Source organism: Cherax quadricarinatus, chromosome 29 (genome assembly GCF_038502225.1).
Source record: "Cherax quadricarinatus isolate ZL_2023a chromosome 29, ASM3850222v1, whole genome shotgun sequence".
Classification (NCBI taxonomy): domain Eukaryota; kingdom Metazoa; phylum Arthropoda; class Malacostraca; order Decapoda; family Parastacidae; genus Cherax; species Cherax quadricarinatus.
The window spans coordinates 24,690,029-24,762,117 of record NC_091320.1 but is presented as its reverse complement, the minus strand read 5'-3'; the positions used below and the strand labels follow the sequence as shown (position 1 = coordinate 24,762,117).

Genomic DNA, 72,089 nt, shown 5'->3' with positions numbered 1-72,089 from the left:
AATAACAGGAAAAAGTGTTATTTTTAGGCTTGAAGTATTCTTGACTGGCGATGAACACATTATAAGAACACAAGAATGAAGGGACACTGCTAGGCGGGTCTAACTCGCACCCACCCACACCCACTTACACAAATAACCCGCACATGGAAGAGTTTACGACGACGTTTCGGTCCGATTTGGACCATAACGTCGGACCGAAACGTCGTAGTAAGCTCCACTCTTCTATGTGTGGATTATTTGTGTATTGTTCCAGTCACGGTATTATGCCTTTTTATTATTCACACCAACTTATGTGCCCGTTTAATCAGAATTCTGGTGACGCAGCTGTCTGGAAGTTAGTTCCGCTCTTCTACAACTTTATTGCCAAATTTACCAGCCTTATCATACGCCCAATCATATGGGCATTAGGCAAAAAAATTAGAGGCACATAATGAGTCCAGAAATCCATTATTTGGTTAATATAATATCTTGAGTCGAAGAGAAGTGAACATGATAACTAACATCAATTAAGCAAATACTATGGAATGTTATAAAAGGAAGCGAAGCAGTTACTTAAGCAAGACAGTTACTCAAGTAAGCAAGATAGTTACTCAGGTAAGCAAGATAGTTACTCAAGTAATCAAGATAGTTACGCAAGTAATCAAGATAGTTACTTAAATAAGCAAGATAGCTACTCAAGTAAACAAGATAGTTACTCAAGTAAGATAGTTGCTCAAGTAAGAAAGTTACTCAAGTAAGCAAGATAGTTGCTCAAGTAAGCAAGATAGTTACTCAAGTAAGCAAGATAGTTGCTCAAGTAAGCAAGATAGTTACTCAAGTAAGCAAGATAGTTACTCAAGTAAGCAAGATAGTTACTCAAGTAAGCAAGATAGTTGCTCAAGTAAGCAAGATAGTTACTCAAGCAAGATAGTTATTCAAGTAAGCAAGATAGTTACTCAAGCAAGATAGTTATTCAAGTAAGCAAGATAGTTACTCAAGCAAGAAAGATAGTACTCAAGCAAGCAAGATAGTACTCAAGATAACTGCATTTTAATGATATGCTCATTAATGTTTTATGATTTTTAATTTAATCAGACCAAAATTATTTAATTGTATAAAAAACTTTGTAAAATGATTGTTTTATTTCTACCACATATATCTACTTCTTGTTTGTTAGTATTTAAATTGTTTGGCTTCACTGTCTTATTAGAGCCTGGCAGGAAGCAAATGTTCTTCCAAAATTATTTCCAAGTTAGTATGAAAATTTTATATTTGTTGGAGGAGTGTGGAGCCGAGGGTGTACCGTCTCTGCCCCTCACTGACTTATCTTTTGTGATGATTGGTTCAGAAAACCGACAAATTGTAGAATGAGACATTTATGCAGCATATGGGACGCTTTACTGAGGAAACGTTTCTCCACACAGTGGCGTCTAAATGAGGACACTCTAGCAAGAAAGAGGATATATCGTTATCAAAGGCAACAGCTTGTCTGGTTCGTTGACTCCATGGTACACTAGGGTAGCCGCAGTCCTCTCTGGGTCTTCTTCGGGAGGGGACATCAGTGTTAGTTGCCTGCGGAGTGTCTCAGTAACTTGGAACTCCAGGAGATAGTGTGTTAGGGGGAGCTGGACAGCGTGCTGGCAGTACTGGCACATTTCCTCCTCTGCCTTATCTACCATCATCTTGGCTGTGAGAAAGCCTAAACGAAGCCGATGGATGGCGGTACACTGTGATCTGGACCAGCTTCTGTCATAAGAACATAAGAACATAAGAACGAAGGAACACTGCAGAAGGCCTACTGGCCCATGCGAGGCAGGTCCAAGTCTCCTACCGGCTTAAGCCAATGCACCCAACCTAGTCAGGTCAGATCACATTGACTTAAGGGAGGAACACGGCAACCGACCTGTTAGCACAAGCTATCAGGTCCAACTCACACCCACCCACATCCACTCATGTATTTATCCAACCTATTTTTAAAGCTACACAACGTTCTGGCCTCTATAACTGTACTCGGGAGTTTGTTCCACTCATCCACAACTCTATTACCAAACCAGTACTTTCCTATATCCTTCCTGAATCTGAATTTTTTCCAACTTAAAACCATTGCTGCGAGTCCTGTCTAGGCTAGATATTTTCAGCACACTATTTACATCCCCTTTATTTATTCCCGTCTTCCATTTATACACCTCAATCATATCCCCCCTAATTCTACGTCTTTCTAGAGAGTGCAGATTCAGGGCCCTTAGTCTATCCTCATAGGGAAGGTTTCTGATACATGGGATCAACTTTGTCATCCTCCTTTGTACATTTTCCTGAGAATTTATATCCATTCTGTAATACGGTGACCAAAACTGTGCAGCAAAATCTAAATGAGGCCTAACCAAGGATGTATAGAGTTGAAGAACAACCTGAGGACTCCTATTATTTATGCTTCTTGATATGAAGCCAAGGATTCTATTAGCTTTATTGCGAACACTTATGCACTGTTGTCTTGGTTTCAGATTACTGCTAACCAGAACTCCTAAATCTTTTTCGCAATCCGTAATATTAAGATCTACATTATTTAGTTTATATGTGGCATGGTTATTGTCCTGTCCAACATTTAGAACTTTGCATTTGTCTATATTAAACTGCATCTGCCACTTCTCCGACCACTGCATCAGTCTATTCAAATCTTCCTGGAGTGCTCGAATGTCCTCGTCAGAATGAATTCGACGGCCTATTTTGGTGTCATCGGCAAACTTGCCGATGTCGCTCTTTATGCCCTCATCTATGTCGTTTATGTAGATTGTGAACAGCAGGGGGCCCAACACTGACCCCTGTGGAACACCGCTCGTGACGCTTCCCCACTCTGATCTCCCCATTTATGCAAACTCTCTGCTGCCTATTTGTCAACCATGCCTCTATCCAGGAAAAAATATTCTCCTATTCCATGTGCCTTAATTTTCCTCAATAGTCTCTGATGTGGGACCCTGTCAAAAGCCTTACTGAAGTCCATATACACAATATCATATTCATTACCATGATCTACCTCCTCAAATACCTTAGTGAAAAAAGTTAATAAATTCGTAAGGCAGGAACGCCCCTTTGTAAAACCGTGCTGAGATTCGTTGATTAATTTATGCTTTTCAAGGTGGCTACGAACTGCCTCGGCAATTATTGATTCCATAAATTTTCCCACTATGGAGGTTAGGCTTATTGGTCTATAGTTCGAAGCTAAGGACCTGTCACCTGTTTTGAAAATAGGTATCACATTTGCCATTTTCCACTTATCTGGTACCATGCCAGTTTGTAGTGATATGTTGAAAAGATTAGCCAAAGGTGTGCTAAGCTCCTCTTTACATTCCTTTAGAACCCTTGCATACAGTTCATCAGGGTCTGGGGATTTGTTAGGTTTTAATTTATCTATTTGCCTAAGGACCATGTCACTTGTGACCCTAATCGTGCACAGTTTATTATCGTCCTGTTCTACATAATTTATCATTACTGGAATATCGCTGGTATCCTCATGTGTAAAAACTGAGAGGAAGTATGTGTTAAAAATTCTACACATTTCCTTATCACTGTCAGTGAGCTGACCCGAGGAACTTTTGAGTGGGCCTATCTTGTCCCTGATCTTCCTTCTGTATACCTGAAAGAATCCTTTTGGGTTAGTCTTCGATTCTCTTGCAACTTTAACCTCATAATCTCTTTTTGCTTTTCTAATTCCCTTTTTTATTTCTCTCTTTAACTGAATATATCGATTTCTTAATTGCCCCTCTCCTCTTTTGATTTGCCTATATATGCCTCTCTTTTGACCAATCAGATATTTTAATCTATTGTTCATCCATTTAGGATCATTTTTGTTTGATCTGATTTCCCTATTTGGAACATAATTTGACTGAGCAGCTAGAACTATGCCCTGGAAAGCATCATATCGGCAACCATCACCACCTACCTGACCCTTAGTCAGGTCATTCCAGTTCAGCCCACCTAAGTAATTTTTCAGTCCTGTGAAATCAGCCAAGCGAAAGTCAGGGACGGAGACTTGATTGCCATTATTAGGGGAATTCCATGATATATTAAAACATATGGAGAGGGTTCTCCCTGAGTCACTGCTCGAAACCCCTTTTGAGATGGGGTATCACCTGGGACCTCCCCCATAAGTTTCATTGCTCTGGCGGTCACCAGTTTGGTCTGGCGTAGGCTGATGGGGACGGTAATCCCAACATGTAGATAATCTGTGGCCGCCTTGGCCGCATCATCTGCCGCCTCATTTCCCCTGATGCCAGCATGGCTGGGGATCCAGTTCAATGTCGATCTGTTATCCTGAACTTCTAAGGCTGTCATTATGCTCGGAATTGATGTGATGAGGTGAACATTGTCCTGTGGTTGGGAGTGGGAAGGTGCATTGATTGCAGAGGTGGAGTCAACATGTATGACAGGTCGAAACCGATGTTGTAGCACATGTGACAATGCCTGCTAAATCGCCACCAGCTCAGCCTGAAGGATCATGCAGTGATCAGGGAGTCGCCAGCCTTGTGTGTGAGCATTGTGGTACATGCCAGCTGCTGCTCTCTTCCTGTCAGGGTCGACAGACCCATCTATGAAATATACTGCATATATGCGTCTCTTTGCCAGAAAGGAACGAACGAACGAACAAGTTCAGGTAAGATCCCAATGGGATGAGCGGGGAAGACGGGACAGACGAAGAATAGCTCTGGAGAGGAGTGTTCTTAGTCGTAGAAATAGAGCCAGGGCTTAACCCAGCAGCTAAGGCGATCGTGGGACAGACATTGAGAACAGACATAGCAGGCTCTTCTGTTGGGACTCCGGTGGGGTGAGTGGGGAGGCCGGACAGGCGAAGATTAGCCCTAGAGAGAAGTGTAAATTGAGCCTTGGCTTAACCCAGCAGCTAATGCGAACTTGGGTCAGAGGTACCTTCAGAGAATCCAAAGGTTATTTGTAGATAGGGATGGGAGCAGGATCATACAAGGAGTAGAAAAGGTTGTGTTGGTTTGTGGGTCTGTGAATGTCTTCGTCAAGGAGGGAGGTCCAGTAGTCATGTCATGTCTCAAGTTTGTCTGTCTGTCTGTCACTGAGCGTCTTCCAGTACAGATGTCTAATTGGGCATGGAGATACTCACTTGTGGCAAAGTCCTCCCATCTGACATCAAGCACCCAGCGCAGCGCCTTGTTCTGAACACGCTGCAGTTTAAGTAAGTTTGTTTTAGCTGCAAGAGAGAGAGAGCTAGAGGAGAGTAAGTTATCAAAGGACGTATTAGGGATTTGTAGCCAGAAAGGAGAGAAAGGGGCAGTATATATAGGCCAGCAGACAGGGACGGGACAGGAAATGTAGTAGGAAAGGAAGTAGAGAGGTAGTAGTAGTAGTGGAGTCAGTCAAAGATCAAGAAAGAGGAACACTGCAAGGGAACTAGGGGCCCACAAAGGGTAGGAACAAAAACACAGAGTGAGGTAAAAAAAGGACCAAACACCCAAGGAAGAAGAAAACCCAAAGAAGAAAGAGGAAAAAGGAAAGGGGAAGGGGAAGGGGGAGAAGGAGAAAAAGAATTATGTTGAGTCACGAGTGTTCTAAAGTTTGGAGCATTTTACAGTGTAATGGGAAAGGAAGGCATCTACAGAGACAAAGCCAGGACTAAGATTCATACAAGGAAAGTTGTGTATAAGGGAGGATTCAGCTAGACGGCGACTGTGAAAGTTAGAAGTAGAGTAGACAGTTTTAGCAGACGACCAGTCAATAGGATGACTGTGATCTCTGACATGACAAAAAGAGCATTGTTGGTATCGGCAAGCCTAACACTACTTTTGTGCTCTTTGAGTCTGTCAGAAAGAGAACGGCCAGTTTCTCCAGAGTACTGAAGAGGACAAGAGGAACAGGAAATAGAGTAGACACCAGGAGCATGTATAAAGGGAGGAGAGGTATGAACTAGATTGGTGCGAAGAGTGTTAGTCTGGCGAAAAGTAAGTTTGATGTCTAAGGAACGGAGAGAGTTGTTGAGATTGGAAAGATCTGAAATATAGGGAAGGCAGAGGACAGGAGAGTTCCCAGGAGTAGAGAGTTTAGGAGAGAAGAAAGTCCGTTTAGCACGTGAGAAGGCAGAGTTTATGAGATGGGAAAGGTAGCCAAGACGAGAAAATGACTTACAAAGAGTGGAAATTTCCGATTCAAGGAACTGAAGATCACAAATGCGGAGAGCATTTGTGATCCTATATATATATAAGGGGCAGTATGCATGGCCTATATATACTGCCCCTTTCTCTCCTTTCTGTTAGTGTGAATTTGTACATAAACGGTATACAGTACTGACAAGATGAAAATTAAGGCACATGTACAACATCTGGGTATCTTTATTATACTTCTACTGTCTGCCATTCATGTCCTGGAATTTGTATTGATAAAGCCACTGGTTGGTGAAACGTCTACAATAAAGATACCCAGATGTTGCACATGTGTCTTAATTTTCATGGTGTGACTGTAAATGGTCCAAGTCGGACCGAAACGTCGTCACGAGCTCCTCTCTCTTATGTGCGGGTTATTTATGTGTTGTTCCAGTCACGGTATTGTGTGTTTTTGTTATTTATACTCGGAAATAACATCACTTCTCTTCTTCTGGGAATCCCAGAACGGAAGAGGTCTTCAAGTGGTTTTTTTTTTTTTCATTTTTATTTGTTTTTCCTTCATCAAACTTTTCGTTTTTTCTCTCGTAACACGAAAACGCCTCATCCGACAGGCTTCAAATTTTCACCGCTGGTGCAGGGTAACTCAACAAGATTCTGTGAATACGTAACTGGCTCGTGCAGGTGCACTCTATGAGCAAAGTTGTAGACTGTAATAATGTTGGTAGAATTACTGACAATATGTTAGGTGAAGATTGAGACACTTATGCAACATATGGGAATCTTTATTTAGGAAACGTTTCTCCACACAGTGGCTTCATCAGTCCTATACAAAGCAGAAGGGTGTAAGGAGAGGAGGAGTTTGAGGTAATCAGTCCCTCAGCCTGGAGTCGATGTGTTCAGCCCATCAGTCTTGTAGAATGTACATCATAAGACCGTCGACGTGGCTTATATACTGTAGTTAGGTGAGGTGAAGCAGGAAAAGACTAGTGAATGGTACCACTATGACCCCGCCTCCTCCTGCTTCGCCTCACCTGACTACAGTATATAAGCCACGTCTACGGCCCTATATTGTACATTCTACAAGACTGATGGACTGAACACATCGACTCCAGGCTGAGGGACTGATTACCTCAAACCCTCCTCTCCTTACACCTTTCTGCTTTGTATTAGACTGATGAAGCCACTGTTTGGAGAAACGTTTCCTAAATAAAGATTCCCATACGTTGCATAAGTGTCTCGGTCTTCAACTTGTGGGTTTTCAAAACCATTCATCACAATATATTAGGTAAAAGGACACGAGTGGAACTAATGTAACATTTTATTGTGGCACCTTCGCGCTTTCCAGGAGCTTTACCAAGCTGGCTTGATAAAGTTCCTGGAGAGCGAAACTTTGCCACACTAAAATGTCACATTAGATGCACTTGTGTCCTTTTACTTAACAAAGTTAGACAATGGCGGACCTACATTGTGGCCCTGAAGCTTGAACTGTTATGGGGTCACCATGGCAACCAGCACCGGGTAGGCCTACATCATGTTGTAATAACCTTTTCATTTTTATTTTAATTATTATTTTGTATTGAATTACCCTATATTATTATTTTTTTTTATTATCACACTGGCCGATTCCCACCAAGGCAGGGTGGCCCGAAAAAGAAAAACTTTCACCATCATTCACTCCATCACTGTCTTGCCAGAAGGGTGCTTTACACTACAGTTTTTAAACTGCAACATTAACACCCCTCCTTCAGAGTGCAGGCACTGTACTTCCCATCTCCAGGACTCAAGTCCGGCCTACCGGTTTCCCTGAACCCCTTCATAAATGTTACTTTGCTCACACTCCAACAGCACGTCAAGTATTAAAAACCATTTGTCTCCATTCACTCCTATCAAACACGCTCATGCATGCCTGCTGGAAGTCCAAGCCCCTCGCACACAAAACCTCCTTTACCCCCTCCCTCCAACCTTTCCTAGGCCGACCCCTACCCCGCCTTCCTTCCACTACAGACTGATACACTCTTGAAGTCACTCTGTTTCGCTCCATTCTCTCTACATGTCCGAACCACCTCAACAACCCTTCCTCAGCCCTCTGGACAACAGTTTTGGTAATCCCGTACCTCCTCCTAACTTCCAAACTACGAATTCTCTGCATTATATTCACACCACACATTGCCCTCAGACATGACATCTCCACTGCCTCCAGCCTTCTCCTCGCTGCAACATTCATCACCCATGCTTCACACCCATATAAGAGCGTTGGTAAAACTATACTCTCATACATTCCCCTCTTTGCCTCCAAGGACAACGTTCTTTGTCTCCACAGACTCCTAAGTGCACCACTCACCTTTTTCCCCTCATCAATTCTATGATTCACCTCATCTTTCATAGACCCATCCGCTGAGACGTCCACTCCCAAATATCTGAATACATTCACCTCCTCCATACTCTCTCCCTCCAATCTGATGTCCAATCTTTCATCACCTAATCTTTTTGTTATCCTCATAACCTTACTCTTTCCTGTATTCACTTTTAATTTTCTTCTTTTGCATACCATACCAAATTCATCCACCAACCTCTGCAACTTCTCTTCAGAATCTCCTAAGAGCACAGTGTCATCAGCAAAGAGCAACTGTGACAACTCCCACTTTATGTGTGATTCTTTATCTTTTAACTCCACGCCTCTTGTCAAGACCCTCGCATTTACTTCTCTTACGACCCCATCTATAAATATATTATTAATATTATTATATTAAAAAAACACCTTCTCATACAGTAGACCCAAAATTTTAAAGAATGTGGACTAAATTCGCTTCTGGGGCCCCTCCGGGACTAGGGACCCTGAAGCTTAAGCTCCATTAGTCTCAAAGTAGTTGCGCCCCTTGTTGAATTCGATAACTTCCAACGTTCATAAAATTGTTTCTTTCTTGAACGACGCTGGAGATTGTAATTCAAGTGTGTGGCTGCGTACCTGACTTGTTAGCATGTAAAATTCTGTGAAATTTTGATTTACACTCAAACATGTAAAATGTATATGAGTTTTTCTCATCTGGATGACCTCAGTTTTTAACAGCTGATGCATCTTTAGGGCCATTAATTAAGTTTAGTTTGTGTGCCGGCAAATTTATCAGTGTGATAAATATTTTCTTAAACAGCAGAATCTCTGGAATCCGTACACTAATTTATTAAACAGAGATATTGATTTTCATTCGATAAATAATGAATGATTTTTGTTATCGGCTTCACATTATTAACGCTGATGTTGTCATTAAAAATAATGACACACTGAGTTTAAAGTGTTTAGCTGCAAATTTTAAATTCTAATGAAACTATTTAAAAAATAGAATCGTTTAATATAGAAAACTGACTGGAGAATGCCTCTTCTGAAAGGCTTCAAACTTTCGGTGTTGATGCAATTTATTAAAAGAAACTTTGGCTTTAACTTTCAGCTGTGTAAATTTTAAAGTGCCAATTTTGTTAAATAAATGTAACAACTAGTGAATTTCTTTTCTGGTCGGCTTCTGGTGCATCTTAGAAGTATTTCGCATTGAATTTGGACTTTATATGTACTAATTTGCTAATTTTATAGATTTTTTTGTGGATTTACAGAATATTTAAACATAACGGAACCGCAAACAAAAGAAACACAAGAGGTGTCCCGTAGCTGGATCACTAGTGCACTCAGTTCACACACTGTGATCCAGGGTTCGAATCTCCTCTGGTACGGCTGGAAAACATTAGGGACGTGTTTCCATAAAACACCTGCTGTCCCTCTCCCTGTTCACCCACCAGTTTAAAATAGGTACCTGGGTGTTAGTCGACTAATGTGGGTCGCATCCTAGGACATAACTGACCTAATTTGCCCGAAATGCTCAGCAAAACAAGCGGTTTTCTATATAGTAGTATGTCATTGATGTCAGCTAGGACTTTATACCTTGTACATGTACTTGTAGTAAATAAAGATATTAAGAAATATTAAAAACTAGCATTTTTATATCGTTTTTAATTTCTGGAAGTTTAGTGAAGTCTTCCTTACTGTACGACAGAAGTGGCAACTACAGTGATCTCCTCTTCCACTAACTTTCTCCAGGTTTATAACAACAGAAAACCTTATTCAGTCAGTTCCAGGTTTTCAACCTGGTCAATATTTAACAGGTGAAGGTTCGTGGAATAACTGACAAGTGTAGCTGCCTTCTGCTCAGTTTTATATAGATTATTCCCGAAATTTGTTTCCACGAGATTACTTTAGAATCTTGTGATAGGCTTCGAAATTTCTGCAGTGGTGTCTGCTGCTGAGAGGAAGGTAAACATTGTTAATATTTAACAATGTTTAATATTTAAGTATTATTTTGCATGACATTACTGAAATATTCTTTCTGGGGAAGTGTTGCCTTGATGCTGCTGAGGAGCTCTTCATCCAAGGAACTGAATTCATCTTCCCGTTGTTTGGATCGAGTCCTGAATTAAAATAATACAATTATGAATCGTCATAATTCTTTAATGGTTGATGCATCGCATGAAATTGATGAAACGTGTCATGGGTTTAGGCTGTGTAGGCACAAATTTTGTTGAATTCTGTTCAATATCTGGAGAATGCATCTACTGGTCAGATTTAAACTTTTACTGCTGATGTGTTTTACTCAAAGGAAACAATTTCTTGATGTTAGGTTGTGTAAATTTCATTGTGCCAGTTATATTAATCAAATCAGTTTCTGTGTAATAACTGGAAAATATTTCTCCTGATCAGATATAAGTCAGTGTTTGACTCTATTATCCCAGGATAAATCAGCATAATGTACCTTTATGTACCTTAACATACGTGTTTCCAACACCTTTGTAAAAGAATGGCATTTTATGCACCCAAGTCTTTAATAAAACATTATTACTTACTAAATTTATATATTAAACCTTAAATGCTGGTCAGTCCTTTCAAGACAAAAGATTCGATTAATTTTGGCTGTGTAGGTCCCAATTTTTTTTTATGGAAAATGTAAAATGTAAATGCTGCTTTTCATGCAATAGTGTCTGAGTGTCTCATCTGATTGGCTTCAACCCTTGAACCTGATACTTGATAAATGTAACTTCTCAAGGTTGCAGTTGCATGCAACCTGTACACTACCAGTTAAGAATAACTTATTACCTAGAATAAGGATTAAGGTAAACTCTCAGTGTATATACACTGAGTGATCACGTGCCACTCAGTGTATATACACTGAGAGATCACGTGCCATTCAGTGTATATACACTGAGTGATCACGTGCCACTCAGTGTATATACACTGAGTGATCACGTGCCACTGTATATACACAGAGATCACGTGCCACTCAGTGTATATACATCGAGTAATCACGTGCCACTCAGCGTATATACACTGAGTGATCACGTTCCACTGTATATACACAGAGATCACGTGCCACTCAGTGTATGTACACTGAGAGATCACGTGCTACTCAGTGTATATACACTGAGAGATCGCGTGCCACAGTATATACACAGAGATCACGTGACAGTGTATATACACTGAGAGATCACGTGCCACTCAGTGTATATACCTGAGGGATCACGTGCTACTCAGTGTATATACACTGAGAGATCACGTGCCACAGTATATACACAGAGATCACGTGACACTCAGTGTATGTACACTGAGAGATCACGTGCCACTGTATATACACTGAGTGATCACGTGATACTCAGTGTATATACACTGAGAGATCACGTGCCACAGTATATACACAGAGATCACGTGCCACTCAGTGTATGTACACTGAGAGATCACGTGCCACTCTGTATATACACTGAGTGATCACGTGCCACTCAGTGTATATACACTGAGAGATCACGTGCTACTCAGTGTATATACACTGAGTGATCACGTGCTACTCAGTGTATATACACTGAGTGATCACGTGCTACTCAGTGTATATACACTGAGAGATCACGTGCCACAGTATATACACAGAGATCACGTGCCACTCAGTGTATGTACACTGAGAGATCACGTGCCACTCTGTATATACACTGAGTGATCACGTGCCACCCAGTGTATATACACTGAGAGATCACGTGCTACTCAGTGTATATACACTGAGAGATCACGTGCTACTATGGTATATACACTGAGTGATCACGTGCCACTGTATATACACTGAGTGATCACGTGCCACTGTATATACACTGAGTGATCACGTGCCACTGTATATACACTGAGTGATCACGTGTCACTGTATATACACTGAGTGATCACGTGCCACTGTATATACACTGAGTGATCACGTGCCACTGTATATACACTGAGTGATCACGTGCCACTGTATATACACTAAGTGATCACGTGCCACTGTATATACACTGAGTGATCACGTGCCACTGTATATACACTGAGTGATCACGTGCCACTGTATATACACTGAGTGATCACGTGTCACTGTATATACACTGAGTGATCACGTGTCACTGTATATACACTGAGTGATCACGTGTCACTGTATATACACTGAGTGATCACGTGCCACTGTATATACACTGAGTGATCACGTGTCACTGTATATACACTGAGTGATCACGTGCCACTGTATATACACTGAGTGATCACGTGTCACTGTATATACACTGAGTGATCACGTGCCACTGTATATACACTGAGTGATCACGTGTCACTGTATATACACTGAGTGATCACGTGCCACTGTATATACACTGAGTGATCACGTGTCACTGTATATACACTGAGTGATCACGTGCCACTCAGTGTATATACACTGAGAGATCACGTGCCACTCAGTGTATATACACTGAGAGATCACGTGCCACTCAGTGTATATACACTGAGTGATCACGTGCCACTGTATATACACTGAGAGATCACGTGCCACTCAGTGTATATACACTGAGTGATCACGTGCCACTCAGTGTATATACACTGATAGATCACGTGCCACAGTATATACACAGAGATCACGTGACAGTGTATATACACTGAGTGATCACGTGCTACTCAGTGTATATACACTGAGTGATCACGTGCCACAGTATATACACAGAGATCACGTGACACTCAGTGTATGTACACTGAGAGATCACGTGCTACTCAGTGTATATACACTGAGAGATCACGTGCCACAGTATATACACAGAGATCACGTGACAGTGTATATACACTGAGAGATCACGTGCCACTCAGTGTATATACCTGAGGGATCACGTGCTACTCAGTGTATATACACTGAGAGATCACGTGCCACTGTATATACACAGAGATCACGTGACACTCAGTGTATGTACACTGAGAGATCACGTGCCATTCTGTATATACACTGAGTGATCACGTGATACTCAGTGTATATACACTGAGAGATCACGTGCCACAGTATATACACAGAGATCACGTGCCACTCAGTGTATGTACACTGAGAGATCACGTGCCACTCTGTATATACACTGAGTGATCACGTGCCACTGTATATACACTGAGAGATCACGTGCCACTCAGTGTATATTCACTGAGTGATCACGTTCCACTGTATATACACAGAGATCACGTGCCACTCAGTGTATATACACTGAGAGATCACGTGCCACTCTGTATATACACTGAGTGATCACGTGCCACTCAGTGTATATACACTGAGAGATCACGTGCTACTCAGTGTATATACACTGAGAGATCACGTGCTACTATGGTATATACACTGAGTGATCACGTGCCACTGTATATACACTGAGTGATCACGTGCCACTGTATATACACTGAGTGATCACGTGCCACTGTATATACACTGAGTGATCACGTGCCACTGTATATACACTGAGTGATCACGTGCCACTGTATATACACTGAGTGATCACGTGTCACTGTATATACACTGAGTGATCACGTGCCACTGTATATACACTGAGTGATCACGTGTCACTGTATATACACTGAGTGATCACGTGCCACTGTATATACACTGAGTGATCACGTGCCACTGTATATACACTGAGTGATCACGTGCCACTGTATATACACTGAGTGATCACGTGCCACTGTATATACACTGAGTGATCACGTGTCACTGTATATACACTGAGTGATCACGTGTCACTGTATATACACTGAGTGATCACGTGCCACTGTATATACACTGAGTGATCACGTGTCACTGTATATACACTGAGTGATCACGTGCCACTGTATATACACTGAGTGATCACGTGTCACTGTATATACACTGAGTGATCACGTGCCACTGTATATACACTGAGTGATCACGTGTCACTGTATATACACTGAGTGATCACGTGTCACTGTATATACACTGAGTGATCACGTGCCACTGTATATACACTGAGTGATCACGTGCCACTGTATATACACTGAGTGATCACGTGTCACTGTATATACACTGAGTGATCACGTGCCACTGTATATACACTGAGTGATCACGTGCCACTCATTGTAAATACCCTTTATAAAAAATAAGTGAATTTATTCCTCCTTAAAGCATGCTGTAATATTTATATAAAGATTTCGTTAGTTCATTATCATTCAGTTTACTTTATAATGAATGAATGACCATCCTGGCTTAGTAATAATAATAATAATAATAATAATAATAATAATAATAATAATTTAGCAGGGCATGATGAAAGTCTATCATAGGGGACAAAAATCTTAAAATCCCCTTGTTTTTAACCGATCTCCCCATTTGAAAAACAAAAATTCCCCCCTCATGCATCTTTTTCCCTAATTTTCCCCCTCTCGCAGGGGAAGCCTCTGACAACTGAGGGGTTTTTCCCTAATCTGTAGCCCGTCCTATTAACAGCACATCGTAATACTGTTGTAAAATCAGTCAAGAGGGTAACTGTTGAAGGCGCCTTGAACAGTTGAAATATAACTGATTGGTACAAGTCTTCTGACGTTGATAGGTTAGGTAAGGTTTGTCATGAAACAGGACAAGTGTTTGTTACTTGACGTGGGTCTTAGTCATATGACCTGCCACTGGAGCTTTTGGTCATCTGACCGAGGCCTTCCACTGGTCCACCCCTTTAAAAATTATGGTTATGATTATAATCCTAACTAGTGTGGATCGTTTACAACAAGACCCAAGTTACTTTACTAACACCACCTCCTGCACTCACTGCCTGGATCACTACCTAACACACTGCAATAACACAACTCTAACACTATCGTATCGCTATTTTCGAATAGTTCCTTCTACATAGTAGGCTTATTTATAACGAGGTGACCGAAAATTACAGACAAAATCAGTGGAGAGGTAAATACGATGTGATCATTCCATTAACCTTGAAGAAGTATTAAGGTGGTTAGTCACTCAACTTTGAAGTAGTTTTGAGGTGGTCAGTCCCTCGACCTTGGGAAGGGTCCAGCTCCGTGGAACTGAACACTTGGAAACAGCTTGTCAAAGCCGACTGACTTTAGTTTCAATCTGTCAGTTTGTCAGAGGACCGTGTCACTAGTGATTTTGATCTTGCATAATTTATTCTCGTCCTGACCTGTAAAATTATTAATCTCTGTTATTTTATTTGTATCCCCTTGTGTAAAAACAGACAGAAAATAAGTGTTAAAAAGGTACACATTTTTGTCACTAACAGTAAGCTGACCTGAATTACATTTAAGTGAGCCTATTTTTTCCTTAATCTTATTCCTATATAAATGAAATAGTATATAGGAGTGGTCTTTGATTCCCTCCCAGCCTTAATTTCACATTCTCTTTCCTTTTCCCTTTTCCTTATTTTAACTTCTCTCTAAAAATGAGTAAATATATTAGTCAGTAATGTGACCCTTTCATGTAACTTCCTCTTTTTTTACTTAAGAGATATATTGGTCTATTGTTCGGCCATTTACGTCATTTGCATTTCATTCATATGTTTTTTTAGATATAGATACCACGCAACAGTTACATGTTGTTTTTGTTTAATATGTGTTGTAAACAGCTTATCTCACTTTCTCTATTTATTTATTTATTTATTTATTATTATTTGGACATGATACATAGGTGTACAAAAGAAATACAGTGGTTGAGTGTACATGCCAAAAGCCCCTTGTATGCAGAGCATTGTGGGCTGAACACATGGACTCCCGGCTGAGGACCGATTACCTCAAACTCCTCCTCATCTTCCACGGTTTCTTTGCATTTGACTGAAGAAGTCACTGACTGGCAAAACGTTTCCTGAATATATATTCTCAAGTGTAGCACAAGTGTCTCGTTTATCATTGATATGATCTCCCAGTGACTTTTTTTTATTAATTTTTATTAATAATAACACAAAGATTCCTTTTTTGTATGATGCTCCCAACATTTTATCACATAATCTGTATTCTTTATCTGCTCTGAATTCACTTTCTTCCATTCCCATTACGTAACATATGTCAGCTTTAAATTCCATCATCCATCAATCACTCTATTTGCTTAATTATCTAAATCATCTTGTATGTAATTAGTAATTTTTATAATTAATTTTTCACAAGATTTTTTCATTTCTCAAACGTATTTATATAATTTTTATTCCTTTTGTTAAGTCATTTATGTAAATTAATAACATTATAAGAGGCAGGTACAGATTCTTGTGGCACCCCACTGGTAATGTTTCCCCAAGAGAACATTTTTCTCTTTCAAATAGTCTCCCTTCAATTACAATAGTTTGTCTTTCATTCCTCATATGTTTTGAAATTTTAAGAATAATCTCTCATTGTAAACTCTATTAGAAATAATTTTTAACATCTAAATAAATGCAACCTGAAGTTTGAGTTTAACTATTTTTGTGACCTCTCATGACAGCTCAATAGATTTGATATACAACAATTTTCGGACCGAAAATAGAATTGTTTGCTTGTCTATTAGTAGGTAATTCCTGCTAAGTGGAAAAAATAGACACAAATTCACTATTTTTTCATAGTGTCGGTATTTTCTACCATTTATCTCCATCCTCTCCAAATATTTTACCTACCTTTCTCTAAATTATTTTCCAGTATTTTTACAAATACACTTCTCATCGAAACAGACCTATAGTTTGTAAGATCTTATCTGTCAGATTTTTTTTTTTAAATACTGTGTGCCGTTTTCCACTGGTCTTCCACTACCTTCTTGAAGTGAAATCTTAAAAACATTCAATGGATAGGTCAGTTCTTCTGCACGTTTTTTTTAACCCATAGTACTCTCTCATCTGGTCATATTGCTTTATTTCGTCATCAGTAATAATGTCTTTACTATTTTTTTTTTAGTTATCCCAGTCTCCTTGAACTCAATTATCTATTTGGGTTTTAAATCTGTTACATATAAAATATCTTCTGCGGTAAATACACTCTGAAACTTTCTATTTATTTCCTCATATATGTTCATCGATTCAATTATTTTATTATTTTTAATTCTTTATATCCTATCTTTAACATTTAGTTTACTTTTTACAAACTTAAATAAAAAACCTGGTTCCATCCTGCTCTTTTTCTAATTCCTTTTTTCAAAGTTCCATTCTTCCTCCTGAACTTTATGTATTCATATCTGGCTTCTTTATATCCAATATGTCACAGGATTGTGTCTCTTCCCACACAATTTTCAAGTATTTTCTTTGTTCTTTATAGTTCTCCAGCATCTTCCTTTAAATCAGTGGTTCCCAAACTTTTTCAGCTTGTTACCCAATTTAACATGCCACATAAAGCATGTTACCCCTTTCACAAAATGTTGTTATTATTGATATATATGGCTAAACGTGAACGTATACAGCCTCGCATACTCTGCTAATCCTAGCAAAACCATTGAAAACGTAAGAACCACACATACATTATATATAAAATTAATAATAGCTACAAATTCACAGTAACAGTGGGTAAATACTAACTATATACTGCACAGGGCAGTACACATACATACCAGCTTATGTCTACCTCGGCTGATGCTCACAGATAAACTGACAGTGTGAAATAGAGGCAGCCTCAGGAAGTGAGTGACGCGTACTGGACAGGTCGATCTGGGCTACTGAGTGACTTTTGTCCTGAAGCATACTTGTCAAAATACTTTTGGGTTTCCACACACTTAGCTATATATTTCTTCTTTTCTAATACTGTATATTAGCTTTTGATGTTTATTGTTATTTGGTTTAACTTTATTACTTACTTATAATAGGTTTACTTTACAACTTTATATACTAAGACAAAGTTAACAATAATCCTCATGCCGGGTACCGCATTGTTTTCTTGATTTTCAGAATTCATAACTTTTTTTCTGTCACCCCTCCATTACCCCCCAAAAATGGTTAAATTACCCCCAGGGGGTAATTTACCCCCAGTTTGGGAACCACTGCTTTAAATCATTTTTCATTATTTCTTCTTTACCTCTTTTGTAATAATTACATGTTCATAAATGTTGCAAAACTCTTCGTAAAAAAATATTTAATTTGTCTCTTGTAATACCATATACCATTTTTTCTGAAGGCTTTAAAAGCACGTAGTTTTATATACATATGTAATCCAGTCATTCCTGTTTGTTTCTTTTCCTCTCCTAGGTCATATTTAAGCTATTTACAATAAACATGGTCATTATTTTCAGATAGGTCTATATAGCTTACGTTGAAAATGTCTTCCATTGTACTGGTAAATATCAGGTCAAATATTTACGTCTCCTCTCACTCGTATCGCCTCATTTATATGATGACTCATAATTAAACCCTCTCTTATTAGACTAAAGAACTCAGTTGACTATTTATTTATAGTTCCAGCATCATAGGCTGCCCAGGTTATTTTATATTGAAGGTTAGGTTAGGTAAAGTTTATCAGGAAACAGGACAATTGTTTCTTGACGCCGGTCTCAGTCATATGATGACCCGCCGCTGGAGCTTTTGGTCATCTGACCGAGGACTTCCACTGACTTACTGGTCCACCCCTTTAAAAATTATGGGTATAACTATAACCATTAGATTTTATATCAAAAATGAAATCTCGCAAGAACATATGAAGGAACACTGAGAAAAGCCTATTGATCCATGCTAGGCAGGTTTAACTTACACCCCTCCCCCATATCCAATCATATACCCGTCCAGTTTATACTTGAAGCGACGCAAAGTTCTTGCGTCAATGACGGTACCTGGGAGCTTGTTCCCCCATCTGCAATTCTATTGCCAAACCACTACTCCGTATTCTTTCTGAATCTAAATTTCTCGTCACAGTAACATTCTTATTATGTCGATAATTTTTGCAGGACTGGTCTCATTATTACATTTTAAAATATCTTATTTACCTTATCCATATTATTCTCTCTCCCACTTATTAAATGATGGTTTCATGCATTTAACTACCATAATTTTATCTTCATATCTGTTAGTACTACGTCACTTTACGCACCAGTAGTAATCCTCAACCTGTGGCTTGTTACTTAGTCATTTGTCTAACAACTTACTGCATAATATAAGAGTGTTTAGTTATGACATGTAACATGGGGTAAGGTAAGTTATGGCTGGTGCGCAGTGTATTATGGTGAAAATATTAACACTTTATATTACAACTTAATTATCACATGGAAAAAATCCGTTACTGCCAAAAGGGAAACGAGAAAATCCTGGTGAGCTTAATTACCTTGAGGGATATGAGCCATGTGTTTCAGAGTGGAGGAAAATTACATTCCAGAAAGGTCAGGTAGCTTGGTCTACCTGGAGGGTGTTCCGGGGGTCATCGTGGATCAGGGCCTGAGCAATCGGGCTGTTACTGCTGGCCGTACGCGGTTCAACGTAGGAACTACAGCCCGGTGATCATACACTGTCTAGTCCCTCTCGAAGACAACCAGGGGTCTATTGGTAATTTCCCTTATGTATGATTGGAGGCTGAAAGTTAAGACACTTGTGCAACATCTGGTTATCTTTATTGTAAACGTTTCGCCATCCAGTGGCTTTATCAATACAAATTCAAGGATTTGTATTGATAAAGCCACTGGATGGCGAAACGTTTACAATAAAGATAACCAGATGTTGCACAAGTGTCTTAACTTTCATCTTGTCGGTATTGTATACCTGTCTTGCACATGATTGGAGGCTGTTGAACAATCTTGAGCCCCGGACACTTTATTGTATTTTCTCTTAGTGCATTCATGGCTACCCTGCTTTTCATTAAGACCGTCTACCTAGTCTTCTGATTTCGTTGGAGTGATTTTTGTGTGCAGATTTAGGACAAGCCCCTCTAGGATTTTTCTAGGCGTAGTTTATAATGTATCTTTCTCACCTGCGTTCCAGAGCGTGTAGGTTAAGGGACTTCAAACATTCCCTGTAATAAAGGTGTTTGACTGAACTAATATGTGCAGTGAAGGTTCTTGTACTTTATAGAAATCTGCAATTTCACCTGCCTTGAATGGGGGGCTGTTAATGTACAGCAGTATTCCAGCCTAGGAAGAACAAGACTTAATTAAAGGGGATCATCATTGGTTTGGCTTCCCTAGTTTTGAATGTTCTCATTATCCATCCTGTCATTTTCCTCGCTGATGGGATAGTGATATTGTTGTGATCCTTGAATGTAAGATCATCTGACAGTATGACTCCCAAATCCTCTTGATTAATTGTTCGCTCTATCTTCTGGTTAGACTGTTGTATACTCCGTTCTAGCTATTATCTCCTCAAGTTTTTCACAAATGAGTAACTGAAATTTGTCCTTAGTGAACATCATATTGTTACCGCGACCCAGTGAAAATTTTAGTTTATATCTGCTTAGAGATTTGCCGTGTCCTAAATGGAGGGCAGTCTCATGCAGATTCTAGTATCGTCTGCAAAAGAAGACTTGGTGCTATGGTTTACATCTCCGTTTAGTCAGATATAAGGATGAGGAAAAGGATGGGAATGAGTTCTGTACCTTGTGGAACAGAGCTTTTCACTGTGACAGCCTCCGTCTTAACTCTGTTTACTATTATTCTTTGTGTTTTATTGGTTAGAAAGTTAAAGAGCCATCTGCCCACTTTTCCAGTTATTTCTTTAGCACATGTTTTGTGAGTTATTACATCATGATAGCACTTGAGGAAGGCTTTTGCAGAGTCTGTGAATACTACATCTGCGTTGTTTGTCGACTAGTGGCTCCAAGACTTATCATAGTTGTCCAGTAGTTGCGAGAGGAAGGAGCATCCTGTTCTAAATCCATGCTGCCCTGGGTTGTACAATTGTTGGGTATTCAAGTGGTTGGTGATCATACTTCTTACAGCTCTTTTCAAAAATTTTTATGATGTGGGAAGTTAGAGCTATCGGTCTATAATTCTTTGTAACTGCGGACTGGGGCTATATCTGTTGTTTTTAGCGACTGTAGGATGACACCCGTGTCTAGACTTCCTCTCCATAGCATACTTAAGGCACGTGCAAGGGGTTTCTTGCAGTTCTTGATGACCACGGCAACCCACGAGTCTGGGCCTGGGGCAGAGTGCTTGGGCATGTTGTCAGTGGCAGAAATTTTGCATATATTAACAATGTTTTGAGACTTGCATAAACGGTTGATTCGGATTGTCGATCTTTAGTCTGATTAATGACTCGCTAAAGACAGTCATACTGAGACTTCAGTATTTCACTCATTTCTTTCCTGTCGTCCATGTAAGTCCCATCTTGTTTAAGCATGAGCTCTATACAGGATTTTTTTTGTTTCTTTTTATGGCATATGGAAAGAAGTATTTAGGATTTATTTTAATTTCATTAATTACTTAAGCTGATGTCTCTCCTGGACGCTGTATGAATCATTCAACTTATGTTCAGTATTTTTTACTTTTCTAATCAGTACTTCCTTCCGCATTTCAAATAGTCTAAGATCCCTAAGAAGCTCAGTGAAGTATACCTGGGTGTTCCGGGGGTCAGTGCCCCCGGAACACCCTGGTTAACAGCCTAGTTAACCAGGCTGTTGCTGCCGGCCGCACGCAATCCAACGTATGAACCACAGCCTGGTTGGTCAAGCACTGACTTTAGGTGTCTGTCCAGCTCCCTCTTGAAGACAGCCAGGGGTCTATTGATAACCACCTTATGTATGCTGGGAGGCAGTTGGACAGTCTAGACAGAAAAAGTTCAAATCTGGGCGAACATCACTTGCTGTGCGAAAACAGGCCGCATTATGTGTTACTGTTACGTTCACTCACATGAATGACACTGCTCAGTACTGTCATTATGACAGTATTCTCACCTATACGATGAGTGACACTGATCAATATATTCGCAAATCAGGGTAAAATCTACACAAAATGCTATCAGAATACTAAGTAGGTGTGTGTGGCTCAGCATAACAGAGCAATGGTGAAAAAGACGAAGATAAAATCTTAACGTGTACCAAATCATCTTAAGTTAAAATGTAATAGAGTGAACCTGCATTAATGGTGGGACAATCAGAGGAGGCACCTGGGAAAGGTTTTCGGCAAACGCATAACAGATAAATAAATTATTTCCACTTGATATATAGGTTTCTACAAAAGTTTTTTTTTATTAAACTGGATAACATTTTATAGCAAACAGGGAAAGCCACTGATTATATAAAACACAGGATATATGGAGAAAGGCATTTCAGCGTATATATGCTCAGAGTTTAATCCCTATTTTGCGGATTAGAATATTCTTGTTTGGTGGTGAAAAGTTTGCCGTACAGCCTTAATGATCCCAGTATAATCGATAGGCTTTAATCCCAAATAACCTAATCTGCCTAACCCATGAAAAATGCTCTCACATGTGACGAAAACATACACTGGTCTATTTTTCATGGTTACTCCATGATACTATGTATAGGTTTCTGGTTGAGGAAAACATGTGTCATGGTGGTAATCCGTAGAACTTAAACGGAGGTCACCAATGTTTATGTTGGGAGACTCATGTGTTTATGTAATATGTCGGCCATATTAGTTACAAGGTTATGGGTAGCAGGTAACCCACAAGTTGCTTTTATATGTAAGAGAAAATGAAGTTGCTGGTTGACGTGTTTTGTAGTCGCATATAATCTAAACTATCAAAATAATTTACATTCTTCCATCGTCCTTGACTGAACCATTTTGCTACATATTTTGTCATTATTATGGTTATAATATTCAAGGTGAGCGCTAAACCCGCAGGGGTAATTCAACACCATATAATTTGTCACAAGCATGTATTTATATCATGCAATTTTTCAAATATATTACACAAGCTTTCATCATTATTATCCACGACCCAGGAGTGTATCTGGTGCCGTTTTCAGGTTTTCATATATAAAAAAAATAGCGTAAGCCACAGCGCAGGTGAGGCCGCATGTCTGTGCTTTAATAAGCCTGAGTTACTTACCACATCAACACCACCTCCACCGTCTCGTCTACTATATTCCACTGAAGAGAAACATTTCGGTATCCTATTTACCAGGCACATTATCAAAACTAAACGCTAAACCCGCAAGGGTCATACAGCGCTGCAAGTTGGGGTGCGCTAAAGAAGGGATATGCTGTTTTAACTTTTAAAGTTCCAGTCATGATTGAGTCCTACTGTAATTTACTGCTAGGCTTTGAATAATAAGATATTACAAGGACCCCATTGGAAACAGGTCATTGACTTTTTTGGATTATTGTTATTTGGTTACTTAAGGTCAGAAACCAGTGTCCACTTGCCACGGTGATGGTACATTTACCAACTCTATAGTTATTAAATGTTACTTAAAAGCCACTGAAATACTGGAGATCATGGAGAAGGGCTAAAACTGTGGAGGTCACACAAGTCCTATTGAAATGGGAGGCATTCTGACTTGATCCGAAAAGGATCAAGTCAGAATGCTGGCCAGGGGATCAAGATCCCCTGGCCAGCACCACGGAAGGGATAATGCTCGAGAACTTGGTGCTGGGGGTTCACTACAACCAAGGTTCATTCTGGTGTTTACACAACTGTTTTTACATAAGAATGGAGGAACACTGCAGAAGGCCTACTGGCCCATACAAGGCAGGTCTTTATCAAAACCACCACTACCCAAAGCTACCCAATAATTATTATTATTATAATCAAGGGGGAAGCGCTAAACCCGGAGGATTATACAGCGCCTGGGGGGGGGATGTGGAAGGCATTCAGGCTTAATTCGGGGAACTGGAGCTCAGATCCAATTCCCTAAATCAAGAGCCCCTCACCAACATCAAGGAACCTTCCTTGAGGGGAGCTACCCAATAATATACTCCCGTACCCACGACACCAATCAAACCCAGACCCTCCCACTCGTATATTTGTCAACTTTTTTTTTACAGCTACCCGGCTTAGTCTTGATTACCCTACTCGGAAGATTGTTCCATGCAACGACCACTGTTTAAAACACAGTACTTATCTATATCCTTTTCAAATCTAAATTTATCCAACTTGAATCCGTTACTCCTCCCTGATGTTTTCTCCTACTCGAGGCTACTGTTTATTAAACTCATAATTAAGCCTCTTTCCCATAACCATACATTATTAAGGAAGCGCTAAACCCACATGGATCAAACAACATTGTGGGAATGGGAGGCAATCTGGTATAATCCAAGGGCAGGACAGGTCCAATCCCTTGGATCAAGAGCCGCTCACCGGCATCTAGTCCCCCTCTTCCTGATTGAAGGGTGGCGATGCGTCTTACATCTTGTGTTCACGGGGAAGCACTAAACCCGTAGCAGGTCACACAAAGTTCAATAGTATCACTGGAAGTACTGTGTTCATACAGTGCCAGGGTTTATACCCGTCATGGATTTCCAGTTTTCCCACCCAGGTGCTCGGCCTGGGACCAGACTTTTCTGATGTATGTTCAGTAAAGAAGTTGCTGTTGGTGGCCCATTCGCCCATATACCAACCACCGCCTGGAGGTTCAAAATGTACAACTGGCCATGAAGTCATGGACCCGTGCGCCCTGCGCATGCGCCTTGAGTCACGGTAGTGTTACCCTCAGGTTAGGGAGACGCAGACAGGATGAACTTCGTCAGTTATTTACCCAATATATCGCCCTTTATAACAGGAACCCGACAGATCAATCAGGCCAGCAACCAGGAGGCCAGGTTTGGGACCGTGCCGCGGGGGCGGTGACCTCCGGGGCGACTACAGGTAATGACCTCAGCTGAGATGTTAAGAAATACACATAAGTTTTGGGTGGAGTATATTTTTGACAAGAAGCAAAATACATACGTATCCACTTCATTTAACACGGGGAAGGGGGAATATATATATATATATATATATATATATATATATATATATATATATATATATATATATATATATATATATGTACATATATATATATATATATATATATATATATATATATTTTTTTTTTAGGTTTTTATAACTACATATAAGTACTTCATAGCATAAATAAATAATATATATCTATTCTTAAACTATACATTGTAGTAAGATACTGGTGGTATCGACCTAGGCGAGAGGTGGACGTGGAAATGGCGTGTATACACCTCATCCACGCCCACACGCCCGTCCCACGCACATTAGGCGTGCAAACTTTCACACTGGCAAAACACACATCACTGCTGGGCTTGGTTGAGTGGTGAGACATGCCAACAACTCAACAAAGTCCATGGCAACCCAACCATGCATATGACAACTCAACTACGCCTATGACGCCCCCTTCAGCGACCTGAAGGAGGGGGTGGTGGGGGCGCCGCTAGGCCATGAGGAGGGGGGAGGGGTTGGCCGGTTCCTCAACCCGCCCTCACGGCTGTCAAACACCACCACCTTAACCTACACTTAATTACTGGTGTAGCCTCGCACACCACAACCTTAACCCTATACCTCTTTATTAACTAAAGTTGTTGTGGGTTGTGATGGAGGGGTCCGCAAGATAAGGGCGGCCCCCTACATCACCCTACCCACATCACAACAAATCTTAACACACTACCTTAAGTCTACCATAGAGCTAAGTAATAACATAGGCCTACGGACCGCTCAGGCGACACTAACTGATGCCGCCACGAACGTAAATAACACGAAGTTCATAGAACTTACACATGGGAATATATCATAGATATATGGTGTAAAAATAACGCACAGGGCCTTACTGCAGAGCTCAGGCCTGAGTTAGGCCGAGTCATCCACTGACCTTGTGCGGAATTAGGGGAAATTACCTTCCCCCCCTTAACACTAGGTTTGTCACTCACACAGACACACACAAGCATACTATGGGAAGGTCTGGCCGAGCCCTACAGGCAGTAGGGATGGCAGAACTGGTAGACGAGCCGCTGGGACCGTTCAGTCTTCTTCATGATACCTTTCTTGTAGTACTGACGGATGGAGCGGGAAAGCTTGTCGTAGTTCATGGCTGGGCGGTTCTTGCGTTTGCCCCACAAGCGAGCTACCCGTACGCTGTCTTCAATCTTGAAAACGCCCTTCTGCCGGTCCAGCCAGCGGATGCAAGAGCCATAGAGTTGCGGCTGCTGCAGCAGCTCCTTCAGGAACTGCCACAGGTGGATGTGGGTGCCACCGCGCCCACCGCTGCCACTACCGCCGCCGCCACCGCCACAGACCTCGTCCTCCGCCTCTTCTGAAAAAATGAACAAAAGTCTCTGTTGTTGACCGCTGTTAAAACAAACATGAATATTACACACCTTTCCTCCAACCTGCAAACTTCCTCAACCTGCAAACTTCCTCAACCTGAACACTTCCTCAACCTGTACACTTCCTCAACCTGAACACTTCCTCAACCTGCACACTTCCTCAACCTACACACTTCCTCAGCCTGTACACTTCCTCAACCTGTACACTTCCTCAACCTGCACACTTCCTCAACCTGCAAACTTCCTCAACCTGAACACTTCCTCAACCTGTACACTTCCTCAACCTGTACACTTCCTCAACCTGCACACTTCCTCAACCTGTACACTTCCTCAACCTGTACACTTCCTCAACCTGCACACTTCCTCAACCTGTACACTTCCTCAACCTGTACACTTCCTCAACCTGCACACTTCCTCAACCTGTACACTTCCTCAACCTGTACACTTCCTCAACCTGCACACTTCCTCAACCTGTACACTTCCTCAACCTGCACACTTCCTCAACCTGTACACTTCCTCAACCTGCACACTTCCTCAACCTGTACACTTCCTCAACCTGCACACTTCCTCAACCTGTACACTTCCTCAACCTGTACACTTCCTCAACCTGCACACTTCCTCAACCTGTACACTTCCTCAACCTGCACACTTCCTCAACCTGTACACTTCCTCAACCTGTACACTTCCTCAACCTGTACACTTCCTCTCTTCAGATAGTTCCTGACTATGGAACTGAACTTCTCCAGGCCGAGGGACTGACAACCTCAAATTCTACGACTTCAAGGGTGATGGACTGATTACATCGTCTTCACATCTCTACTGTTCCTGCCTACTTTCTGTATTCGACTGAAGAAGCCTACTGTGTAGGCGAAACGTTTCGGAATAAAGTTGCCTAACTGTTGCCTATGTGTCTTACCTACCGACTTGTAAATGGCCCAAGTCGGACCGAAACGTCGTCGTAAGCTCCTCTCTTCTATGTGCGGATTATTTGTGTATATGTCCTAGTGTTTGCTTACGTGTTTTTCTAAATCGATTTGTCGGTATCTATTATTAAGGTTTATACCAGCAGTAAGATACTTTATGGCAGTGAGCGTCAAAAAAGCACAAGTGTCTTCATTAACAAGCGTGACTTTTCGCACGTTGTGGAAACCATGTACAAACGCATGTTTGCCTAGAAGGCTGGGGTACCAAACCATAACAACCTTCCCATACCCGCACCAACACACATCCTCTCCCACAAAACTGGGAAACCCAAGCCACATTAGAATGATGGGAGTTGCAACACTGACCCGTTTAGCGGAGGAAGAACAAGCGGAAGTACTTAGATATAACACAGCAAAGTATAAACAAGGCAGCAAAAATGGGGTACCAGGTCACAATACACTCACAGGGTCACCTAATATCACCACCACACATTGTTCACACTATGTTCAATGTTCTCACCGGAAGCTGTGAACGTTCATGTTCCAACCACCATTATCACTTCTTAATACGAACCTCCCCCCTCTCTCAGTAGTAGTAACCAGTTACCAGTCTCAGTAGTAGTAACCAGTTACCAGTACCGTCTGACTCAACGATCAACCGTCTCTTGAGTCACGGTCTTTCATATTGTGCTGACCTCAGCAGTATTCAAAGACCCACTGGGTACTGGGCAGCCCGGCTAGCCAGTATATCGAGTAGTAGCAAGGAGATAGGTAACGGCTGGCAGGTCTCTCTCCACATATCGCCAATATACGTATAACAGCCTAAGTGAGTATTTCTACCCTAATCCACGTATACGAACTCCCACATGATAAATGGTGTGCAGCGGTGTGGAGCGTGGATTTACGTTTTTAAGGGTAATTCAAGGCGTTTGAAGGCTGTTTGTGTGAGTAGCGCCAGGGTCAAAGGTGATTCTCCAGCCACCAGCTCTACCCTCCGGCACCACCAGCCAAGCCTGACTCCCCTCACAGCTTTCATCCTGCAAGCCTGTTGCAGCCGTTTCAAGTTTCCTGGCTTAGTTCGTGTGCTAATTGCTTCAATCTCCGAGGGGTTGACCCGGATTTTGCAATTAAGCCAGTCAGTAAGCCAGACTGTGGAAGTGAACGCCAGTCAGCCTATCATCCAGCCTGTCTCCTGTCATCCAACTGCTCCTCCGTGCTTTGTGCATCGTTACACGTCTTCCAGTCATCCATTCTCGTGGGGTAAGCCAGTCAGCCAACCCAGCTTCTAACCCAGCTGAGAGAGAGAAGTAAGCCACGCAGTAAGAAGTAAGCCAGATTCCTCTGAGGTATTGTGTATCTCGCTTTGTGCTTCCTGTTGGATGCTAAGAGTGGTTTTCACCATTCCTGTGGCATAGAGTGGGTTAAACCATCTGTGGGTGAGTGGGGCGCGCGGCAGCCTCACCGTCCCCCCCCTTACCACTCTCTCCCACCACCCGGGGTGCGCGGCAGTACCCCAGCGAGAGTCACACCCCCCACTCTCTCCCACCAGCCATCCACTCATCTACCTGTGGTTGTTTGCACCCTTGTACCGGGTCCTAGTACTGTTTTGGCTCACATAATTGGTCAAGAGATTGTAGCTGGTGCCAACGAGATAAAGCCAGTTATGTGAGTTCGTCTAGAACGCACATTTCTTCACGACAACAGTGTGTGGGTGTAGGAGGAAACACCGCCCGCCCACAGGACAATATCTTCACCTCGTCACCCCATCACCGCCCGTCTACTACTCTCCACTTCAGTGATAATTTTTTTGAGACATTTTCTTGCATTTAAAGACATTTGCGTGTGTGAGACATTTATAGTAAAATTCTTGTGTACTCTAAACCTTGTGTTTTCAGTGTAAACGCAGTATTTTTGACTCATTATTTTTTAGAATAATTTTTCAGTGTTTTCACTTATATTATTCTGCTGTGTTTTTCTTATGCTACTCGTCTGTAGTAAGTATTATTGTGTAGTGTACCAGTCAGTCACTCTGTGTGAAGTGATTCAATTTTTTTTTGTATTCTTTCAGCGTTGTATTCTGCAGTGATATTTACCCCAGTATACCAAATTTTCCATTTATTTCTATGTGTGTCATTTTTTTTCGTATGCCAACAGTGTCTCATTTCTCTAATTTTTTCGCAGACTGTGTACCATTATTTTTGCCAGCAAAATTTTTGTCGTATCAGTCACAGCAAGATTTTTGTTGTATCAGTCACAGCAGAATTTTGTTGTAAGAATATTAATTTAAGAAGTAGGCTCCGTCATTGTAAGTGTTATATTCCCTGTTTTGTACCTGTGTTTTAATTTTTTTTTCATATTTTTATATTCTTGAACAAATTCACTCTTGATGCAATTTCAATTACTTTTAACGTAAAGTGTTTCCTTACTCTGTTGAGTAAATTGTTTTGTCTAATTTACAATTAAGAGTTAAAGTGTTCAATCAGTTTATTTTTTTTTTTCTTCATAATTTTAATTCATTATTTTACCTGAGTTTTCCCAGTGCAACTTATTACTGCAGTGATTATTTCTATACTTTATTTTGTTGCACTTGTTCTGAAGTGAATTATTTTGTTGAACTGTTCTGCAGTGAATTCTTTTCTTTTATTGATATTTTGTGCATTATATTTTAATTTTGTCTATGCATTCTTAGAAAATACTTAAATTTCCCAGTTAACAATTTAATAATTTTATTTGATACTTTCACATTGATTTAAAAATTTTAATTAATTAATTTCTTTATTAGCAAGAGTAAAGACAGCTCATTTTGAATTTAATTCAGTCTCCAGTAATATTTTTACTTGTATATTTCAATGTAAATTTTTTTTTTTCCTTGGTCAATAGTCCTTTAAATTGAGTTTTCATTCCTCTTGCAGTGTATTTAGGTATTATTTTGCAGACTTAGTTGTATATCTTCATTTCAATTCTAGAATTTTATATCATTTTTATTGTTCATTATTTTTGCCTTATTTGTTCTCGTGCTACTTTGCCATTATGTCTCACATACCGTCAAGTGATACTTTAGTGAATGTCGACACTCAGACCTCTCAGGCTACTACTGCTGGTCCTGTCATCAGTCCTCACAGTTCCTTACCGACTGACAGACCGACCCAGACACCGAGATATTATAGTTATACTCGTGATTCCCTTGATGCGTTACCTTTATTCAATGGCCATGTACATAGTCTTGAAGCATGGTTTGCAGCCATTCGTTCTCGTGCTAGTGCCCTAGGTGAAGGTCCTCCTTCAGAGGAAAGCCTTATCAGAATTGCTAAAGAAGCTCTTTATCGATCTCCTGCTGCTGTTCACGTTGTTGATCTCCTTGATATGCGAGACTTCAGGAACCTTACTAGGTGGTCACAATATGAGGAACTGATTCGTTCTTTCCTTGTCCCAGTAAAAACAGCTGATCCATATGTCGTTCTTAGAGAACTAGTGAATGCTACACCCATGAGTACTGAATCGTTGAGTGCATTTGCTGTTAGATTAGATAAACTTTTATCATCATTTATCAATGCTGTCCAATCATCATCTTTTCTCTCTGAAGAGGCTAAACCATTTACAGAATCAATTGCTAAAATAGCAGCTTTTGGAGCAATTAAAGAACTAATGCCACCTGCTTCTGTGTGTGCTTATGAGGCTGATCCTCCAACTGTAACGATGGAACCACTTACAGCCTTAAATCATGTACGTTCCTTGTGCCCCCAGGGTACTTTCCCTTGTATTAAAAGTAATGTCACACATATGCCTCAGTCTGCACCACCTCTTGTTTGCGCCACAGAGACAAATCGTAGTCGTCAATCATCTCAGAGATCACCAAGAACCAGTGTACAGAGTCGTTATACACCTCGTAGTATTCATAGTACATTCAGTAACCATAGTCGGCGGAATTGTTACAACTGTGGTTTCCGTGGACATATTGCAATTAATTGTCCTGATAGTTATCCTAAGAGACGTCGTACTGATGATGAGTACTCAGATCTTCCTTACTGTACTTATCATAGAATACATGGACATGACACATCTGAGTGTAATGCTCTCTATAACCTTCAGTACTCTAGATCTTTCCGTGGTCGTCCCAACCGCAGAACCCGTCGAGGAAACAGATCTCGTGGTTTTCAAAATAACCAGAACCAGGCTCATTCATTCAATTCTCAAACTAACCTGAACCAGGCTCGTTCTTCCCAGTCGGGGGAATTCGAGCGCCCCAGTCAAACCGCCCCATGGTGACAGTAGGTGATAATGAGTACACCATCCCCGTTCACAACTCCTTTGAAGCCTTAAGCAGTCTCGAGAATGACAACCCTGCCGAGGTTGTTGCTTCACATGTCTCTGACACAGATGATTTTGGGGATGGAGTAGAACAAGTCTTTTCTGATGACAATCCACCTTTTTGTTTGCACATAACTTCCAATGCAACCATAGGCCCTATAGTGCAAGCATCTGTTTATAATGCGCCCGTTCAATTGTTCATGGACTCTGGTGCGCAAATCAATATTATTAGGTCTAGTTTGTTTAAAGATAAGAAGTTACGACATGTCCTTCTCGTAGAACCGACTCCTGTGTCCTCCCTTAGTGGAGTATCTGGTTCTCACCTGCGTGTCCGAGGTACGACTGCCCTAACCTTTTCTATCCAAGGTAGAGACTTCACTGTTTCCTTCCTTGTTGTCGATCAGATTACTTTCCCTGGTGACCTTCTACTGGGATTTGCTTCCATGCGAGACTTACGCATTGTGCTCGACCCTTATCGATGGCATGCACAAATTGACGACTTGATCGTTCCATTCTGGGGTTACCAGCTTGGATCAGAAATCTGTCATACTGCTGCAGAGTATGATGTACGGATTAAGTCCTTACAAGCTAATGCTTTCTCCAGTAGCGTACCCAAGCGGTCAGGCACTGGTAATACTGTCACTCCCATCAGTGTTCCACCTATACCTTCAGAATTGCAGGATAGTCCGATGCCTCAAGTGTCCGAGGACGCTCAGATTGCCTTGAGTGCTCAACCTATCCCTGCAATGCCTGCTAGTTCGAGTAGTAGTTTCTCCACAGGGGACGCCTTGTCGGAAAACAATTACTTGCAACTAGTAATGCCATCTCTTGTTGACGTCACATGCCGTCTGCAGAAAGACGTTTCTGTTGCGGCTAGTGCTCTCACTAGAGTGTCTGTAGTTGTTCCTAGTGTTTCAGATGGTGATAACGTCCTAGTTGACAGTGATTCCTGCAAAGTAAAAGGTCTATTTGTTGAACCATCCTTACATGTTGTAAGAGATAGTAAGATCCATTTCTACCTGGCCAACACTTCTGGTCACAGTGTTCGCCTTAGAGCAAATACCAATCTTGTTGACCTTGTTCACTATCCTTACCCTGTTCAGGTAGAGGATGAGTTGTCACCTGACCAGTGGGTCGGTGCTATTTCTGCCGGGGAGACCTCATCCACCTCACTGGATCAATCTGTTCCACCAGTTGAGGAGAAAGACTTAGCTCCCACTGACTTCCCAGATGAAGTCAAGCGTTTGTTGACTCTGTTGAACAAACGTCGTAAAGCCATTGCTTTACCAGGTGAGAAGATGGGTATAACGAACTTATTGTCCCATCGTATTCCACTTGAACCTGGTACTAGACCTATCTACATACCTGCGTACAGAATGCCTCATTCACAAGTTGCTGTCGCAGAAGAATTGATCAATCAAATGCTTGATGATGGAGTTATTGCACCTAGCAATTCACCTTGGAATGCACCCTTGATACTAGTACCTAAGAAGGATGGTACTTGGCGTCCAGTAATTGACTTTAGGAAGTTAAACGCAAAAACCATTCCAGATCGCTTTCCACTCCCTGTACTGGGTGATCTTTTACGTAATATTGGAGATAACAAAGTCTTTTCAACCCTAGATTTGTTACAAGGGTTTTGGCAAGTCCCTCTTCACGAGGACAGCCAAGAGCTAACTGCATTCTCCACTCCTACAGGTCATTATCACTTCCTCCGTATGGCATTTGGATTACGATCTTCCCCTATCACGTTCTCAAGGCTCATGACTAATATCTTTAGAGGTCTCATAGGTAATGCACTTATGGTGTACTTAGATGACGTAATCGTCATGTCTAAAGACGTGGATACACACTTGAAAAGACTTGATGTAGTACTTGGTAAGCTTGAAGAAGCCAATTTAAAGATCAAACTGTCAAAATGTCAATTCTTCAGATCAGAAATTAAGTTTCTTGGTCACGTAGTCACTCCTAGAGGGGTTACGACTGACCAAAGTAAAGTAACTGCAGTACTAAATTTTCCAACTCCCAAAACTGCTGATGCCGTAAGATCCTTTGTGGGCTTAGCAGGTTTTTATAGATCTTTCATTGCCAATTTTTCTTCCATAGCTGCTCCTCTAACTGAGTTGCTTAAGAAAGATGCTCCTTTTGTTTGGACCTTCCGTCAAGAAAGAGCATTCCAAACTCTAAAAGAAAAGCTAACTTCTGCTCCAATTTTGAAATTTCCAGATTTTTCTAAGCCTTTCTATCTGACAACTGATGCTAGTTCAATTGGCATAGGTGCCGTACTAGCTCAGAAGACCGATGGCAAGTACAACGCAGTTGCATTTGCTAGCCGAGTCCTTACGAAGGCTGAACGTAATTATACAGTAACTGAGCAAGAAGCTTTAGCAATAGTATGGTCTTTAAAGCACTTCCGAGACATTATTTATCAGTACTCTGTTCATGTCTTGACAGATCATGCTCCACTGATACCCTTATTCCAGAACAAACAACCTACTGGAAGGTTAGCTAGATGGACCTTGACTATCCAAGAGTTCAATCCCACCTTTGAGCATTTACCTGGCAAGTCAAATGTAGTCGCAGATGCCTTATCGCGACATGTTAGTATAGTAACTGCAGACCCTCCATTTAGTGTTGAAGATGTAAAGAATGCTCAACGAACAGATCCCATGTGGTCTGGTGTGATACGATTCCTGCTCCAGGAAGATCTTATTCTGACTGTGAAACCACCAGCACCCATCAGTGACTTTCTCATGAACCAAGAATTACTGTATCGAACAGCCGAGTTGGGTACTCCTAGCAGAAGAGTATACCAGTTAGTAATTCCACAGTCACTAGTGAATGTAGCCTTACAGCTAGTTCACGATGTACCAGGTGTTGCACACCCTGGTATGGATCGTTCAGTAAAACAAGCCAGATTGAAATACTTTTGGCCTCGTATGGCAACTGATATTTCTGAGTATGTTAGGAAATGTAGTGTCTGCATGCAACATAAAGGCAATGCTAATGGTCCTAATCCAATCCAAGTGTATCCAACTACTAGCGAACCTTGGGAAAGAGTTGCGCTAGATTTGTTAACTAATTTCCAATGTTCCCTCCAAGGTAACAAACATCTGTGTGTTATGGTAGACCATTTCACCAGATATTGCGAGTTAGTTCCTATTGCAGACAAGACTGCCGAGACAGTAGCTAAAGCGTTTAAAGAACGCATTATCTGCAGGCATACCACCCCTAAGTCCCTAGTAACAGATAATGGAGGTGAATTCTGTAATGAAATTCTTGAAAATTTGTGTACCTTGTACAAGATCACTAAATCCACCATTGTTCCTCATCATCCTGCCAGCAATGGGTTAGCGGAACGAACCAATAAGAAAGTACTTGATGTCTTGAGAGCCACTATCAATCCCAATAGTGAAACTTGGGATGAAGTTATACCTGATGTGCAGTGTGCTATAAATTCTGCTTACAATGTTTCTATAGGTGACACTCCACATTATGCACTGTATGGTGTAGATAAACGTTTGCCTTATGAGTTGTTGTATTCTAATCCGAAACCAAATTACAACCCTGATGATTTCGTAGCAACTCGTACCAGCTTAGCTCAAAGTGTTTTTAGAAGAATCCGTGAAACACTTCATAAATCAACAGCAGAATTTACAAGAGTCGCAAATACTCGAGTAAAGCCATCCAAAATCAAAGTAGGTTCGAGAGTTATGCTGACTAATTTTAACAAAACGTCTGCTATGCCAAAGCTTGATCAAAGGTTTGTTGGTCCTTATCGAGTAGTTGAACATATCACTGGTAATAAGTATAAGGTTAGAGAGATTAGTACTGGTCAGTATAAAGAATCGCATTTGGATCATATGAAGTTAGTATGTGATGATAATGATGTTCCAACCCAGACTAATGTGACAGACTCTGACAATCCTCCTGATCCTGTACTCTCTTCCTCTGATACTCAGTCAGACGACCAACCTGAATGTCGTTATTCCCTACGTACACGACAGGTATTGAGAAATCCTCAAGTATCATTTGTAACTTCCAATTCAGATTTGCCTCAAATACAGCATGAGTTAGCCAATGCTACAGAGTTTGATCCTCCCAGAGATGACACCCATTCTGCATATGTCAATCACACCCTAGCAGAGTTGGGGTTAAATGTAAATAACCTGTATAGATGAATAATTACAGTATCAACTTATCAGTATTCAAGAATTTTTTTTTTTTGTGTTCATGTTCTCTCCGCATTCTGAGAGTTAACAGTCTAGATTTGCGTGCACCGAATCTGCCTTTCTGTTAAACACTCTTTCTTTGTATATATTCCTTCCTCAGAATCCGTAGATCACACGAATACAGATCGATCGATCAAAATTTTTGTTTTTATCACTTGTAATCTCAATGTTGAGTTCGTTGTTCATTTGTTGAGTTTTAAGTTGTACTATAGTATACCTTGTATTGCATTACAGTTTCAGTTACGTAAGCTTTCATTCCAATGTTCTACTTATGTATCTATAATGTTTAATGTTGTGTACTTTGACATTGTATAGAATCAGCCCAAGCCGTATACCTACCATCTCTAGTTTGTATTAGTTGTATGTCGGGACGACATACGTTAGCGTCGCCGAGCTCTCAGTAGTAGTAACCAGTTACCAGTCTCAGTAGTAGTAACCAGTTACCAGTACCGTCTGACTCAACGATCAACCGTCTCTTGAGTCACGGTCTTTCATATTGTGCTGACCTCAGCAGTATTCAAAGACCCACTGGGTACTGGGCAGCCCGGCTAGCCAGTATATCGAGTAGTAGCAAGGAGATAGGTAACGGCTGGCAGGTCTCTCTCCACATATCGCCAATATACGTATAACAGCCTAAGTGAGTATTTCTACCCTAATCCACGTATACGAACTCCCACATGATACCTCTACTTCGCCACAACCACTATTCCCCACTCCCTAATACCATCCTTTACCTCATCCCTGATAGTCTTTACTCAGTCCCCAATATCCCTTCTTCCTAACCCTTATCCATTATTTTCCAGTCCCTAATGCTCTTGACCCCTCGCTAATACCCAACCACCTTTATACACCTGTTTATCAATACACTACACCTGGCCACTTTTTCCTCATCTCCCGTCACCTTATACACCCATCAACCTGTTTCACTACGCTTAAAAGATCCCAGAAGTAACAAATCAAACTTGCCCTTACAGTCGTACCAGAATATACAGTTTTACGTGAGCATACACATCATTACATGAATATACATCCTATACTCGAGTCTTAACTGAGTATACACAGTATTACCTGAGTATACACAATATTACCCGAGTATACACTGTATACTCAGTCCTACCCTAGGTAGGTCTTACCAGGTAGGATAGCTTGTGCTAACAGGTCGGTTGCCGTGTTCCTCCCTTAAGTCAATGTGACCTGACCTGACTAGGTTGGGTGCATTGGCTTAAGCCGGTAGGGACTTGGACCTGCCTCGCATGGGCCAGTAGGCCTTCTGCAGTGTTCCTTCGTTCTTATGTTCTTATGTTCTTAAACTTATAATTTTGCGTTATCAATAGCTATGCTGGATGCACCCCACCAACTGCCAATTATTTCAGTATATAATTGGAGAAGAGAACGTCACTATATGACGTAGAGGGGGGATTTCATTGTATAGGAAATTAAAATATAATGGAGGGGAGAACCTCAAAATAGATGGAGGGAGCGAGCAGTACTGATTACAGAGACAGTCATATTTACACACGAATTCAATTGCCAGTGGAGAGAGAAGGGATTAGAGATGAGAGAGGGCAAGTTGAGGGAGGGAGGGGCAAGTTGAGGGAGGGAGGGGCAAGTTGAGGGAAGGAGGGGCAATTTGAGGGAGGGAGGGAGAACAGCGGCCTTGGCGGCCGGGAATCCCGAACGCAATGTTGTCGGTGCCCATGGTGTGTGTGTACTCACCAAGTTGTACTCACCTAGTTGAGGTTGCAGGGGTCGAGTCCACGCTCCTGGCCCCGCCTCTTCACTGGTCGCTTTATCATACCTCTGCGTGTATATGCGTGTGTGTGCATGTGTGTGCGCGCGTGTGTGTGCGCGTGTGCGCGCGTGCCCCATCCACAATATCGAACCCACATGACAAGTGTGTGGTGTGTGTGTGTGTGGTGTGTGTGTGGTGTGTGGTGTGTGTGGTGTGTGTGTGTGTGGTGTGTGTGTGTGGTGTGTGGTGTGTGTGTGTGTGTGTGTGTGTGTGTGTGTGTGTGTGTGTGTGTGTGTGTGTGTGTGTGTGTGTGTGGTGTGTGTGGTGTGTGTGGTGTGTGTGTGGTGTGTGTGTGTGTGTGGTGTGTGTGTGGTGTGTGTGTGTGTGTGGTGTGTGTGTGGTGTGTGTGTGTGGTGTGTGTGTGTGTGGTGTGTGTGTGTGGTGTGTGTGTGGTGTGTGTGTGGTGTGTGTGTGGTGTGTGTGGTGTGTGTGTCGTGTGTGTCGTGTGTGTGTGGTGTGTGTGTGTGGTGTGTGTGTGTGTGGTGTGTGTGTGTGTGGTGGTGCGCGTGTGGTGTGTGTGTGGTGTGTGTGTGGTGTGTGGTGTGTGTGTGGGGGTGGGGTGTGGGGTGTGGGGGGGGGTGGGGGTGTGTGTGGGGTGTGTGTGTGGGGTGTGTGTGTGGGGTGTGTGTGTGGGGTGTGTGTGTGGGGTGTGTGTGTGGGGTGTGTGTGGGGTGTGTGTGTGAAGTGTGTGTGTGTGGGTGGTGTGGGGTGTGTGTGTGGGGTGTGTGGGGTGTGTGTGTGGGGTGTGTGTGGGGTGTGTGTGTGGGGTGTGTGTGTGGGGTGTGTGTGTGTGTGGGGTGTGTGTGGGGTGTGTGTGTGGGGTGTGGGTGTGGGGTGTGTGGGGTGTGTGTGTGGGGTGGGGGTGTGTGGGGTGTGTGTGTGGGGGGGTGGTGTGGGGTGTGTGTGTGGGGGTGTGTGTGTGGGTGTGTGTGTGGGGGGGTGTGTGTGGGGGGGTGTGTGTGTGTGGGGGTGTGGGGAGTGTGTGGGGGTGTGGGGGGAGTGTGTGGGGTGTGGGGGTGGGGGGGGTTGTGGGGTGTGTGTGTGTGGGGGTGGGTGGGGTGTGTGTGTGTGGGGGTGGGTGGGGTGTGTGTGTGGGGTGGGTGGGGTGTGTGTGTGGGGGTGGGTGGGGTGTGTGTGTGGGGGTGGGTGGGGTGTGTGTGTGGGGTGTGTGTGGGGGGTGTGTGTGTGGGTGGGTGTGTGTGTGGGTGGGTGGGTGTGTGTGTGGGTGTGTGTGTGTGTGTGGGGTGTGTGTGTGTGTGTGTGTGTGTGTGTGTGTGTGTGTGTGTGTGTGTGTGTGTGTACTCACCTATTTGTGGTTGCAGGGGTCGAGTCCTAGCTCCTGGCCCCGCCTCTTCACCGGTTGCTACTAGGCCCTCTCTCTCCCCGCTCCATGAGCTTTATCAAACCTCGTCTTAAAACTGTGTATGGTTCCTGCCTCCACTACGTCATTTTCTAGGCTATTCCACTGCCTTACAACTCTGTGTGTGTGTGTGTGTGTGTGTGTGTGTGTGTGTGTGTGTGTGTGTGTGTGTGTGTGTGTGTGTGTGTAAGTTAATTTCCGTACATGCACCTCCACTTATCGTGTGGTCGCCAGTACTATTTTGTATACTTCACACAGGCCTCAGGTCTTACTCATGCACACGTTAGCAACACTCGTATACACGCTGGCAACACTTGTACGCTTCAGCAACACTCGTCTACACGTAAGCAACGCATGTGCACATTTAAACATTTGCACATGCTTTAAAAACTGAAGTACACATTTACTTGAATACATTTGCAACATGAGTGTGCACATTAGCAACACCTGCGTACACATTAGAAGCATGTACACATTAATAGGACGTACACACATACCTAACACTCGTTTGCACAATAAACAGATATGCACACACTACAAACAACAGGTACACATCAACAATGAACGTACACATGTACACTACGTCATGTACGTCCAACACTCGACTCCACCTAAAATGAAAGCTCTGACGTCACACACCTCTGGGTTGTCTTTTATCACAAACTTTGCAAAAATATTAACCCAAGACAACTACAGTATAAAACAAAAAGTAAACTGATACTGTCAGCGATTCATGCAGGTCATGGTAGGGAAGTGGCGTTGCAACAACAGTAGTACATAACGGGAGAAAAAATGGAGGTTGGAGTGGGTAGAAGCGTTGAGATTTCCACGGGTCCCTGATAGAGGCTAGCACTGGTATCACCTTGAGCCTGACACAGCGAGGACCCGTCGCAACAACCGATCTTACGATGCCTCTACACAAGGCCCAAAGCCACCCACCCTCACATAGGTCCTTATGATAAATGCCTTCACTAGCCTCAATTGTTGCGTTTCGCGTGTAACACACAAAGACAAGTGTAGTGTGGCTGTGATTCAACCAGCCTCGGGGGTAGGGCGGGGTCACTCTGGCAGCAGCAACACTCTTGTGCCTTGTTTGTTGTCTGTTTACAGTTAAGGCAATGGCAGCAGCAACAACCCCCCCTTCCCTGCCCGCCCAGACACCAACAGTGGAAGCAACAAGTCTCTCCATTCCCTACAGTGGCACCCCTACCCCAAGTGGCAGCGGCAACCCACCATGACAGTGGCAGCAGTAACCCACTCCCACTGTGGCACTCAAGTGGCTAGTCTACCCAATTCCACCCCCTCCTAAAGTGGCTAATTTCCCCTACCCACAGTGGCCAACTCTCCCTATCCATAGTTCTTCTTCCCTATAGTGATACCCCCACCTCCACAATGCTTATCCTTCATCCACACAGTGGCACAGTTCCCTTACAGTGGCTACCCTCCCACACCTCTCCTTATCCATGATGGTGGCAACATCCCTCCCCTACACCACAATACTCACACAAACATGTAACTATGAGTTTACTTTCAGCCCTATTTTAGAGATCAAAATACCCTTGACTCATGGTATATATAGGTGATATGCTACGTTAATGACTATCATGCAATCGACGTACGCCATCTCCTCTTCTCAGGTATATCTTTGCAGATGTCAATAAAGAATCGCATTATACTGCAGTTGTGCATTTTTTCCAGTAACAGCCTGCTTGAACAGACAATCAACAGAAAAGCCTGGCCCCAGGCTCACAAAAACTTTCGAAACCGGTCACAGGTAGGTACTGGTTTCACGAGTAACCTTACAATCTTGTCCTATCTATGCTTCTCCATTGTAGGCAAGTATAATTAATTCGAATAGTCCTTCCCTTGTAGCTCTTACAAATGTAGCCGAAAAAAATTTTTTGTTTGCCAGCCTTGCATATGACATAAGATCAGTAATGAGGTACATAATAAAACTATCAAACAACCTCTTAAAACGGCATTCTTCCCCTCCTTCCTGATGTCTAACTATGCCCCGTGTATCTTTTGAGTCTGTAATAACTTTTGATACATAAGTGGGAAGGAACACTACAGCAGGCCCACTCATGTACCCTTCAACCTTTCTGTAATTAAAGCTACCGAGTTTTTGCCTCATGGCCCACTCATGTACCCTTCAACCTTTCTGTAATTAAAGCTACCCAGTTTTTGCCTCATATCTTCCCTAATTTAACACCTATTCAAAAAAGTGCTCAGCCTATTTTCCTTGGAAAGGCTTTTAATAAATGGAATCAACTTCCTTCTCTTTATATGTTCGAGCGCATTTATGTTAATCCTTTAACAGGGAGACCAGAAGAAAGCAACATAATCTAAATGAAGTCTAACTGAAGATACGAGTATATAGACCTGAAGTACAACCTTAGAACTTCTATCATTTATACTCCTTGATATGAAGCCAAGAATTCTTTTAGCTTTATTGTGAACCCTTAAACCCTCCTAATCATTTTTCACATTCACTTTGACTAAGAACATTGTTTTACTTAAGTGCTATTTCTTTTTCCTGGGATTATAAACTTAAACTTGTCTGCATAAAACTACATTTGCCATTTCTCCGACCACAACAGCAATTACTGATTCCATCAACTTTCCCACAATTAGTTAGGTTAACTGGTCTATAATTTGAAGTTAAGGGGCCTATCTCCCGCTTTGTAATTGGGTACCACTTGATTTTTTCCATTTACCCGGTACGATACCGTTTGTAGCGACGATACCTGTTTGTGTATTAAGTTCCTCCTTACAATCCTTTAGAAGCCTTGAAAACAGCTCCTCAGAGCCGGGTGACGTGTTTGACTTCAAAGTTACTAGTTACGTCTGTTTAGAAAGTTCTTATTTATCATGTCGCTAGTGACTTTGATATTGCATTATTTATTTTCGTCCTAAATAGTATAATTATTGATTTCTGGAATTGCGTTTGTATCCTCGTGTAAAATCTGAGAGGAATTATTGAAAACGGTGCACATTTCCTTTCACTAACAGTAAGCTGACCTGAACCCATCTTTTTCTTAATCTTCTTACTTACCTGAAAGAAAACCTTTTAACCAACCACAGCTACCAGTCAGAAACCACCTCCCTCAGCATCCATTTCTCCACACAGGTTAACTCCCCACATTCCTGTTCTACAAGTGTCGGGTCCCTAAACAACCAACAAACATCCAGCTAACTTTCATTAAAATAAAACGTGATTGAAAACCTCTAAATAATAACACCAGCTTATAGTAGGTGGAGAGCACAAGGCTGACTGTTCAAGGAAGGCATCACAGAAAAGGTCTCAGAGATACCCTTCAAGGTGTGCCTTGATGCTGGTAAAGGGATTCTGATCCAAAGAGCTGGAGGCAACCCCTTCTTTGGATCAAACCAAATGACCTTATATTCAGCAGTCTCCATTACCCCTCTGGGTTTATTGTTTTCCCATTAATATAATAAAAATGGTCTCGAACATGAGATAACAATGAACAATAAATCAGTTACCGAGGTCAGTGTGCTTCAGACACATTTAGTCTTAAAATTAGAATTAATCCAGTACCTAAGGATGTTTAGTCACAGAAAAAATAATTGTCTTTTTTTACTTATCAGTATTACTGAAGGAGGTAGTGATAGCCTATTGTTAAGTCAACTGTCCAAAATGCTTGATTTTTCAATAAAAAAATCCTGAAAAAATACAAAAAATGACGTGCTGCGTCACTCTAAGATTTGGAATCCTCATACATACTTTTGTTGTTCAGCGCTAACTTCATGAAAATTACCTAAGATACTACAACACAGTGGGTTGAGGTACTCACCATCAGAATCATAGGCGTCGTCCTGGGGAGAGTGGGCGGGGACGCGGGTGGTGTGGGCGGCCTTGGGGCTGCTGGCTTGCTGCTGGAGAAGAGCCGTCATCTCGAGACACTGTTCTTCCAGGTAGACGCCTCCATTGGCCTGCTGCTGCGGTGGAGGAGGAGGAGGCTGTGGAGCTGGGGTGCCCGGCTGGGGTTGGCAGGCTCCTGCACCACCATTACCACCCTGCAGATGTTGCTGCTGTTTTTGCTGCTGCTGCGTCACCTGCACTACTGATGTGGGCACCTGGCCCAGGTTACTTGTTATAGGGATAGGAGGAGTCGATGGAGAACCCAGATGATTGGGAGACCCCAAATGACTGGGGGAACTCAGCTGGTTAGGAGTTCCCAGATGGTTAGGAGACCCCAGATGGTTAGGGGACCCCAAATGGTTAGGGGATCCCAGAGGGTTAGATCCTAGATGGTTAGGGGATCCCAGATGGTTAGGGGATCCCAGATGGTTAGGGGATCCCAGATGGTTAGGGGACCCCAGATGGTTAGGGGACCCCAGATGGTTAGGGGATCCCAGTTGATTAGGAGATCCCAGCTGGTTAGTGGTCCCCAGTTGGTTAGATCCCTGTTGATTCGTGGACCCCATCTGGTTAGGGGAGCCCAGTTGACTTGGTGACCCTATCTGAGGGGAACCAATCTGGCCAGAATTTTCCAGCTGGTTTGCTTGTGGCACTTGCTGTTGCTGCTGACAGGGCTGTTGTTGCTGTTGAAGGTGCTGCTGACCTTGGGGTCCTTGCATCTGGCTTGGGTCAGGGTGCAAACGATACCTGTACTGGTACTGAGGCAGTCTGGGAGCAGCGCGTAATGCCCCCCTCCAAATCTCCAGCTGGGCATAGAGCAACTCTCCCCCAACGGGAGCCAGCTGGCGGAACTGCGCCTCAGTCAGCTTCAGAAGCGCAGGACCGCCCAAGTTCCAGAAGTTGAGCATGAGAGGAGGAAGGTGGAGTTGCGCAGCTTGCAGGTTCAACCATGCGCGCACGTCAGCCACGCTCCACAAGGCGGGGTCTGCAACACAACAACAATCTTACTGACACCGGTTCTTGCAACTCACCAACACTAATATAAACACACCTACCTCCTGTGATGCCAATAGGAACACCCAGAGTTGTGTATATATACTATCCACCAGTGTGTGTATATACAGTGTATGTATACTATCCTATGCACCAGTATATATATGTACTATCTCAGTGTGTATAGATTTTCTCAGCATTTATTGGGTATTATAATTCATATTTACAAGAGTTCTTAACGTTAATGTAAGAGTAAATTGTAGCCTTAATGACTTCGTTCAATCGATAGGTTTTTACAAATATTAAGCCTCTGCTGTATGTAGATGATGTCAGTGAAGCTGATCCCAAACTTTTACAATACACTGTGTTGCGACTTATTTTTAAAATAAACTTTAATTCCACTGTACAAGGTTGTCAACATGCCACTTCCCTACTGACACTGTCACTCCCATCATCACTTACTACACTGCACACGAAGCAGAAAGTGACACTTGAGCACAAAACACCAGATTATCGTGATTTAAGCCACAGCAGAAGCAGCATCTGCCGCACCTACCGGCCACAGCAGCAGCAGGCGACGGAGCTGGCAGCGATCTCGACTTCGTGGACAAGTCCGCCATGTTTGTCGGGAATGGCGGTCGAGATATTAAGAACTGACGTCTCGTGTGGTAAGTATGTATCAGGTGCAGCTGGGCGTGGGGCGGCCTGAATGAGGGAGGTGTGATCGAACTCGCTGCCCTGGCCAGACTATGCACCTTCAGATAATGCTGATGACAGAGGGTAACACTTGGTGACGTCACAACCCACGTCACAAGATCCTGCTCAGGCCCGGGAGGACCAGCAGGCATTTCCCGCACACCCTTTATTTTACCCGCTCCTGCCGCCACAGGCGCAGGCGGTGGACGCTAGCGGCTAGTATCGCTTCTACTGCTGAAGTGGTCACCGCTACGGAGGCAGCAGGCTAGGGTAAAGTTGCTTTAGGCTGAGAGGTGGTGCTAGGCTGGCTGGGCGCGCGCCAAGGTTACTGCCCTCACCCAGCAATCCCCTGATAGCTGAGAAGCCATACCCAGGTGGTCCACCACCGTCCAGCCACCACCATGCTCTCCAGCAGCTGTACCCAGCTGGCCCACCACCATGCTCTCCAGCAGCTGTACCCAGCTGACCCATCATCGTCCAGCCCTCTACCATGCTCTCCAGCAGCTGTACCCAGCTGACCCACCATCGTCCAGCCCACCACCATGCTCTTCAGCAGCTGTACCCAGCTGGCCCACCATCGTCCAGCCCACCACCATGCTCTCCAGCAGCTGTACCCAGCTGGCCCACCATCGTTCAGCCCACCACCATGCTCTCCAGCAGCTGTACCCAGCTGGCCCGCCACCATGCTCTTCAGCAGCTGTACCCAGCTGGTCCACCATCGTCCAGCCACCACCATGATCTCCAGCAGCTGTTATCCAGCTGGTCCACCATCGTCTAGCCACCACCATGCTCTGCAGCAGTTGTATCCAACTAGGTACACTACTGCTGTACACTAATATGATCCCCATTCAAGGCAGGTGAAATCGCAAATCTAGCGAATGTATAGAGAACCTTTACTGCACATATAAGTTCCGTCAAACACCTTAATTACTAGAAACGCTTGGAGTCACCTGACCTGTACTCACTGGAACGCAGGCGGGAGAGATACATCCTAATCAACACCTGGAAAATCCTAGAGGGACTGAGTCCCAAATCTGCACACATAAATCACTCCCTGTGAAAGCAAAAGACTGGGCAGGCGGTACAACATACCCCCAATGAAAAGTAAGGACGCCATTAATACACTAAGTGTACGGGGCCCAAGACTGTTCAGCAGCCTCCCGCCAGGCATAAGGGAAATTGCCAGTAGACCCATGGCTGCTTTCAAGACGGAGCTGGACTGATACCTGAAGTCAGTACCCGATCAGCCGAAGACCTGATCAAGGTCTGGGCCGCGGGGGTATTGACCCTTGCAACACCCTCCAGGTAGACCCACTACCGTCCAGCAGCCACTATGGTCACAGCTCGAGTAACTTAACAATTTCATAAACATCCACACAATCCTCTTGTCGGCACAAAGCATTAACACCCACACCGCACCTACCACCAATACACAAGCATAATTTTTCCGGCCAACACCCGAAAATCACAACCCCTCTCTCACACCCGACAATCACAACTTCTACCACCCATACACCACAATCATCCCGCTCACGCCTCACAATCACCTCCTGCTGACACCCCACAATCACTTCTGCTCACACCCCACAATCACTTCTCCCGCTCACACCCCACGATCACAACTCCCGCTGACACCCCACAATCACAACTCTCGCTCACACCCCACAATCACAACTTCTACCACCCATACACCACAATCAATTCTCCCGCTCACACCACACAATCACTTCTCCCGCTCACCCCACAATCACTTCTCTCGCCTACACGCCATAATTACTTCTCTCGCCCACACCCCACAATCATAACTTCTTCCGTCCACTCCACAAATGACCCACGACTGACACTGCTCTCAGCTGTTGCTTATATTCTACTAATCTGATAAAACATATGTAATGGTTAAACTCCTGTGAATAAATCAACACAAGGAGTGATGAACGCCTGATCCTCAGTCTGGAAGTGCAAGGCATGCTACCTGGCTGTACTTAACCTAGTAACCAAAAACTCTTCCTAGGGTACTAAGACAACTAAGATGGAGGGTGAAGTCTCCTCCACTCCTTGTGCTGAATCATCCACACGGGTTAAGAACACCCATATAAATATATAGTTATATGAATACAAATGAAAATGCCAGACTTCGAGTGTAGATGTGACAACATGAGACTGGCCATTGCAGTGACACCACGAGAGACCGACCCCTGCAGTGACAACACGAGAGACCGGCCCCTGCAGTGACACCACGAGAGACCGGCCCCTGCAGTGACACCACGAGAGACCGGCCCCTGCAGTGACACCATGAGAGACCGGCCTCTGCAGTGACACCACGAGATACCGACCCCTGCAGTGACACCGCGAGACCGGCCCCTGCAGTGACACCACGAGAGACCGGCCCCTGCAGTGACATGAGACTGGCCCCTACAGTGACAGCATGAGACTCTGGCCCATGCAGTGACAACACGAGAGACTGACCCCTGCATTGACATGTTCAAGAGGAACACTGATGGAAATAATAGATGTATTCAGTGATGCACTCTTACGAGGTGAGAGACGGGAGGGGGGAGAAGAATGAGAATTGAGAATGTGCGAGTAAAGTGGTTTAGGCGGAGTAGGAGTGAGGAGAGGAGTAGAGTGAGTACTGTCGAGTGGAACAGTGTAAAAGCAGTAATGGTGGAGTGTAGGAGTGGATTTTGTAGTAGGAGCGGGTGGAGTATGAGTGGACAGGTAGGTGCTGAAGGGGTAATAAAACTTAGATAAGAGTGAAGAGGTGTAAGAGCACTTCAGGAGAATAAACCCAGACAAACAATGAGGGTCAGTCTCCTTCTCGCCCTGCTGGCAGTGGAGGACAGGGCAGCCTTGTTGGCGGGAGTGCCTCACAAGAGTGGCACTCACCCCGGGAATGTCTGGGTGCCACCAACCCCCGTCTTACAGGCGCCACCCTCCTCAATTTCATCAGGGTGCTCCTTCGTTCCAATCCACTACGTTATCCCAAGACGTGTCTCTCGTGCCTTCTGTAATCCTTTATTTACTATGTGCCACTCAGAACCTTCACGTGTTCCTACTGTTAAGTCCAACATCGTTTCCTGAGCAAGTAATGCATCTTAACTACTACAGTATTATTTTTTTAAAATTTTCAAAAGCTCTTATGTCCTCCAAGGTATCGACTCTCAGCAGCACCTAATATGCTCATGCAATGGGTAGATAATGGCAAAAGCCAACAAGTGGGACTAAAGACATTGGTAGCCGAGGATAATTATAATACGACGAAAACGTTGAATTAAAAGAATCCTCTGCAACCCGAGTCTATCCCCTGCTTTTGGAATATCTGGTTTCTTTCTAAATTCGCCTCATTGGAATCTCCACAGGACCCATGAATTAACCACTGAGCTTTCATCCATTCTCTAGGGTTTAGATGTTCTCCATCACACCAGACTATACAGCCTGCCTTTCCAAGGTTTCCTTGAGGGTTTGTATGCGTTCCCACTAGCTTGACCCACTCAGTTTCTCTTCCTTAATGTAAACATGCAGACCGTTGCCCTCGGCATCTTCAGATTTCTTTTACTCCCACAGCACTTAACAATTTCTGTAGGGCCAACCTTGTGTCTCTACAGGTTTCCTTGGACTGGTACTCGAGGACACAAGTTAAATTCAATTTACCAACCCACTTTTTGGTTCGTCCTTTTTCCCTCTCCCATTCATGCACCCACCCTTTTATTCGCGAATTTTCCTGTAAAGCCTGCTTCAGGTGGTTAGAAACACGAGCACTGCAGTAGACGTCCCAGCCCGTGCTGGGACTCCCTATCCGCACCCACATATTCTCAATCATTTAACTTATCTCTTAAAGATATGAAAAGTTTACGAGAGAATCGCTGAGTGGTAACTCGAATACCTTTATATTTTTTCTTATCTTCCACTAAATCCTATCAACTCCGCCCTCCACTTGCAACTGTAAGAGAGGAGCGTCAAGAATGTATCTATCATCCACAGTAGCCACTATACCTCCCCCTCCATTACCCCTTCTATCATTTACTCAGTCGTGAAATGACCTTTCTGAAGTGGTACAAAACTTGTTACCCTCGTCCACTATATTGGACTTTGTATCCCACCATGTGCGCCTCACCCTCTTACCTTTCCTCTTACCCCATATAAAAGACTGCCAACACCTCAGTTATTCCCTCCTCCAATATCACTACCCTCCTAAACCCTTTCAACCCCACTATCCCTCCAGCTCCTCCATCTATCCCTATACCCCTCCTCCATCCCCTCTCTCTCTTTGCACCGGAAACAATGTGAACACTGTAGCATATCTCTACCTTCATCAGCCAGTGTTATCTCCCTCTTCCTATCTGTGACTCTCACAGCCTACGATAAGCGAGTCTAACCTAGCCAAGTAGAGAAGCAAACCCACCCAGCATAAAAACATGCCAATTGTTGTTAATTCACTTGTCACTGAAAATTTGCTGACGCGCGTCTTTAAATCATACGTTGACCCGCTCCAGGACTTGAGGCAATCGCGGTTTAATGACGCCTGGTTGAAGCATTCTTGCAAGTTTCAAGTGTTAAAGTGCAATGTTTCTTGACTACTGACTATGCCCATACTACTACTGTTACTGCTGATACTACTCTCAGCGTTTACACTACTGACTATCCTCATATTGCTACTATTACTGCTGCTACTATGACTATGCCCATATTCCTACTATTACTGATGCTACTACTATCAACGTCTACACCTCTATGCCCAAACGGTTGCAATCAATTCTGGCCAACATAATACATCTTTTGACACATTTTTCCCATCTATCACTCTCCCCTTCCCCTCTCACTCCTTTCTTGTCTCCACCTGTCCCCACAGCATCCTGAGCTGCACCAGTATAAAGGACGGTGTTGTTCCTCTTACTTCATCCTCCTAGCCTTTCTTCAACCCTCCAACTCTTTTTCCTCCATCTTTAATCCCTTTCTTCCATTCCATCATTTCTTTTCACACTGTAGCTTCCAATTTCCTTTACGGCTCCATATTCATGCCAAAACAACAGCAAAATGGAAGGGCATGCCCACCGCGGGTATTTGCAGTTGGAAGGGAGAATGCATAGAGAATGTTGAGCATAATTGTCGACTCTCAATAAGAAGTTTAAAAAACATTCTTAAAAACTAGGAAATTAGTTTGAAGAAATGAGAAGAGTACTGGCAGCTAGACTGCCCATCATAATACAATGTGCCAAGTAATACATGCGTATGGAGAAAGTAACAAGATCAGAAGAGTACAAGATGTTGTTGCTGCTAGACTACCTACTTATTGTACAGTTTATAGGTAGATGTTAATGACATGAAATGTAAAGTGTGTGGACAGAGATAGGACCATACACGAGCAATGTATCTTAGTGTCCAAGCATATAACCTTTCGGAGACACTCCCATGCAAACCCTACAAGTACCGGCAAATTACTTCAATGTTAATTATAAGATATCTGAAATCTTGAGATTTTATCTACATTTTGCGCCTGTTAGATGTCTGAACTTTTCCTTGATGAAACTGTAGCCTTTAAATGATCAATGGCGTTTACTGGCAATAAGATGCTAGGATTTTCTTTGTAGTTTGTATATACATATTACACTGGCTACGTGAAGAAACTGTTTATATGAATTGTCTAATATTGTTACAGATGGAACTAAGCCCAGGGTGGTCTGATAAAGATCATCGTGACCTCTGTCTCTTCTTTTGCGCTACCACTCACACCGTGAACCCAGAGTGCACAATAAACTAGCCGCTCAGGCGGCACAAAATAAGGGACAAAAACTGGTCAGCCCTCAAGACAAGGCTCAAGAGTGTCCACACACCATCACCACCAGAGTGGTGGTTGTTGGTAGTGGGTGGTGGTGGTGGTCGGCAGACATAAGCTTACCTAGGTAGTTAAGGTGGCTCCATAATCCGTGATATTTTAATACTCGATTAATTTATTTTTCACTCTAGTAAATTATGATTTTCCACCATAATCAATAAAATCATTTTATTTAACGTACAACAGATACCGCTAACACTAACGACTCCATCCTCCAACCCTCAACTCTACTTCAAATCCACCCTTCCCCCTCAAATCTCACGTCTTCACAAGACTTACACAGTCAAGGTGCTTCCTATCGTCTCTGTGTTCAACTTCTATCTGTGCCCTCTTGTTCTGCATCCCTCACACGTCGAACAGTCACGCCTTGTCCACTCTGTTAAAGCCCGCGAGTATCTTATACGCCGTGGGCACGTCTCCTGACATTTAGCTCTTCCAATGATGCCAGGTTCAGCTGCATTAGCAGTGTTCAGTTACCCTGCTCCATATAGTAGTTACACAATGGAGAACAAATTCTATTTATGTATTCTTGTCACCGTCCATCCCAAGATGAGTTGTACAGATGAGGCAGGAAGGAAGGTCTTGTTAGCCTCAACTGGTAGACTTTCGTAAGATGAAGATATCGTCAAGAATTTCATTACGGGTGCAGTAGCTATAACAGCTTAGAAAGTCTCCTTTTAAAAGAACTGGAGTTATAGTCAGTTCTCATGAAGCTCCTCTACATATTTTGACCTTGTTTTTGTAAATGTGAAGAAGGAAGAGTGAAGACACTAATAAAATGAGGAAGAAAGTGAAGACACTAATATGAATGAAGAAGTGAAGGCACTAACATGAATGAAGAAGGAAGAGTGAAGGTACTAATCATGGCCTCACTGACACCAAAATACAACTATTAAACATTAAAAGTTCATAAAATGTCACTAGTGCGCACAGATTAAGAAAAAAGAAAAAGAGAACCCAACAGGGTTTGAGACCCATCAACAAAAGGAAGAGGAACAGGACACAATGTGAGAACAAGACCCAACGAGCACTACAACAGATATGTATGCAATGCAGTCTGCCTTGTGTTGTGCGACTGCAGTCCATGAAGGGAGGCCAGGAACTAAACACACACACACACACACACACACACACACACACACACACACACACACACACACACACACACACACACACACACAGAACAAAGAGCATCCACCAAGGCCCTGGCAGTCAGAGGGCCTTGAGTAACGCCGTTCAACAGTTACTGCCGACACTGCAAAAACATGCTCTTCCAAGGGCGGCTCCTCCATAAACTGGGTGGCAAGGGAGGGGGAGTGGAGAGGTGAGGAGACAGGGGAAGTGGAGAGGGGATAAGGAGAGTGGGGAAGTTTTGGGGATGGAGGGGTGAGGAGAGTAGGGGAGTGAAGAGACGGGGAGAGGGGGAAATGTTGGTGAAAAGGGGTGAGGACAGTAGGGGAGTGGAGAGGAAGGTGAGAAAATAGGGATATGGAGAGAGAGTGGAGTAGATAAAGGGGGTGAAGAGTGGGAGAAGACTCCAGGTAGAGTACAAGGAGGAATTACCAATAGAACCCTGGCTGTCCTGAAGAGGGAGCTGGACAAATACCTAAAGTCAGTGTCCGATCAGCCAGGTTGTGTGTGACCAGCAGTAACAACCTGATTGATCAGGTCGGGGATAGGGCCACGGAGGCGTTGACCCCCGGAATACCCTCCAGGTAGGGGGGCGAAGAAAGTAGGGGATGAAAAGAGTAGGGGAGTAGAGGGATGAGGCGTGTGGGGAAGTAGAGAGGGGGTGAGAGGAGTGGGGAAGTGAAGAGAGGAAGCTGTGGAGGGAATGAAGCGGGTGGAAGAGGGAGTGAGGGTAGGAGAGGTATATGATGGGAAGGGAAGAGGAGGCGAGAGGCAGGGAGGGTAAGGGAACGGGAAAGGGTTGGAGTGGAGGGGGAGGAGAGGGAGATGTTAAGATAGTGGAGGGAGAGGGGAAGGTGTGTGGATGGGGGAGGGTGAGTTGAGGGAAGGGGAGACCTCTAAGGGTGGGATGAGTCGAGTTTTTATGTTAAGTTAGATTCAGATAAATTAGGTTGGTTGTTAGGCTGTATTAAGTTATGTTAGATTCTATTAGGTTAAATTACATTGGATAGTCCAATTAAACCTAACCCAACTAAATCTAACCCAACCCAACCCAACCAAACTGAACTCAGTCCAATCAATTGTAACTCACACCAACCTAACTTACCTATACCTAAACCTAACCTAGCAAATTAACATTTTACAGTGGTACTTCTACTGTGAAAGCAACGTCATATTGCATTCAAGAACTGAACTGTAGCTTGGTTAATGGGGGTTTAAAGCTATCGACTACAGGTAGATCAGAGTCATTAAGACTGCATGATACCCGTTGCGCCATCAAACAAGACTTAATTTAATCCCTAAAATAGAGATTAAAATAAATTCTTATATATGTTGAGACATACACTACATCACGTTTTGAAGCAAGTACAATGATTGATAGTGACCGATGATTGGTCACTATTCGGTCTTTGTACTGAACAGTGGCCGCAGTTTGCCACACATTCTTCCTCATAATAGTACTGTTGTGGTAAAAATCTCCCAAAACCAACGTTGCACTAGAAATACATTTGTTAACAGTGCAATATTTGTGGGTTTGGATACTTTGCATTATGTTATGAAATTAATCGACTGATCATTTCAACCAGGCAACAATAATAATATTCCCTCTCTGTTACTTGGAGGGCCAAGTTGCAACACGGTGTATTTATAGCAAAATGTAAATTATAGTATTTAACATGGTATATGCTTTAATTAAAACACTAATATTTATTGCCACTACAGCAACCAAATTATCAAAAATTAATTAAAAGCCTGTCTCAATGAGTTGTGTAAAGGTGTATCAATATACAAGTGTAGTAATAATGACGAGTTGGAGACCTCTCTCGTGTAATGAAGTGTTAAACCTGAGAGAGTAATAACCTACCTGAGTTTAGGGGTGAGCTTTAACCCTTAAACTGTCCAAACAGATCTATATTCACAAGCGTAGTGCTCCATTCATTCATTCATTAGGGATTTGCTGGTACTTCCGGCTCGGGTCTTCTCCAGATGGCGACCCGGCGTTGTGCTCCAAAAGCAGATCTACATTTTCTTACATATTTTTAAATGTAACAAAAAAAAAAGTAGATCAAAGTTTTTTTACGCGTTTTCAAATGTAAAAAAAACAAAAAGAAGATCTACTTTTTTTTACATACTTTCAACTGTTGAAAAAACGTAGATCTACGTTTGGACAGTTTAAGGGTAAACTCGCCCCTAAACTGCACTAAACAGTAAAAGTTAGCAGGGCTTATAGTGGAAACTGGTGTTGTGGTACTTCCCACTGGTATGTTGAGGTGTATATTTGATGGGAACTGAAGTTGAGGTGCTTGAATCTATTTCCCAGTGAAGTGTATGTGTGAAGGAAACCAGTCTTGAGGTACCCTGGGGGGGGGATGAGGTGTATGTGTGAAGGAAACCAGTGTTGAGGTACTCAACCCTGGGGGGGGGTAATGAGGTGTATGTGTGCAGGAAACCAGTGTTGAGGTACTCAACCCGGGGGGGGGGGGTAATGAGGTGTATGTGTGAAGGAAACCAGTGTTGAGGTACTCAACCCTGGGGGGGATAATGAGGTGTAAACCAGTGTTGAGGTACTCAACCCTGGGGGGGGATAATGAGGTGTAAACCAGTGTTGAGGTACTCAACCCTGGGGGGATAATGAGGTGTAAACCAGTGTTGAGGTACTCAACCCTGGGGGGATAATGAGGTGTAAACCAGTGTTGAGGTACTCAACCCTGGGGGGGGATAATGAGGTGTAAACCAGTGTTGAGGTACTCAACCCTGGGGGGGGATAATGAGGTGTAAACCAGTGTTGAGGTACTCAACCCTGGGGGGGGGGGATAATGAGGTGTAAACCAGTGTTGAGGTACTCAACCCTGAGGGTAAACCTGGGGGGGGATAATGAGGTGTAAACCAGTGTTGAGGTACTCAACCCTGGGGGGGGATAATGAGGTGTAAACCAGTGTTGAGGTACTCAACCCTGGGGGGGGGATAATGAGGTGTAAACCAGTGTTGAGGTACTCACCTCTAGGGATGTTAAGAGAGTCTGACACCCGCTGTACATCCCTCCTGGCATGCTCCAGCGCCAGCTGCTCTACCGTCTCTAGAATGTCCCTCTGGCAAGCTGCTGCAGCGGCGGCGGCGGCTGCAGAGTTGGTGTTGGGCTGCGGCGGGGCAGGTGCAGCAGGCGACCCGCAGGAGGATCCAGAACTCACGTCCTCCTCTGCCTCCTGTTTCACGTCCACCAGCATGTCAAGGAAGCCCAGCCCCTCGCTCATGGTGCTGGGTGATGGCGTCTTGTAGCCAGGCACCACCATCTTCTTCTGGAAAGTGTTGTCCTCAAGGCGGCCCCGCAGAAGCGGGTGGTCGGGGTAGGGGGAGTAGAGGGGCACCTGCTGGTGCACGCTCGTCAGCATCTGGTTCTCCGCCAGCAGCTCCGACAGGCTCAGCGAGGCCTCGAACCCTTCCTTCTTCAAATTGTGAGGACGGGCATAGGGAGAAGCTCGTTGTTGACCCGGGGAGGAAGGCGACAGGGAGTTGGATGACGGTGAGGGAGAGAAGGGCTCATCCTTCACCTTCTCCAGCTCCCCTGGTAGGTGCTGAGGGGAGTGGAAGGAGGGAGGAGAGTAGCAAGGGTCAGACCACTGGGACGGAGATGGCACCTGGCACTCTCCATAACCGCCCTCGTGACCAGGGCTCAGCGACACCCCTCCGCCTGGCACTGCTTGGTTCATCTGTAACACAGTACACAAACTTATTATGCAACAAGCTACACCCAACACAGAAGCATATCCCTTCAGCTATTATATATATATATATATATATATATATATATATATATATATATATATATATATATATATATATATATATATATATATATATATATATAATACTACGAATATGATAACTTCTCAAGATATGTCTTGATGCGGATGAAGGGCTCTTGATCCAAGGAATTAGACCTATTCTTCCCTTCCTCGGATCAAATCTGACTGTCTCAGGAACTGTGTAATTCCTGAGTTAGTGTTCCCTTTGAATTTAATATATGTATAAAGGATACCATGTGCCAAATACACACACAGCAATCCCGGAGGGTTAGAAACCCAGGATAACCCAAGAAAGCCAGTCACCGTAACTTATTTCCATTGGTGTCCTTCGAAACTCTTCTCCAGGATGCATCCCACAGCAACTAGCTAACACTCAGGAACCTGGTGAACAGTGGCAGTAGGTACTGGAAGACTTGGTCGAAAATCTCGTACCTACTCTGACTGTCTGGGCCCTTCAGCTGTTAAACAAAGGTCCCGGAAATATGACAGAGAAAGGTGGCTGGACTGTTCAATGTAGTGTCTCAAATGTGACTACCCAGTAATCTGCTGGCTGGAAAATCAGACTGGACCATGAGGAAGGATACAAGTTTGAGGAGAAATTTATCAAGCTAGAGGAGGAGGCAAAAGAAAAGGAACAGATACAGGAAATTAAACCAAGTACGGGAGATACAAGGGAATGAAGGATCTGATAATGAAGGCTGCTAAGGCATACTTCAGATCAGAGGCAGAGAAAAACAAACTGGGAAAGTCAAGGATATGAGCAACCAACTTATTCCTAGTAGGTAATAAGAAAGAAGATAGCAGAAATAGTTAGTGACCCTGAGGAATTAAAGTAGCTAAGGAAACTCTGATAGTATAGGAAGAGGGGAATATAACACAGAACTCTCGTGACTTTCAGATTAAATGAAGAGAACCTGAGAGAAACATAATAAAGGTGAATAAAGGAGGAATGAGAAATTGGAAAATAAAATTTACTAATAACCCACACTTTGGAAAGTAACCTTATGACACGGTTTTGGTCCGTCCTGGACACTACCTAGTCACCAGTGACTTGTTAAGTGACTTGACAGTGAGACAAGAATTTTTTTTCAGGCAAGAATATATGTATAAAGAGGAAAAGACACTGCTACTGTGAACTCTGTTTATGGGAACAAAAGCAAAGCAGCTAGAAGTGAGTTAGAAATCAAGTCTGAGGATATCTCGCAAATTCAACCCCGTTTATGTCATTGAAGAAAGGACATAGTAAATGTAGAAAGAAGAAGGAAGGAACACAGGATAAAGCAGGGAATAGGGCTCCTATTTTGGAAAGGGTGAACAATAGAAAGAGCCCAGAGAATCCCTGCCCAGTATTTTCACAAAGTGACGTACCATAACAGATGAAAGAATTAAAGTGTGGTACCTGAATGTAGATGAAGTCACCAACAAAAGTGAAGTCATGACAGTGTGAGAGAGGAAAACCTGATATTACGGCTATTACAGAGACAAAGCTCTCATGAATAACAACCATTGCAGTAATCCCAGAGGATTACGAGCCAGCAAGACTAAACCTGATTTTTACACAAAATTATGACGCAGCTGAAATTACTTATTGGGAAGGACTGGGTGCCAACGATCAAGTGGTACTAATTTTAGAGCAGCTGGTGGAAATGGAAAAAAAGTTAAGAAATGGAAGTCATGAAAAACAAAATAAAACTACAGAGGGACCATGATGGAATGAGAAATGTTCTGAGGTGCCACGAGAAACTGAACTGAAGGTCAAAGATGTACAACAAAAGATGGAGGTAACAGCAACAAAGTGCCAAAAGGAAAAGAAAATAACAAAAAGAGAAAGCCACCTGGTTCAGAAAGGCCAAGACAAGAAGGTTTGGAAAAAATAAATAACGAATCAAACAGCAGAAAACTGGAAAACAAGCAAAAGAGGCAGAAGTAAATACACAAAAATGAGAAGCTGAAAATAATTTTGAAAATAACAGCATCAAAGGCCAAAACAGAACCAAAATTACCCTGCAGCCACAACGAAAAAAAAGAACTGTTAAGGACAAAGTAATAAAGCTGAAGGATAATGGGATGCTGATGGAGAATGGCTGAAGTATGCCAAGAGCTTAGCAAAAACTCAAAGAAGTCTTCACAAGAAAATGGCAAGTTGCCAGAAAGCACTTTTGTCTGACCAGATTAACTGGTGCTAGAAAGCATCAACACAACAAAAGAAGTGGGCTTGATGCAACAAAAGCAATGGGACTAGATAATACATCTCCTTGGGTACCGAGAGGAACAGAACAACTGTGACGCAGTAGCAAAGGCATTCAACCAGTCTGTTCATTAAGGAAGTGTCAAAAAATCTGAAGGCAAGTGTCGTCACCACATAAGCAGGACTGAGATGCAGAATGCTCTAGTAGGTTAATTAAGGAGTACCTGAATAAAAGGCAGAGAGTAATAGTAAAGGATGAGACATCAGAAGGGAGTAACAAGTGGGGTTCTGCAGAGATCAGTAGCAGGGCTTGTTTGCAGATGATGTGAAATTGATGAGAAGTCTAACAGCAGGAGAGGAAAGACATTCTCTGGGAAGACCTCAACAGACTATAGAGATGTAGTCAAAAAAAAAAAAAATGGATTCTTGAGTTCATCCTGAACAAATGCACGGTCATGTGAATCAGAGAAGGTGACAGCAGACTGGACAAATATTTATGAAGAGAAGTTGCAAATATCGGAAAATGAATATAACACCAAACATATCGCTAGAAACACACACAAACCATACAGCATCAGTGGCATATGCAAGACCGACATACCTCAAAAAGTCTACAGGAACGTAACTAAAGAATTATTCACGTGTTATAAAAAGTAACGTGTAAAATAGCTGGGAATGCAGTGGAACTGGACCAGCATACCCTCAATGCTATACCCACACCATCAAATAGGGAGAGACTATCTGGATTAAGAGGACTGGGATCACGTGGTACAGGTGGAAGCTGAATATGCATATGAGGCTAATAATCGAGTATGCAGCTCCAGCATGGAGCCCACACCTGGTAAAGCACGTGAAAAAACTCGAAAAGGATCCACTGGTTTTGAGTATGTAGTCTAAATCTTAATAAAATACTAAGAATTGTGGCAGTACTACCATACCTTCACTGGTCACCAGCCCCGCATGCTACGGGTCTCACACATTCACAAATAACTTTCAAATTCACACATTCACAAATAACTATCAAATTTCCACCTTCACTGTGTTTTCTTGCCTTTTCAACCAGGTTAGTATCAAAATTAAGAGGACTGCTCAATAAGGAAAGCTTGAAGGACCTGAACATGACGACCTTAGAGGATTACCATGAACAAAATCCTAAGAAGAATTGATAGGGCAGATAGGGAGAGACTACGTATCTGAATTCTGAGGATCACAATTAAAAGGACAAGTGGAACCTGAAAATGCAGATGAGTCACAGAGATATAAGAAGTATTTTGTGTCTCAGGGTGGCTGAAAAGTGGAATGAGGTAGTGGTGGATGCAAACTTAATACATTGTTTCAAGAGTAGATATAAGGCCCAAGTGGTTCAGGAACACCAGTATCAATCCCCGCAAACAATTCAGCAAATATAACTCAGAGAGAAAATCAGGCAAGCACACAGGAGCTGTGACTCGACCCCTGCAACCACACAAACACACACACACACACACACACACACACACACACACACACACACACACACACACACACACACACACACACACACACATCAATCTTTAGCGAATTGTTTAATTCGTTTTAAATATTTTAAAATTTACCATACATTTACTTTGATGCTTATTAGAAAAAACTGTAGTCCACTAAATAGGCATACAAAAGCAAAAAACCAAGTTATAAACATTAGGAATCTCTAAAGGCAACAATCCTAGAAGTCACCCAAAAGATGAAACTCAAATATTTAGTGTCATTAATCATAAAGTATATTAGAGTAGGCTGTAATGTGTCATTAACTATAAAGTATATTAGACGACGATATAATTACAAAATGTAATTCTAGAAATTACGTTTATAAATATCTGGGAAGAGGGAGAGGATGAATGGTGGGGGTGAATTGTGGGGGGGTAGGTGGGGGGAAGAGGAGGGGATGGGGGGAAGAGGAGGGGATGGGAGGAATAGGTGGGGGTAGGAAGGCGTAAGAGAGGGAGGGTGAGAGTCATTAAACAACCTACGCATTTACTCCAATGCTCCCTCACGCCACCCTCAATGTTGTACTCCAACTCTCACTCCCTCCCATCACCCGCTAACACCATCCCTCCCTCCCATCACCCGCTAACACCATCCCTCCCTCTATCCCATCACCCGCTAACACCATTCCTCCCTCCCATCACTTGCTTACACCATGCCTTCCTCCCTCCCATTACCTGCTGATACCATTCCTCCCTCCTCATTACCGCTTACACCATTCCTCCTCCCCTACCGTTACCTGCTTACACGATCCCTCCTTCCCATTACCCGCTTAAACCATCCCCCCCTCCCTCCCATTACCTGCTTGCACCATCCCCGCCTTCCCTCCACTAGCTGACACCAACACTCCTTCCAACGTCTTACACCTGGCTACCCTGAAAGATGGGGCAATTCCCAAATGACAGTAACTCCAGCTCTGCTGGAAAGAAACCTTCAAAACTGTCGTTACTGATGAGCCCTTACTGGAATACTTGACGATATCCTCATTGCCCTATATTAGTCTCCCAGCTCAGGCTGACACTACTCAAGTCTCCCAGCTCAGTCTGATATTACTGAAGTCTCCCAGCTCAGCATGACGCTAATGAAATCTTCTAAAGAGCAAAAAACCACAATACCATGACTGGAACAATACACAAATAACCCGCACACTGGAGAGAGGAGCTTATGACGACGTTTCGGTCCAATTTGAACCATTTACAGTCACCCAAGTCTTTTAACTCAGGCTGACAGTTCAGCCTTAATTCCCACTGAATAACTATCAGCTGCAGTAGAACTGGGCAGCACTACACTACTGATGTACCTAATTTTGTTAAAAAAGTCTTCCTCCCTTTCACTTCTTAAACAAACACCCCCTCCTCCGCTCCTACTTACACCAGCTCCCTCCTTTACATTTACACTCCCTCCTAGGCTTCCACCACCACCTTCACACCCTCAGCAACCACCCCCACTTCCACACCCTCTATCACCCGCACACCATCCACCCTAACCCCTTACACCCCCACTCTCTTTACCACACTCACTCCATCCACCACCCACTAACCCCTCGACCACCACCACCCCTACATCCCCAACACGATCCCCACTCCATCACCAACCCCCACCACTCCTATACCCTTTAATACCACTTTCCCACTCCATCACAACGCCCACCCCTACATCCTCCCAAATCACCCCCACACCTCCATCACTACCACTGCACCCTCGTAACACATACCATACACCCTACAACGCGACCCCCATACCCTCCAACACAACTCCCACAACCTCTAACACCGCCCACACTCATCACTAACCCTCCAACACCAATTCTCCAAGTACACCCCCTCTTCCAAAACTACCAAATCCTTCAACACAACATCCTCCCTTCAACATTATTAATCTTCCAACACTACAACACCTTCCTTGCCTGCAACACCACCAAGTCTTCCAAAACACTTTCTCTCCAACACTGCAACACCTTCATTCCCTCCACTACAACACCCTCAATTCCTCCAACATTACAACACCCTCACTCCCTCCAACATTACAATGCCCTCATTCCCTCGAGCACCCTCACTCCCTCCAATACTACAACACTCCTCATCTCTTCTAAACTACAACACCCTCACTCCCACCGATACTACAACACCCTCACTCCCTCCAACAATACAATACCTTCATTCCCTCCAACATTACAACATTCAATCCCTCCAACACTACAACACCCTCATTCCCTCCAGCATTACACCTTCACTCCCTCCAACACTACACATCTTCACTCCAACATTACAACACCCCCTCACTCCAACATTACAATTCCTTCCTACAAATCTTGCATTCACATGATGCAATTTTCCCCCTTAACGTTCTGACGCACAATACATCAGACGTTCAAGCTTCCTACCTCAAAATACGTCAGCATGATGAACAAGGGATTATGAAGAAGTGTACTGAAACATTATAAAGAAAGTAAGGAAGGGAAGGGAGGAATTTAAAGTTTACAAAAAAAGTTTCTGGTGTGGGATGGAGAGGTTGGCTGGACCACCTGTAGCTTTCACCTACACTCAACCCTCTAATATCCCCACCACAGCACACTTACGTCCTCTGCAAGTACATCAGGAGGGACTGAAAATTTTCGACTTACCTCAGAGTACATCAGGGTATGCATCATAGTGCGAAGATGACAAATTCTCGGAGCACTAGTGTACACGTCTACTCCTCTCGGTGTCTAGGCTCGGAATAACTGATGGTATACAATGGTAGGCACCTGCACCCATCATGCTGCCTCCCTGCCACACACCTCCACCCACCCACCTAACAACACCCACTCTACCACCCTACCTTTATTAAACACCCTATATACGCATGACTATATTATACAGACATTGCACGATGTACACGAGGAGCTACTGTCACCAGTAAAAATGCATTGATTTCAGATTAAGCGATTAATTATTAGGATGTCAATGGGAAAGCTGGCAACCGAGATGCACCCTACTGACGTCAATGGTGTCCATGGCAACGCTGGGACCAAACATTACTGCTGAGAATGTAAGCAAGTCAGATGTTGCACTTCAATTGCTTGACTAGTTCTCTTCCCTCTTGTTTTAAACCAAATTTGCTTGGTCAACGCACTCTGACCACACTTACAGCTATGTTATATATTAACTACCTCATGACTCCTCCCTCCCAGCAAGCCCTGGTAACTCACTCTCATCATACTCTTATGACCAGTGAAAGTTATTCCTTCAACGTTGCCACTTATTTCCATCTCTTAGTCTCCATCATAACAAAAATCATGTCCCAAGTATAGGTTCACCATTGACTGTTCAACCTGGTGCAGATATCCACGTGATAATCCAATAATAACATTATCAGTTGCAGGCTGCAGGCTCCAACATTGTGGGATACAAACCATGAATTCAAGTTTTTGTGGTGGTTAAGAGGCCAGACAGCCTTGAGTTGTGTGTGTATGTGCGTGTCCGTGTGTGTGTGGTGTGTGTGTGTGTGTGTGTGTGTGTGTGTGTGTACTCACCTAATTGTACTCACCTAATTGTGGTTGCAGGGGTCGAGACTCAGCTCCTGGCCCCGCCTCTTCACTGATCGCTACTAGGTCCTCTCCCTCTCTGCTTCCTGCCTCCACTACTTCACTTGCTAGGCTATTCCACTTCCTGACGACTCTATGACTGAAGAAATACTTCCTAACGAACCCTGTGACTCGTCTGAGTCTTCAGCTTCCAGTTGTGACCCCTTGTTTCTGTGTCCCCTCTCTGGAACATCCTATCTCTGTCCACCTTGTCTATTCCCCGCAGTATCTTGTATGTCGTTATCATGTCTCCCCTGACCCTTCTGTCCTCCAGTGTCGTCAGTCCGATTTCCCTCAACCTTTCCTCGTACGACATTCCCCTGAGCTCTGGGACTAGCCTTGTTGCAAACCTTTGTACTTTCTCTAACTTCTTGACGTGCTTGACCAAGTGTGGGTTCCAGACTGCTGCTGCATACTCCAGTATGGGCCTAACATACACAGTGTACAGTGTCTTGAACGAATCCTTATTCAGGTATCGGAACGCTATTCTCAGGTTTGCCAGGCGCCCGTATGCTGCAGCAGTTATTTGGTTGATGTGTGCCTCCGGTGACGTGCTCGGTGTTATGGTCACCCCAAGGACTTTCTCCCTGAGTGAGGTATGTAGTCTTTGTCCACCTAGCCTATACTCTGTCTGCGGTCTTCTTTGCCCCTCTACAATCTTCATGACTTTGCATTTGGCAGGGTTGAATTCGAGAAGCCAGTTTCTGGACCACATGTCCAGCCTGTCCAGGTCTCTTTGCAGTCCTGCCTCATCCTCATCCGATTTAATTCTTCTCGTCAGCTTCACATCATCTGCGAATAGGGACACTTCAGAGTCTATTCCTTCCATCATGTCTTTCGCATATATCAAAAATAGCACTGGTCCTAGAACTGACCCCTGTGGGACCCCGCTCGTCACAGGCGCCCACTGTGATACCTCTTCACGTACCATGACTCGTTGTTGCCTCCCTGTCAGGTATTCTCTGATCCATTGCAGTGCCCTCCCTGTTATATGCGCCTGATCCTCCAGCTTCTGCACTAATCTCTTGTGGGGAACTGTGTCAAAGGCCTTCCTGCAGTCGGAAAATGTAATCAACCCACCCCTCTCTCTCGTGTCTTACTTCTGTTACCTTGTCATAAAACTCCAGAAGGTTTGTGACACAGGATTTGCCTTCCATGAACCCATGCTGGTTTTCATTTATAATCTTGTTCCATTCCAGGTGTTCCACTACTCTCCTCCTAATAATCTTCTCCATGGCTTTGCACACGATACACGTCAGAGACACAGGTCTGTAGTTTAGTGCCTCATTTCTGTTTCCTTTCTTAAATATGGGGATTACATTTGCTGTCTTCCATTTCTCAGGTAGTTGCCCAGTTTCAAGGGATGTGTTGAAGATTGTGGTTAGGGGCATGCACAGCATCTCTGCTCCTTCTCTAAGGACCCACGGGGAGATGTCCGGTCCCATCGCTTTGAGGTATCAAGGTCACTTAGCAGCTTCTGCACCTCCTCCTCGGTTGCTCGTATGTCATCCAACACTTGTTAGTATATTCTGTGCTGTCTTCCCAGAGCCCTTCCTGTCTCTACTGTAAAAACTTCCTTAAATCTCCTGTTTAGCTCCTCACATACCTCCTGATCATTGCTTGTGAGTTCTCCACCTTCTGTCCTCAGTCTGATCACCTGGTCTTTGACTGTTGTCTTCCTCCTGATGTGGTTATACAACAGTTTCGGGTCAGTCTTGATTTTCGATGCTTTGTTATTTTCATACTGTGCATACTCGTTCCTGGCTCTGCGACTAATCTCCCCATTTTCATGTGTTCTCTGCCTTCTGTACTTTTTTCCTATGGTGTAGAAATATACCTAGTTGGACGAATCTTATTGTAGCTAGCTGGTCCAGTGGCTAACGCGACGGTCTGGAGTTTTGAGGCTCTCTGACCGCGGGTTCAATCCCGCCCGTGGTATGGTTTTCCATTCTCTCTATGTGTGTGTGTGTGTGTGTGTCTGTGTGTGGTGTGTGTTAGTTACCGTGTGTGTGTGTGTGTGTGTGTGTGTGTGTGTGTGTGTGTGTGTGTGTGTGTGTGTGTGTTTGTGTTAGTTACCGTGTGTGTGTGTGTGTGTGTGTGTGTGTGTGTGTGTTTGTGTTAGTTACCGTGTGTGTGTGTGTGTGTGTGTGTGTGTGTGTGTGTGTGTGTGTGTGTGTGTGTGTGTGTGTGTGTGTGTGTGTGTGTGTCTGTGTGTGGTGTGTGTTAGTTACCGTGTGTGTGTGTGTGTACTCACCTATTTGTACTCACCTATTTGTGGTTGCAGGGGTCGAGTCCTAGCTCCTGGCCCCGCCTCTTCACCGGTTGCTACTAGGCCCTCTCTCTCCCCGCTCCATGAGCTTTATCAAACCTCGTCTTAAAACTGTGTATTGTTCCTGCCTCCACTACGTCATTTTCTAGGCTATTCCACTGCCTTACAACTCTATGACTGAAGAAATACTTCCTACTATCTCTCTGACTCATTTGTGTCTTCAACTTCCAATTGTGGCCTCTTGTTTCTGTGTCCCCTCCCTGGAACATCCTGTCTTTGTCCACCTTGTCTATTCCACGCAGTATTTTATATGTCGTTATCATGTCTCCCCTGACCCTCCTGTCCTCCAGTGTGGTCAGGCCGATTTCCCTTAATCTTTCTTCATAGGACATTCCCCTTAGCTCTGGAACTAACCTTGTCGCAAACCTTTGTACTTTCTCTAGTTTCTTGACGTGCTTTATCAAGTGCGGGTTCCAAACAGGTGCTGCATACTCCAGTATGGGCCTGACATACACGGTGTACAGTGTCTTGAATGATTCCTTACTAAGGTATCGGAATGCTGTTCTCAGGTTTGCCAGGCGCCCATATGCTGCAGCAGTTATCTGATTGATGTGTGCTTCCGGAGACATGCTCGGTGTTATACTCACCCCAAGATCTTTCTCCTTGAGTGAGGTTTGCAGTCTTTGGCCACCTAGCCTATACTCTGTCTGTGGTCTTCTGTGCCCTTCCCCTATCTTCATGACTTTGCATTTGGCAGGATTAAATTCGAGAAGCCATTTGCTGGACCAGGTGTCCAGTCTGTCCAGGTCTCTTTGAAGTCCTGCCTGGTCCTCATCATATTTAATTCTCCTCATTAACTTCACATCATCTGCAAACAGGGACACTTCTGAGTGTGTGTGTGTGTGTGTGTGTGTGTGTGTGTGTCTGTGTCTGTGTGTCTGTGTGTGGAGTGTGTTAGTTACCGTGTGTGTGTGTGTGTGTGTGTGTGTGTGTGTGTGTGTGTGTGTGTGTGTGTGTGTGTGTGTGTGTGTGTGTGTGTGTGTGTGTTTTGGGTGCTCAGCTAAGTTCATTTCTTCAATAAAAGTAATATAAACATGAGTAATACAATATTCTTAGAAGAAACACACACATAGTTACTCTCTTGTAATATATTACATGTGGTGTCAAAATAATTGTTGATATTTTGATTAGGCCAAAACTTCAAGGGCAAGACAGTGTCTAAATCTTTATAATGTAGGTCTCTTACTCCTTTCTTAAAATAACTTTTGGTTTTTTGTTTTTTCCACTACTATTGCAACTCATTTTCCTACACTGGCATTAAATTTGTTTTTGAAATGATGTTATAACATTGTTCTCTGGGTTAGTACTATCACCTTTAAGTTGATGTTATACAACGTAACAACTCTCTCCAAACTGACCGCTCAGACACATTACGTCTATTCTCATTCATATTTTGTGAAAAAAAAAATCTCATTGTTTACATCCTGGTAAACCAGTTTGCAGCCAATATTAGTAAACATCTGTATGACGCGCCTTGAAACTAGTCTCTGCTGAACATTGTCAAAACTCTGAAAATTTAGCTGCATTATATCTAGCTTCTCCCATTCATATTAAAATTGTCTTGAAATATATTTTGCATTTAAAAAAAATCAGGTAGGAGATCGTGTTGTGAGTTTTTAATTAATTGATGATCCTCTAAATCAAGCGTTCTTAACCTTTTTTACGATTAGAGACCCACAGTGGATTGGCCAGTACGTCCCTATACCACCTTCACTTGACTGTGGAAGATCATCATCACAGGAGATATTAAGTACCAGAATGACTTCAAAAGATGTCAATAGCTTGGTTTTACTTTACATATGGCTAGCCAGCAACACACCTGATAGTTTATTCTAATCTAACCTAACAACAACTTTTTTAAACTGTTCAGAAATCGCGTTCCATATCCCCATTATTTGGTTCCCATACCCGTTTAGGGTATAGATATCCCCGGTCGAGAACCTGTGATCTAAATACTGCTGTACTCTTTGATATTTTAAGCTATAAAAAATAAACAGACACAATACCGTGACTGGAACAATACATAAATAACCCGCATATAGGAGAATGAAATTTATGACGACAATTCAGTCTATGTGACACGAAAACAAGTCTCGGCAGACGTTGTCAAATACACCAGAACAAAGGTGCAATAACTACATCACAAGATAACTACGAGACAACTGAAAATTACGAAGAGACCAAGGCTGTTCAACACTCTTCCTTCAAATATAAGGTAATTACCAACAGATACCTTGTTATTATTGGTCAGCCAGGCTGATCAGCAACTGACCAGCCGGGCTGTGGTGCATACATTGAACTGCTTGCAGCTACCACCAACAGCCTGGTTGATCAGATCATTAACCAATTGTCCTAGTCAGTGACCGGGAAGCGCGGGAGGTGATCCCAGGATCATCTTCAGATAACATTCAGGTAATAAGTTGCAACTATAAGAGCAGAGGTATGCTCATCATGCTATTACTATGTCATTAATATATTTTGAGTTATCCATGGATGAGAATGTCGCATCCGATCAGCTTCAAACTTTCACAGGTAGTGTGTTTTAACAACTGTTGGAACATTCAAGTTTCTTCTGGTTAAATGTATTAAGTTCAGTCTGACATTTGGTGTTATGTGTGATAACTCGAGAAAGCCTTTTCTAATCGGCTTCAAACTAACTCTACGTCCATAGCAGGACTCGAACCTGCTAACTCTGTATCTGAGTCCACAGTACTTTACGAAGATACTGATACAGAGTTAGCAGGTTCGAGTCCTGCTGTGGACGTAGAGACAATGATTGTAGATAATTTCGCCTGTTTGCGAATTAAGCGCATATATATATATATATATATATATATATATATATATATATATATATATATATATATATATATATATATATATATATATATATATATATATATATATATATATATATATATATATATATATATATATATATATATATAAAGTAAGAGGAAAGAGAGCGTTGGGAGAAAGGAAATGCGTCACTTTACTTCCTTTCACTTGCAGTACTATCCCTCTCGTAAAAAAAAAAAAAAAAAAAAAAGAAGTTTCCGTGTTTGCTTATGTGCCTGAGAGAGAGAGAGAGAGAGAGAGAGAGAGAGAGAGAGAGAGAGAGAGGTTGACCTCAGACTCTACTAGTTTCATCACTTGAGCTTCACTTACTAGCTCCTGGGTTGGACGTTTTAAAATCGTGTGGACCTATATTGTGATACTCCGGGTGATGTTATTCGCTAACTACACAGTGTGTGTGTACTCACCTAATTGTGGTTGCAGGGGCCGAGACTCAGCTCCTGGCCCCGCCTCTTCACTGATCGCTACTAGGTCACTCTCTCTCTCTGCTCCCTGAGTTTTGTCATACCTCGTCTTACAGCTATGTATGGTGCCTGCCTCCACTACATTACTTGCTAGATTATTCCACTTCCTGACTGTACTCACCTAGTTGTACTCACCTAGTTGAGGTTGCAGGGGTCGAGTCCAAGCTCCTGGCCCCGCCTCTTCACTGATCGCTACTAGGTCACTCTCTCTGAACCGTGAGCTTTATCATACCTCTGCTTAAAGCTATGTATAGATCCTGCCTCCACTACATCGCTTCCCAAACTATTCCACTTACTGACTACTCTGTGGCTGAAGAAATACTTCCTAACATCCCTGTGATTCATCTGTGTCTTCAGCTTCCAACTGTGTCCCCTTGTTACTGTGTCCAATCTCTGGAACATCCTGTCTTTGTCCACCTTGTCAATTCCTCTCAGTATTTTGTATGTCGTTATCATGTCCCCCCTATCTCTCCTGTCCTCCAGTGTCGTCAGGGTGATTTCCCTTAACCTCTCCTCGTAGGACATACCTCACACTGTGTGTGTGTGTGTGTGTGTGTGTGTGTGTGTGTGTGTGTGTGTGTGTGTGTGTGTGTGTGTGTGTGTGTGTGTGCGTGTGTGTTTTGCAAGATATGCAGAAAGCTTCACTCTGTACATTAATTAAACAGGTTTCAGTTTTATTATCATCATAACACATAAGATGGTGCAAATGTATGTGTTTCTATGGCGGTCTCTCTCACGAGGATGACAGCGTTGACAAGTTTTTTACAAGCTAAGAGTTCTTACTCTACATCTGCGTTGTATCTCTAGTTGTGTAACTTCTCTATCTCATCTCCAACCTACGCTCCCCCTACCCCTAATGTTCAAAAATACTGAGACATCCCCTACCCCTAATGTTCAAGAATACTGAGACATCCCCTACCCCTAATGTTCAAGAATACTGAGACATCCCCTACCCCTAATGTTGAAGAATACTGAGACATCCCCTACCCCTAATGTTGAAGAATAGTGAATATGACACACCCCTCCCCACCTACACCTGGTGTTAAAGTATACTGACTACTACACAGGTTATTACATGTGTTATTTACACAAGATGAACACGTCAGCATCATGCACTTACAGTTGTATTGAACACTACACATGCTGCTACCTTCAATAAACAAATATTATATTTTTTCTTTACTTTTACTATCACAATAAAGCAAAACATTTTCCATTTACGGTGATAACTCTTCGCATAAATTTATGAAAATTATATATATATATATATATATATATATATATATATATATATATATATATATATATATATATATATATATATATATATATATATATATATATATATATATATATATATATATTCCACAAACAAGTGTTGTACACGACCGTACGGGAGAAGATACATAGCAGAGGACTTGTCGAATCCATGACTATCTACTGAGAGCTGTCTGCTTGTATCTAGGTGACGAGAGTGTATTATCTATGTGTACGAGACGAGGATAGCGCAAAAAAAAAAAAAAATCGGAGGGTGAGTGCGCATGAGGGAGTCAACTCTGTCACATTGGCTGGCTGTTGGGATCTGCAACCTGTGATGAAAATCCTCCCTTGTACACACGCCTCCTCGCTAGTGAATATATAATGATGTGAAGTTCTCGCTGACGACTGACATTCTACCCAGCTGACATTCTCCCTAGCTGATATTCTCACTGACTGACGTTCTCGCTGACGACTGACATTCTACCCAACTGACGACTGACATTCTACCCAACTGACATTCTCCCTAGCTGATATTCTCACTGACTGACGTTCTCGCTTACGACTGACATTCTACTCAGTTGACATTCTCCATAGCTGGTATTCTCACTGACTGACGTTCTCGCTGACACGTTTTCCTTGCTGATACTCTCACTGACTGACGTTCGTGCTGACTGACATCCTCCCTTGTTGACATTCTCGCTAGCTGACATTCTCCCTAGTTGACAATCTCGCTGAGTGACGTTCTCGCTGACAGACATTTTCCTAGCTGATATTCTCGTTGACTGACATTCCCTAGCTGACATTCTCCCTAGCTGACATTTTTCCTAGCTGATATGCCTGCTGACTGATATTCTCGCTGACAGACACTTTTCCCTAGATTTTCCCTAGATTTTTACTGACTGACATTTTCGATGACACATTTTTCCTAGCTGACATTCTCTTTAGATGACATTCTCACTAAATAAGAAAAAGGCACAATACCGTGACTGGAACACTTCACAAATAACCCGCACACAGGAGAGAGGACGTTTCGGTCCGACTTGGACCATTTACAGTCACACTAACAAAAAAAGGACCGAAACGTCGTCGTAAGCTCCTCTCTCCTATGTACGGGTTATTTGTGTATTGACATTCTAACTGCCTGTCATTCTCACTTTCTGACATTCTCCCTGGCTTTACATTCTCCCTGGCTTTACATTCTCCCTGGCTTTACATTCTCTCTGGCTTTACATTCTCCCTGGCTTTACATTCTCCCTGGCTTTACATTCTCCCTGGCTTTACATTCTCCCTGGCTTTACATTCTCCCTGGCTTTACATTCTCTCTGGCTTTACATTCTCCCTGGCTTTACATTCTCCCTGGCTTTACATTCTCCCTGGCTTTACATTCTCCCTGGCTTTACATTCTCTCTGGCTTTACATTCTCCCTGGCTTTACATTCTCTCTGGCTTTACATTCTCCCTGGCTTTACATTCTCCCTGGCTTTACATTCTCCCTGGCTTTACATTCTCCCTGGCTTTACATTCTCTCTGGCTTTACATTCTCCCTGGCTTTACATTCTCCCTGGCTTTACATTCTCCCTGGCTTTACATTCTCCCTGGCTTTACATTCTCCCTGGCTTTACATTCTCCCTGGCTTTACATTCTCCCTGGCTTTACATTCTCCCTGGCTTTACATTCTCTCTGGCTTTACATTCTCCCTGGCTTTACATTCTCTCTGGCTTTACATTCTCCCTGGCTTTACATTCTCCCTGGCTTTACATTCTCCCTGGCTTTACATTCTCTCTTTACATTCTCCCTGGCTTTACATTCTCCCTGGCTTTACATTCTCCCTGGCTTTACATTCTCCCTGGCTTTACATTCTCACTGGCTTTACATTCTCCCTGGCTTTACATTCTCCCTGGCTTTACATTCTCTCCTGGCTTTACATTCTCCCTGGCTTTACATTCTCCCTGGCTTTACATTCTCCCTGGCTTTACATTCTCCCTGGCTTTACATTCTCCCTGGCTTTACATTCTCCCTGGCTTTACATTCTCCCTGGCTTTACATTCTCCCTGGCTTTACATTCTCCCTGGCTTTACATTCTCCCTGGCTTTACATTCTCCCTGGCTTTACATTCTCCCTGGCTTTACATTCTCCCTGGCTTTACATTCTCCCTGGCTTTACATTCTCCCTGGCTTTACATTCTCCCTGGCTTTACATTCTCCCTGGCTTTACATTCTCCCTGGCTTTACATTCTCCCTGGCTTTACATTCTCCCTGGCCTTACATTCTCCCTGGCTTTACATTCTCCCTGGCTTTACATTCTCCCTGGCTTTACATTCTCCCTGGCTTTACATTCTCCCTGGCTTTACATTCTCCCTGGCTTTACATTCTCCTGGCTTTACATTC

The 72,089-nt window shown here is 43.1% G+C and overlaps 1 protein-coding gene across 1 annotated transcript; it reads right to left on the bottom strand.

Moving 5' to 3' along the window:
• Positions 1 to 24,966: 24,966 nt before the first annotated feature.
• On the bottom strand, positions 24,967 to 61,953 carry LOC128690535 (DNA-binding protein D-ETS-4). Its single transcript, XM_053779220.2, has 4 exons — positions 61,853 to 61,953; positions 54,716 to 55,424; positions 42,997 to 44,049; positions 24,967 to 26,553 (listed from the first exon to the last, which is right to left on the bottom strand). The coding sequence occupies exons 1-4, from the start codon at positions 61,877 to 61,879 to the stop codon at positions 26,213 to 26,215; spliced, it is 2,130 nt and encodes a 709-aa protein (XP_053635195.2). The 5' UTR covers positions 61,880 to 61,953; the 3' UTR covers positions 24,967 to 26,212.
• Between the last annotated feature and the right edge of the window lie 10,136 nt (positions 61,954 to 72,089).

Coding starts and splice junctions, on each gene's coding strand:
- LOC128690535 (XM_053779220.2), bottom strand. CDS start 61,879: ATGATGCATACCCTGATGTACTCTGAG. Junction 55,425..61,852: donor ATACCCTGATGTACTCTGAG/GTAAGTCGAAAA, acceptor ACTGTGTTACAG/ATGAACCAAGCAGTGCCAGG. Junction 44,050..54,715: donor CTCTCTTAACATCCCTAGAG/GTGAGTACCTCA, acceptor GTTGTGTTGCAG/ACCCCGCCTTGTGGAGCGTG.